The sequence below is a fragment of the Metopolophium dirhodum genome, chromosome 1 (genome assembly GCF_019925205.1).
Source record: "Metopolophium dirhodum isolate CAU chromosome 1, ASM1992520v1, whole genome shotgun sequence".
In the NCBI taxonomy this organism is placed as follows: Eukaryota; Metazoa; Arthropoda; class Insecta; order Hemiptera; family Aphididae; genus Metopolophium; species Metopolophium dirhodum.
In genome coordinates this window covers 6,337,033-6,409,121 of record NC_083560.1, presented here as the reverse complement: position 1 = coordinate 6,409,121, position 72,089 = coordinate 6,337,033, and the positions used below count along the sequence as shown (strand labels likewise).

The 72,089-nt window shown below is 29.4% G+C and overlaps 1 protein-coding gene across 1 annotated transcript; it reads left to right on the top strand.

Annotated features, from left to right (window-relative positions):
- Window positions 1-21,600: 21,600 nt before the first annotated feature.
- On the top strand, window positions 21,601-44,592 carry LOC132934568 (PHD finger protein 7-like). The gene is made up of 10 exons (XM_061000888.1): window positions 21,601-22,142; window positions 34,307-34,476; window positions 34,771-34,872; window positions 36,376-36,500; window positions 36,570-36,845; window positions 37,534-37,653; window positions 39,057-39,172; window positions 40,951-41,186; window positions 43,745-43,946; window positions 44,534-44,592. Exons 1-10 carry the CDS (start codon window positions 22,121-22,123, stop codon window positions 44,566-44,568), a joined length of 1,404 nt encoding a protein of 467 aa, XP_060856871.1. The 5' UTR covers window positions 21,601-22,120; the 3' UTR covers window positions 44,569-44,592.
- Window positions 44,593-72,089: the final 27,497 nt, after the last annotated feature.

Sequence of the window (72,089 nt, the reverse complement as noted above, 5' to 3'; positions counted from 1 at the left end):
AATATTGTAGTCCAGGTATTTTTTTTCCTTGGTCGGGGATTTTTTTTCTGGGGGTTTTTTATTCCGATTACCACTCCCACTGACGTAAAGGAGACCTACTGAACAATTCCAATATTTTTATATTTTTAAAATCCTACAACTATAAGTAGGTACCTTAATTTTTGTCAGACGTTTAAGTCGTTTTGACGAAAAATCGATAGGGAATGCAACGCCCTTAGGTGTTTTTGGGGAGTTATACATACTATTGAGCTAGTTATGTTAAATACTGGCATACCCAGCGAAAAAAGTCTGCGCACGCCTATGTAGTAGTCACTACTAATGAATAATAAATATTAATAATAGCCTAATTATACCTCCATGTCGTGCACAAGCGTTGTCTTATCGGACAACAAAAAAATATAAGATTCAGAATCCGAATATAACCTTTGGCGGAAAACGGTTATGATGATAACAGATGAGGGTCATTTTGACGGAAAACGGTTACGCCCATTATGATATATACCAAGGTATAAAGGGGCAACGCGCAAAGGCGTATATCGACTGCGCAGAAATTACCTTTTTACCTGTGAAAAATCTATCGATTCCGCCGGCTATCAATTTCGCAGAACTTTTTTATATATTGATTCCGAGGGGCGCCGACTATCAATACGCTGAATATTTGTACATTGTTTATTTTAATAATAACAAAATGTAGACGGCTTATGATTACATTTATGTTAATGTTATTTTATGATATAAAATATGTTTTATTAGTACACCCTATAACACTGTAATTTTATGATAATTATTAAAATAACAAATAGATAATAGGTACCCAAAATTTTACATAGTATATTTTAATATTTTTATATAATATAAATCTGTTTAAAAAAAATGACAATTTTACTAAAATTTGTAAAAATAACAATCACATGTTAGTGCTATTTTACGATAAAAAATATATTACATCTCATTAGTAGGAACATACTATAACTTACTGTAGTCTGTAGTTAACTCGTAACAAAATTTAAAAATACAAACTGATTCTTTTATAATAATAAGAGGGCTAAACAATAATAAAATCAGCAAAAACTAATATTATGGAAAAAAAAATATACATATAACAAACATTTTTGACGATTATATAAATAAAAAAAACAATAGATTCTCTTATATAAGACAGGCTATTCAAACCTGCACTATTTTAAATACTTACCACATCATATTATATTTTTATTACTCAAAATTTTTTTTTACCACACTTTGAATATTATATTAAATAACTCTATTTAAAAATATAACAATTTTACTTCATTTTGTAAAAATAATAATCACTTGATATTTGAGTTATATTATTTTATTAAAATATATCACCCGTTATATACGACAATGTTTGAATTGTTTTTTGAAATGTTTTTATTTAAATGAAACTTACTTTATACTATTATGACAAACTAAGTGTATTCTAAACTGTAAATTAAAAAAAAAAAAAAATTGTATAATATGATACGTCACGATTTAATATGATATCCATAATCCCTAATTAATTATAGGTATAACAAATTAAATGTAATAAAATAACACATACCTCACATAATATTACTATAAAACTTTAATAATTATATGTGTGAAGTGTCGAATTGTCGCTGGCTGCAGTAGAGAATAAATCTATAATATTATGTCTTAAGGTGTAATTTAGTATACCAGTATCGAAATAATATACATTTTAACAATTATAATATTAAAATTAAAATATTTTTAAATCGACCATAGCGACAAAAGCGACCGACTTGCATTTACTTAGTTAATTTTAATAATGAACTACCTACTATACTAAATACTAATATTTTACCGTATAATGGATAAAACGCATAATGGACTGTATATTTGTACCTAAGATCGCAGGTAGGTACGCACACGTTTTGTCGTCTTCGCTTATTATGTACCTACTGACCTACTAACAGCTAGGACGACGATTTTTTATCGTACCTCCATACGCACCTAGTATTTAAGAGATACCGTGAATAACCTAACCTAACCATAACAAATATTTATTTAGACACGAGAGAAACAATACAATGTTCGCACTCGACCAAATGTATTAAAAATGCTATTAAAAAATTGCTGTTTAAATAAAAATTCATTTTCATTAAAATTTAAGTATAAAATTAATCTTTTTAATTTCTTCAATTAAACCCTAGGGCCTGGGGTGCGATTGTCACGTCGACAAAGCTAGTATCCACAAGCCGCAACTACATGATACTATGATATAAATTTAAAATCATTCGTTCGTTTTCTAAGTTGGTAGACTTGGCCTCATTGTCTCCTATAATGCTTTACCACTGCATAAAATACCACTGTGTTTATATAATCAGTGCTCGAAATGGAAAATTTTACGAACCGGAATGCTCATAACATTAATATGCGGATTATAATATTATTTTAATTATTTTAATATTCGTGTTTATTTTACAATACAATATAATAAGTTAAACAGATACAAATAATATGAGTAATTTTAAGATTAAAAAAGGTGGGTAAGTGGATGCCGCTCTGCTGTACAGTATGTTACAAGTGGGTCACTGTAATGAATGGTGTTAAATTTGAATTAAACGATATAATATCATTGTATAAGAAAAACGATTCTGAGCGATAACGGTCAGTCAGCCTATGATATTACTAAGTAGTAAGTATATTTGATGATATTAAGATGAATAAAGTAATTTATATATAACCTATTTACATGTGGCCTTGTCTCAAATTTTCAATCCCTAGCTATAAAAGTTGAACATTTTATACATTTTTAACTACAAAATAATTAATACATTTTAAATTTGATAATTTTGTCAAAATTCGAACTTTAAATGCTTATAAAAAAAAATTGTGCCAATGTATTTTTAATATTTTTCAACTGCTAGTGTAACGATATATCAGGAGCTTTGCATTAAATTGTCACGCTTTTTTACCCAGAAATACAATTTTATTGATATTTATAGATATCGTTGTAAACAACGTGTAAAAAGTCGATCTCGATATCATGCACGCAATAAAGGTTATTCGTGATCAAAGCTCACGTAATTTGCCTTTTTTTAATATCTCGATTTTTATTTGTTGTACAATAAAAAATTTTAACTACAAATTGTAGAGGAAGTAATTACCTATAAAAAAGGTTTTGTGATATTTTCACGTAAAATTTATAGTTTTTGCGTTCAAGGCCAACAAACTGTACACTTTTAATGAAATATGATTTTTTCGCTAAGAACAAGTAGCCTTTGCGTTAATATCTCGCTTTATGCTTGTTGTACAAAAAAAAGTTTTAAGCAAAAATTGTAGAGGACAAAATTATCTACAAGATGGTTTTATATAATATATATTATATCCAATCGCAATTGCGGTGTACGAATTTTAACCGTACAAAATTACAATAATATATAATAACGATAATAAGAATACATTCGTTTTGTGCAGGATGTATTATGTACATTGTACATATTACTGTCATCTGGATGCCAGATGGCTAACTGGGTAGTCGTGGGGTAAAATGTTGTATATGATATATATATATATATATTGAATTTAAGGATTAAACGTCCTTTTCTTTGGTAACAATAGACGCTGCCGAAACCAACTGCCAGCTGCACATTCCAGTGCCGGACCGACCACGTATACAACTGTACACTACACTACTATGGGATGATCATATTTAGAAAAATAAAATACAGGACAAAAATATTATCATATTATTATATATTTTAATAATTTAATATATAAAATTTTTAAATTAATAAGCATTTATTATATTTTTTTGTTGTCCGATAAGACAACGCTTGTGCACGACATGGAGGTATAATTAGGCTATTATTAATATTTATTATTCATTAGTAGTGACTACTACATAGGCGTGCGCAGACTTTTTTCGCTGGGTATGCCAGTATTTAACATAACTAGCTCAATAGTATGTATAACTCCCCAAAAACACCTAAAGCCGTTGCATTCCCTATCGATTTTTCGTCAAAACGACTTAAACGTCTGACAAAAATTAAAGTACCTACTTATAGTTGTAGGATTTTAAAAATATAAAAATATTGGAATTGTTCAGTAGGTCTCCTTTACGTCAGTGGGAGTGGTAATCGGAATAAAAACCCCCAGAAAAAAAAATCCCCGACCAAGGAAAAAAAATACCTAGACTACAATATTTCTCACAACCACATGCAAATGGTAGCACAAATATTTTTTGAACGTTAATTAGTATCTATAATTACCACATTATTAATATTTAATTACAAATACTATTATTATATTATACGTATTATACCATATTATATCATTCAAAAAAATGATATTTAGTGATAATAGAATATTAATGGTAATATATAAATAATATTTTTATATGTTATGTTTTTACTGTGAGTAGGTGACTACATTCAATAAATTATTGTTTGATAATTATTTTATTATGTTTACAATTGTAATTATTATTACCACCTATATTTTCAATTTTGTATAATAATTTTGTATACCTACTATGTTTTGAACTGTATTATTTGGCGTATCGATCACTCGAAATATATTTATCTGCTGTTTTTACTGTAAGTAGGTGCCTCGTGCCTACATTCAATAAAATATTGTTTGATAATTATTATTATTATTACCAGTATTTTGTATAATATTTTTGTATAGGTACTCTGTTTTTAACAATGATGGGAAAAAAAGTTTCGGGGAAAAAAGTTTTGTGGGTAAAATGTCTGTTTTCTAAAAATAATATCTAATAATTATGCAATCATATAATAGGTAACTACTAAATACAAAATAGATAAAACAAAAATAATAGCTAAAAATTATAAAATTATAAAAAAAAATATCTCATTGAATCTTAGTTAATAATATTAAGTTAGATGACTTGTCAGGAACATTAATTATACAGAATAGGAAAAAAAAATATTACATAATTATAAAATCCTAGTTGTACAAATTGTTATCGATGTAACTTTAAAAAATTAATTTAATAAATACAAAACAGATATTAAACAAAAATAATATAGCTAAGAATAATAAAATTATTCCTAATTTTATTTACTGTTTTCCACGCCAAACTTACGTATATTAGATATAATACATGATTAGTAGATTCTATCATTTTAGTAACGTATCTTTCACACAAAACTAATACTAAGTTGTATTTTAAATGTTCCAAATTGTATATTTCATTAGTTTTATGAACATTTTTGCCCCGAGATTTTTTTTCCGTTCCTTGTTTTTAATTGTAGAATTTGACGCATCGGTCACCCGAAATATTTGTATATGTTGTTTTTACTGTAAGTAGATGCCTCGTGTCTACATTCAATAAATTATTGTTTGATAACTATTATTATTATTACCTATATTTTGTATAATATTTTTGTATAGGTACTACGTTTTTAACTGTATTATTTGACGTATCGATCATTAGGAATATTTTTATATTATGCTATACTTGTGATGGTGAGACATGAGTAGGAAGGTACATTATAATTTGCAAATTTTTGTAGTTAAGTTGAATTGCACATAATATATTATCGTAATTTAAAACAAAATATTATTTATAATATCATTAATATTCTATTATTACTATATATACATTTTTTGAATGATATTATATAGTATAATATAATATAATATACGGATTTGTAATTAAATATTAATAATATGGTAAATGATGGTTATAGATACTAATTAACGTTTAAAAAATACTTGTTCAACTATTTGTATGTGGTTGTGAGTAATATTGTAGTCTGGGGATTTTTTTCACCGGGGATATTAATTCGCATTTCGTAGGAGTACCTATAATATATATTTTTTAATTTTTTAAATATATTTAATATTGAAAATTGACAAATTTATAACATTTTAAAGTTTATTATCGTCAAGTATTATACTAAAAATTTAAAAAGTGCTCCAACCGATGCAAAGTAAACTTGTTTATGCATTTAAACATCTTTAAATTTTTAAAATCAAATCACCGGATGTATTAAAAATTTTGTTGTTTTAACTTTATACATTTTTGTTGATATAACACACCATATCAACCTACCCTAAGTAGGTATTGGGTAGTAGATAAGCGGATAAGTATTATAACTAAGGTAACAAATAAAATATAAAATATAATTTACAAATTTTATAGAATCGCGGAAAATTTGAAATACGGGCTCCACAGGGTGTTAATACAAATAACTCGCCATAGGTATAATGCGAAAAGAATAACATGCATTTTATTTAGCTTATCAATTGGTTTTAGATATTTTCATTACTTTGTAAATATTACTGTCGTCTAGACACAGGTGGTTAACTGGGTGGTTGTGGGGGTAACAAGTTGTACATATATACAGTGTAACAGGAAGACCTGACAAAAAAAAAAAATGATGCTATTTAAACGTTTGAAAAAATTTGTTAAAATTATATGATTAGTAAATAATTTTAGATATATACTCATGTTAGAAAATCCCCAAAAATTAGAGCAAAAGTTATTTCATCTATCAGATGTACCTGTTACACCCTGTATATATATTGATTTAAGGGCTGGCACGTCCTTTTTTTTGGTAACAATGGACGCTGCTGAAACAGCTGCCAGCTGCACATTCCAATGCCAGCCCGCTGCACGTAGGTATACTGTATATATAGGTACTATATACTACTACTCGTTTTTTTACACTTGACGGTCGAGTAAAATATATTTAATATTATCGTGTAATATTATAACATGCAAATATTTTCAAAATAAATATATTATATGCTCGTATGTTAAAAACAAATAAAAATGTAAGTATATCGATCGATATATTAAATAAATACATATAAAATAAAATACCGCTGGTGGTAAAAATCGTGCGGGGCTGGTTTTTGAAATTATCGTGATATTTTACAAGATGCGACCGTTTTATTGCTGCTGTGTGTGGACACTCACAGAAGTATAGAAATAATAGAATGCACTTGTTCTGTTTTACCTCCACCACTCACCGCAACGCCAACGATACCGCAGCAGTGTGTGGCCGTCAGAGGCGGAACTAGGGGGGTGAAGTCGGAAATTGATCGTACTGCAGGTGTACAATTTCAGTTGGGGTAGATTTTACTATGGACCTATTTCAAGTCTTTAGTAATTTTAGTATCGGAAGTTAGAAGCATATTTTTATTTCAAATAATTAATTGTTTATGTAAATTATGATGCACAGGTCATTATCTTTTTATCTGTAAGAAATCTATCGATTGCGATGCGTATCAACTGTTTTTTACAAATTGATTCCGCCGGTTATCAATCCACTGAATATTTGTCAATTATTTAATTTAATATAATAACAAAATGTAAAAGGCTTACATTTACATTTATGTTAATGTTATTTTATGATATAAAATATGTTTTATTTCATTAGTACACTCTATAACACTGTAATTATATGATAATTATTCAAACAACAAATAGATAATAGGTAGGTACCCATAATTTTACATAGTATATTTTATATTATATAAATCTATTTAAAAAAATGACAATTTTACTTAAATTTGTAAAACTAACAATCACTAGGTACCTATATTTGAGTTATATTATTTTATTGCATTAACAAATTGTTCATTGTATTTTATTGTTTTTTTTCCTGCCGTAATAAAATATGTATAATTGGGTTATATATTGTCAGTTTTGGACGACAATGTTTTAATTGATTTTTGAAATATTTTTATTCAAATAAAAAAATACATATACTATGTACTATGTACACATATACTAGTGATATTAAAACGACTGGGTTGACCCAAGGGTCACAGATAATGTGGTATTAAACTGTTAGTATACCTACTTATGTATACAAAGAAGTTTAATAAGTGATAGTTTTACTACAAAATAAAATATCACGCAGCATTTAATATACCTAATTTATAATTGGAATTAAAATATTTAAAAATTATTGTTGATTTTATAATAGTTTTTTTTATGTTTTGACCAAAATATTTGCCAATGATAACTAAATATTTGAATAAATATATTTATTTGTGCAAATTAATATGATTATTAGTTGAAAACAATTACAGGAAGAGTATTTCCTATTACTTAACTTTAGTTTAATATTTAATTTACTTATATGCCAATATGCCGTGTACTAGTATAATATGTTTCACTGTTTATTTATTACTTATTTTAAATCTTAAAAGTATTTGAAATGTATTTTAAATATTTTCTGAATAGATGTTTTACGTGGACATTATATCAAATACTATAGATTAGAATACGAGAAGGTCTGTAGAAACCTGCTGGCGTCATAGCGCTCCAAAATGTATGTGATTGCCTATTCAGCCCCTTTCTCCTTATCACTTTTATGTACTCGTTAACTAATACAAATAATTTGGCGCCATATTTTACCTATATTGTATTATATTATAAACCTAATTATTAATTTAACATATTATATCATAAATATAAAAATATTGTTCATACATATTTTATAATGTTCTCATACCTAAGTTCTATTTCTTTTATTATTTTGTATTTGTACATTGTACATAATATTATGACTTGTAATGATGGTGCAAATATTTAGTAGGTACCTACATTTTTTATATTGTTTTAATAATATTTTGTATTAATCTTTATGTCACACATTTCTCACTGTACATATTTTTTAGTTAGTATAATCAATATTTTGTGATAATTATATAATTATTTTTTCACAACTATCGAAATCATTAAAATGTTTAAAACTTAAGACCCGTATAACCGTGTAGAACTGTATCAAATTATTGTAATAACAATAAGCTAACCATCAAGTATTACTCTATGAAATAAACCTTGTTTTAGTAATCCAGTGTCCATAATCCATACAGCCATACACTTGATACAGGTAAATGGTAATGATGTGTTGCACGTTTTATTATAAACTATGTATATATTTTTATATTTTAACACTAAAAACACTATAATATTAAGTACCCAAAGGCTAATGGACTATTGGACTTAATTTAAAAATTAGAAAAAAGCTAAGTAGTTGTTCTTTTGTACTAATAACTTATCAGTTAATAGTTATCAGTGTCTAAAAAAGAAAAATTAAGGGGCTTATATAGGCAACCTACTATAATATGGAGCGTTACAGTGTCCCCTAGCAAATCTAAGAGCTTCCCTTATTCTAATCTATAGTATTTGATTATATTATGTGTATATTAACGATTAAGAGGAAGCTACCCACCCGAATTATGAGAGCAAAAAAAAAGGTTCACGAGTTCTAATACTGTAAAGTCTGTAATGATATTAAATTCTCCAAATTTATATTGACAAATAAAAAAGATATTATTAAATAGATTATCTATGCTTAAGCATTCCGATTTTTTTAATAAATCCAATAATTTGTTTTTGATACGTTTTAAAAGTATTGAGTTTTTACCTACACATAAAAAAAGAACGAAATGTGTTTTCGAATAATTAAAACGCTTAAACACAGATAAAGTTTTCTTCTATTTACTATAAATATTTGGAGATTTTATTTCAATTATCCACGTGATAGTATTCATTCGCCCAAAACACTTATTTGTTAAATATTAGAAAATAATAAAAGCTTATTATGAATTAATAAATATCAAATACTCAAATCCCCTCTTATGAAACTACCTAATCCTAGTAGCAAGAGGGCAGCCCGCATGGCGTATACTAATTAATGTTTAAATTCCAATAACACACAAAAGTATACTAAAATAATATATAATATTATTACCTCTACTATTATTACAATAGTATTATTACTGACTACTGTATTAGGACAATATCTGAACATCCGCGTGCTGAAATTAAAACGTTACTTGTATTTTAGTTGTTAACTGTTCAAGTGTTATGTAGTAGTTGTAGTTCATATTCGATTTTAGTATTTGATCAGTGTTTGCAGAATTACTTGTATGGGATCGAATTTTATTTTTTTGTATCTATCTACAATATTACATTAATAAAAATATGCAGGCGTGGATGGGATGCTGGGATGCTACAGCATCCCTTGCCCTAAAATATATTTGCCTAATATTATTTATTATATATTTAAAGACTATACACACCTTATGAACAGCAGATTGTTACCAACTTATGATTACTATTAATCTATAATATTGTACAACTTTGATTGAAAGTTAGTTGTAACTTGGTACTTATTTACGTTTTTAACTTATATTCAATATTTTTTTAAAACAAAATACAATATATTAATATTTTATAAATAATCTACATGTATTTGTTTAAAATCCTTAACAGCAAAAATAATACCGACTACACCATATTTTGGGTGGATTATAATAATATAATAAGTATAAACTATAACCTAAACTATTTCGTTTTTAACTTTAAAATGTTTAGTCATATAGCCATATAGGTAGCATGGACTTTTATAGAAGATTGTTTTAGATTGTATATATTATTACTAATTATTAATAAATAGCAAAAACCACTATGCAATGAAGTTATAATGTGTGGTATGTGCAATACTAGGTCTATGTTCATTTTTAAAAATAATATTTTGGTGTGAAATTAGATGTGCAGTAGCAAAATATCTTAATTTTAGTCCGCGCCTGTAAGTATGGCACCAAGAAAAATCCGTGTTCATAACAATCTGACTTGCAGGAGAAAATTGATTCAGAGAATGAAAAACTTGGTAAGAAAAGAAATAGATTCAACATAAGTACCAATATCAATAAAATATAATAATATACTAAAAAAGTTTCAAGTTTCCAGTAAAAACATTTTAAATTTGATAATTTATTCAATAAAATTTAAAACAAATTTAAATTAAGGATGGTACCTAGTAGATATAATTATTTAATACTTTTATTTATAACTTTTTTTCTGAAGGATGTCTATTATTATTTATTACAGCGGCGGCTATCCTATACTCAAGGTGTATCCGTCGATACGTCTTATAGTTGGGTGGGTGGTCAATGGTCATGGACCACGGTGTGTACAGTGGGTAATGACTAATGACCCTAAATTAATAAAAACAATATATTTAATAATCCAACCGGTGGCTATAATTAGTGTAATATAATTAAATACGAATAGAAATACTAGGTAGTAAATACTAAATAGTAAATAGGTATATTGGAATATTGGATGTAGACATTGTTTCAATGTTTCAAATAAACTACTAAACAGTACAATTATATTCGGTGCGAGTCGTTTGGTCGAAGGCCATTATTTGGTCGAAGGTTTAGTTATCGAAAAAAAAGTGATCGAAATGTCATGTGATCGGATCGTCATGCGGTCGAAAAACAGATGGTCCAATATTTTATTAAAATAGTCGAAATATTTTGTGGTCGAATGGGTTTTTTTGATCAAAGTAATGATAATGATTAGGTTTTCGATTACTTTATCTAATATTTTTATAGATGTACCTAGCCCGTATGTAGATATATCGTAGTAGGTATATCGTAGTAGGTTAGTCTATTAAAGTACTTTGAACATTCATATATAATTGGTAGACAAGTTATGAAAACAAGAGGAAGATCAAGAAGAGAACCAGTTTACACGCCTCCACTTTTCCCTCCAGAATTATGGTCTGTAGCTGAAAGGTTATCATCAGGATTGCCCAGGACGACAAATACGGCAGAATCCTGGCATAGAAAATTAAATAGATTAATATCGCCACATCTGGGTTTGTCTGAAATGGATATTATTATTTATCATTATTTAAATTATTAATTGTATTATTGTATACCGTAGGACTATATAAATTAATCAAAACCTTACAATCTACTTAGAACGAAACTGAAGCAGTAATTGAGATGCTACTTTATGGGCGCAGTAATAAAAAAATTTAAAGTAAAGTTCTGTGGCTATACAGTAGGTAGTTATACAATATAGTTCAGTATTGACTGAAAAAAAAAATAATCACTAAAATATTATTAGTTATTGGTTATCGTGCTATCGTTAATCGATGTAATTATTACTTATTAGTTATTATATTGAGTACGAAGTATATAAACTACGAATACCTATTTGAATTTAAAAATACAAAGTTATGTCTGATTGACCATTTTTACATGTAAATATAGTATAAAATAGGTAGTAAATTGAATAAAAAAATCTTAATTTATTTTAGATTCTAAGTGGAATAATGAGTTCTTTTTTTTTACTATTTTTTTTCTTTGTGTCGATAATCACTAAAAGGTATAATAAAGGCACAATAAAAATGCTTCAATTTTCTTCAAAGCATCTTTTCTGGTTGGAAAATGAATATAGTTCTGTACTTCGGGGGGTCAAAATTAATCAGAAATAGTTAGGAAAAACAAACAACAAATTAAGGAAAACTGAAATTTTTACGCAATACAAAAAAAATCGATTTAAAAGAAATAACCGTAGAAGCATCAAATTTTCACAGAATGTTTTATATTATGCTTTTTGAACTATTTATAAATTATAACCATAAGAAAATTACGAGTTTTATTAGTTTTTAAATTTTTTAAATTCATTATTGTCTGTAAAAAATGTTTCATTCAGTCGAATAACTTGAAATTGTAATATATTTGTTCTCATCATGCGTTTTTGTTACCTAGTGGATATTAAAAAAAGTTGATCGTAAATCCTCAATAGTTTTTAAGAACGTCTGCGGTTAAAATTTTAACAAAATTACGAAAATTGGCAAATTAATTCGAGTTAGAAATTTATACAAACTGTTCTATGTATATCTAATATTTGAAACTTTCTAATTTACCGCAAAGTATTCTTACATTTAACAAAAAAAAATGTACAGTAACAGGAAAGACTAATTAAATTTTTACGAGTTTTATATTAGACAACGGATATTCACCCGTAATTTAACAAATTCCCATACAATTTTCTTATTTTGTCGTTATTCAAAAACCATTAACCAGTAGGTACGTGACATTTTCGTTAAATGATTATTTTATAATTATTATAACCTTTCAAAAATATGTTGACTCGTATTTAGGTATTTATAGACACTTAAAATATTCAATTTTTTAGTTTTTTATTATATACATTTTAATAAAAATGTATTCGTTGTGTGAAAAAGCTTGAAAATGTATCACAAGATTCCTTATAAGTTGTTAAAATAACAATTGATAAATATTAAAGATCCATAAGCACGATTTTTTTAAGTATTTAAATTTATCAAAATCTTGAAAACTTTCAAATTGATTGTACTTAGTTGAAAAATTATAAAATGTTTAAATTTTATAGCTGTACGGATTAAAATTGTAAAACAAGGATTCTTATAAATAGTTCATACTATAACCGAAAATATAAAAATAAATACTCAGTTATTTTTACAGACATTTTAAGTTTGGAAGAAATTACATTTTAAAACCAAAAATAACGATTTTAGTTATTTTGTTGTAATTTAAAAATGTTTTTCGTGGATAGATGACACTTTCAGAGTATATTATTATATTTTATACAAAACAATAATATTTTCAAATGCAATTTTGTTGTAAAATTAATTTAACCTAGGTACTGCTGTACTAATGCCTATTAGTAAAACATTACTTTATTTAAAATAATATTAGGTATCATCAAATATACCTACTTAGTAATATATTTATATAGGTTGACTGACCGTCTTCGCTCAGAACCGTTTTTTAGGTATACAATAATGTTATATCATTTAATTCAAATTTAACACCATCTATTACAGTGACCCACTTGTAACCAGCTATTGCCAACTGTACAGTAGAGTGACACCCACTCACCCGCTTTTTTTCTTGTATTTGTAGGTGTGTAGTATAAAAAATAAATTATTGGTTACTAGATTGTGTATCAGGGGTGGTGGGTGGGTAGTTAAATTCAAAATTTGATATACCTTAATTTTGTTTTATAGCCACCATTGATTTACTATCAATAACAAACCAAAAAAAAACATAATATTCACTTAGATTTTAGTATTTTACTCTGTTTTAAACATAATGTTTTATTCGTTTTAAACAATGAACAAAACATTTAAAGCAAAATATGATTTAAATTCGTGTTTTAAACATAACAACCCTACATGAAGGCGTGTATCAGTAGGTGTGTTACCGCCACCAGCATCAGGTTACCCTACAAGCAAAATAAACAGGCGATTGGAAAAAATTTGCCACACTTAAAAAAAAACTACTAAATAACTAAACTACTAAACTAGTAAAGGTCATAAAAACGACACAAGACGCGATAAACTTACAAGCCGATATTGATAATTTACAAGTGGGTACGGTTTAATTTAAATCACTTATTTTTAAATATTAATAAATGTAAATGTTTATGTGGTATAGTTTAACAAAAAATCCAATTAAATTGCAATATTATGTATATCTGATTCACAAATAGAACTCGTTTCAGACTTTAAAGACCTAGGAATAGTTTTTGATACCAAATTAAATTTCACCGTAGGTACACTGAGAAATAATAAGAAATAAACTATGCACAATTATTTAAATTTCATTAAATGCACTTGTGGTATCTTTAGAGTTTAGGTACTTTTTCAAACTCTCTTCCTCTAAAAATACTTTATTGGTATCTACGTTCGTTCCAACTGCTCTTTAGTCTCGTTAAATAATACATTAAAACAAAACAGTTTGTTAAAATCGGTTCAAAATAACTTTTTACGATTCATCTCGTTCAAATTTAATGTTTATAAACCCTCCCACTGTTCATACGACAGCGTTTTAAAATTTCTTAATCTTATACCACTTAATGACAGTCGTTTACTGCTGCGCTCAAAATATTTGCTCAAATTATTAACTGGTACTATATTGACTGCCCAAAAATGTTATATTTGATTCGTTTTAGAATAAATGGCCTCATAGGGGCAATTTCAGTTTTTGACTTGGAGAGGTTTTACATACCTAAATTTAAATGAAAAAGACCCGTGAGTGGCTCTGCCCCCCACACCACACGTTAAAATACCTCTAAAATACATTACTTTATTTTAATATTATATATAACATAATATATATTTTTCTTACCCATTTTTCTACATTTAATAATGTACATAATATTATAATTATTAAATTAAACATATACCTATTACTAAAATGAAAAATAATTTTAAAAAAAAATAGTTAAATTTAGTTACCTATATGTATATATCATAATATAATAATAATAATAATATTCAATTTGACTTTTTTGTGGACATTTTTTTTTTTTGATAAAGGTGGACAAACTTATGGATAATCTTGTATTACATTTTCAAATCTTAGATTTAAAATGAACAATTTTTATGAATTCTCAACTCAAAATAATTTGCTAATTTTCGTGATTTTTCCGTATTTGTCAAGATTTGAACTTTAAATCCTTATAAATAAAAACTGTGAATAAGGATTTTTAATTTTTTTCATCTGCCTTTGAAACAATAACCTAGGAGCCTTCTATTAAATGTTCAAGCTTTTTTACCCAACAGATAAAATTTAATTAATATTTATAGAAAAAAAAACTATAAAAAATGGAAACTGAAAATGTTCGTAAACAGCTCAAAATAATTGGAAAATGTTATGGTGCATAGAAAATGCTAATATAAACATTCAGTCAAAATTATATGTACTAAAAAACAAAATCGATTTTCTCAAAAACAGATTTTGCGTAAAAATTCCCGTTTTTCCTTAATTTTTTTTCGTTTTTCACGTCGCTTTTGAAAACTACTGGGACATTTTTTCTTTTGCCCCCAAAGTACCAACTAGATTCACTTTCCTATCAGAAAAGTTACTGTTGAAGAAAATCCAAGCACGTTTACTGTCCTAAAAGGTGATGACAGACACAAAAAAAAATAAAAAAAAAACACACACATCATTGTAAAATCAATACATTTATCGCTTCGCTCAGAATCTAAAATTAAGTTAAGACTATTATAATTTTGTTAAATATTATTAACTTTTGTTAACACTTTGTTATGTTAAATATTAAATCTATGCATATATCGAAAAGACAATTAATTAAGTCGTATTAAAAGCTAATCGCTTTGCTCGGGTACAGTAGGTACCTACCATAGTTTTAAATTTAATAACAATATAATATAACAATACCTATACAAATAGTTGTTACATCTGTTTAAACACTGTCATAATATTTATATGAAATGAAAAATGTCATTACAAAATTATTACACTTTGTTATATTAAAATTGAGTTAAAGCTATTTATAATTATGGACGTCACACTCGTATGTGTTGTCTCCGTCTTACACACGTACGACATAGACAAAACGCGTTTACGCAGTCCGAGTAGAACTGTTCAATATTTTGGTTCTAGAGTAAAAATACCTATTATAAAATTGAATTGTGACAATATTTATGAGGCAAGTCTTTGCGTTTTTTCCATTATGCCCAATAGTTACGTTCATTATATCGTTTAGAAATAGCAACAATTTCAACATTTTTAAAATACCTTTAACTTTTAAAAATTTAAATTCTTGTAAAAACGTCTTACCCTCCAAAATATTGTCATATTTTAACTTTGTGATAGGTACCTACGTGTTTTTATTCTAACACCACAATTCAGCGAGTTTGACGTCCAATTAATATCGTTAATATTTACACTTTGTTATATTTTAATTTAATTAAATAGTAACTATTACAATTTTGTTATCTATATAATATTGTAACGTGCTCGACGCGTTCTAGTTGAAATGATGAAGGTGTTTGAAATCAAGTACGATGATGATAGTAAACTTTGTATTTTTTATTAAGCCGGGTTCACAATACACCGTCACCGTGTCGTGTAAAATAATCACGGTTACCACACGATACCGCATAGTTGAATATATTCAACTTTTGACCGTGTGGTTACAATATTATGTGCGGAAAAGTGATAACTAAAATAAAATAATAATATTATGTTATCACCGGGTACAATATTCATATCATTGATATTGCATTTTGGTATAAAAATACGAAATCGCACGACACGACGATTTGTGAACCCACCTTAACTCGAATATAATAATTATGTAGAAATATTCTAGGTCCAGTTAATTAACTGTTTTAGCTAGCGAGTTGTGACTATAAAATTAAGCGTCTGTCCAGGTGGTGGCGGGTTGCTCGTCTGATGAAAGCTTGTCCATCAGCGCAGTGGCGGAACTACGTTCATTGAGTGGGGCCTGTGGATACAATTTTTTTGGAGGCCCTATATCTGTAATTTAAATTTCTAAATATTGGACTGTTTATTTGTATGCAATAAAGTAAATGTTGACCCAACAGATAAAAACAATAATAAATATGGGTATTTAGCGGTAAAGCGGTTGTATGGGTTAATATAATATCATAATAATAATATCAAATATGTAGTGGTGGCTTGACAAAGGTATAAAAATATTAAATGTGAGTCAAGGAAAAATGTTCAAGCCACCACTGAGAATATTAATAAAATGTATAGTAAAATAATAAGTAACAATCGCGTCAACGACAATATAAATATATAATAATATAACGTGACGATTTGCGAACACGATATAATAATAATAGATTGTCAACACTCGATATGGGATTTCGCGTTCACGATATATTATTTAATAAAAGTAATATGACAAACTCACGTGATTGTACTAACTACTTTTCATCAAATTTTAAATTATAAGGTTATTTAATTTTCTTTAAAATGTAATATATTATGTAGGTAGATGAAATATATAAATATGTTCAAAACCATTAGTTTTAATAATTAATATTAAATTTCTAGTATTTACGTAACACTAATGACCACGCAATGATTGTATACGAATCACAATTTAATGTTGTCTTTCAATACAAAATAATTGTAAAACTACTTAGGTAAAGTAACCTAAGTAACTTGGACGTTGTCTCTGACACCAAACACCCAATAACACCACTCTCATATTAAAATCGTTAGAATGAAATGAAAAAAATAATTTCTTTCTTGGGCCGTAGACCGTAGTATAATATAATCTATTTCTATAATTTAGTATACCAGCTATTATAAGCTCCACTCCGAGTTAACGCGTATCGCCGCCGCATGCCCGCATATCGCAATAAGACATGGCAATATTATTATACTCGTATAATATTATTATTCACATTAATTATTAATAGTACCTACTAAACACTATGATGTATGGGGTTATCCGTATACACGTTTTGTAATCACTCATCAGTATACTTAGTATTATTTCAGTATTCAATGATTTTATGTACTTGAACCGAAATTTTTTTTAAAAAGTACATAATTTTGCTGCGAGGTTCCCTTTCACGATGAGGCCCGCGGAAAATCCCGCCTTCAATCATATTATGTAGTTCCGCCACTGCACCAGCGTATCTTGTCGGGTCATTCCTATGTCAGATCCCTGTTATAACTTTTAGTATACCCAGCTTGCGGTCGTAGGCGTAGCGTGGGAATGCCGGTACACGCCGGATGTCTCTTTGCGTCAATAATGTCCATTGGCATTATTATTTTATATAATATCATAATTTCTGTACGGCTATACTAATAATTATTTGAAATCCTAGTCGTATGTCTATTAATCTAACCTACGTGAACGCGTATCGCCCTTTGATGTTTCGCCGAAATACCAGTGGATATTTTAACTTATATACTGGGAAAACTTCTTGTCGCCTAGTAGATGATATATTTAATTACCGGGCGACAACGATTTTGTAAAAATGTCGATGTTTGAAATTATTATATAATTTTAGTTATCGATTATTTATTATGTTTAATTTTATTATTTATTTATAACGTATATCATTTCGTTAAACAAATAATTATTGAGAATGAAAAACCCATGTGACCGTTTACTGTAGCCCGTTATTACATAGAATAATACAAATTACAATGCAAGGAAGCACGCACGCGACAATGCGACATGTTTCGTCTGGTCGTCAGTCGTCCCGGCAAATATCTACAAATTGATTGTTTTTGATTTTATTTTAGTACTTGTTCCTACAAGATATTAGCTAAATAATTATATCAGTTTGAACCCTTAAACAGTTTAAAGGCTCTGTCAAACGGAAAGCGTTATTTTCACGTCGCGTGATTTTGTAATTTGTTACAACGCGGCGTTATTCACGCGCGTGAAAGCCCCACGCCGACAAGCCATTTACCGCTTTAACGTGCGTTATAACGCGTTCTGTTTGACAGAACCTTAAACGTCCAAGCCTTCAAGGTACCTACCAGGTTACCTAATACGTCATACGATACTACGACGACAGGACGACTCTCGTCACTTCACTTTCGGTACCTAATTATAAAATAATTTAAAATCTAATATTTTATACTTGGACTTAGACTAAATATACCTCTTTTCAATAATGATAGTATATTACAAAATACAATAATCCTAAATTAAATATACCAATATACTTGCATAATATGATACGTATAACGTATTACCATTGGTTATAAATACTAGTAAAAATAGTATTGGTGTAATATTATTATTAATATTCTGTAAATTTCAATGAATAATCAATATAATAACTATATTATTATAAATTATTATTTATTAATTGATATAATTAATACCGAAAAGTTTTTTATAAGCTTGTAATATGTTGCGTGAGTTTTTTTTTTTAACGTCGCCCAGTGGAAGTTCCTAAAAATATCCACTGCAAAATACCGACAATCAGCGGATCGGCGGTTTGTTACAGAAGTATGGTAGGTACAAGTTCGCCGTTTTGTTACGGCAGTGTGTGCGCGGCTTCACGCGACATAATAATGTGCTCCACTCTATATCATACACCGGCCCACGAGAGGAGAACATTACCTACCGTGTCCCGACCAAAACGCGTTCGATTCCGCGAATCCCCGCGTACTGGACATACACTGAATGGCACTAAATGGGGGAATACCGTCGGTGTACACGCGTGAAACGGTAATGATTTCTCGTGGGCCGGAGTAGGTAAAGTATTATTTCGACAGATACGCGCTACGGCGAATCCGCGACTTCGATTATTACTATTATTGTTCGGCGAATACGCGTTACGACGAATATAATATTATTGTTACAATTATTATTAATTATTACTATCGATATAACACCCATAATATTATGCACTACTATTGTACGTACTATCGCTTACGTATTATCATATTACGCGGCGTGTATAACATATTTTGAATATATTTACGTTATTACCTATGTATAGGTATATAATATGTATAGTCACAGCTCGCTACAATATCACTGTAAACTATATTTTGTAACACGACTTGCTTTTACGTGTAACACCACACTAATAATTATTGTCTCCATATATTAATTAAAAATAAAATATATTCCTAATTGATATAATATTAGAGGTATTAACTGTAATGGTTTCGGCGTACGCGGTCAACTCAAATTATTTTGATAATTTAGCGAACCATATTTTTTCTCGGCTTATTTGTACAACATTTTATACCTACCTAAATATTATGGCAATAAGACGTCGTTATTGTGGATCATATTTTATTTTCGTGATTCTGTTGTTTAGAAAGAATGTCATAAACACATTAGTTGTTATGCTGTTGAAACAAACCATTTTTAAGGTGTCAGATGTGTGACTGTGTGTGTATAGTGACTGATAATAAGTGTGCGCGAGTCCTCCGAACTACACTTTATGCAATTAAATAATAACAACGGCTAAGATTTATGTGAGTGCGGTGACAGATCATTAAAGTGTGCGCGAGTAATCCGAACTACGCTTTATGTATGTAATAATATTAAAGATAAAACTATAATGGCTAAGATTTATGTGCGTGTAGTGACTGATAATAAGTTGCGTGAGTTCTCCGAACGCTTCAAATAATTATAGATAAATTAAGATTTTCGGAATTCAGTAACGCCGCATGTCACTATTTATTGCAATCAAAAACGTTTCAATATTCAGAAGAAAAATTCACACAGTACCAAAAGCACGATTGAAAACATATTAAATTTCTTATTCTCGTTGCTGCGTTATGTAGGAAATGGATTTTTTGTATTGTTTAATTAGTATAGACAGTATAGTAACAATATGTAAATTTTCTCTTTTTTTCAAAATTCACGTTAACTTTAGTGTTAATAAGCAAAAAAATCGAAAATCCATTACCTACATAATAATATAACCTATAAAAGAGAATAAGGAATTCAAATATTTTTTCAAAATTAAACATGGACTTCTGGAAGTTAACATTATTTTTTTCCACTCGTTGGTCTAAATGCACGAAAAAACGACCAGCTTTCAACAGCATTAACCATACGATTATTCTGCTTATTAGAAGACCGCAACAGTGCAACTAACAACACGTCAACACGTCTTTATTCGTTAGCGTATTGTAATTTTACACAATAATTGCATTATAATGGTAGTAGATCAAGGAAATGTGTCGTATAGTATTCAGTTATAATAATAAAGAATGATCCATTCGATTAACAGTTTTATATTTCTTTGTGTACCTATTTTGTTTTAAAAAAAAAAACTTGATATACGAAAGGGCGGCAAAATACGTCCCGCTCGCAGTCGGCAAATATTGTTTAGACCGCCACCACTGTTGACCACCGCGTACTACGATATTTAATTGGTTGAAAACGACATGGTCGGCGGAGGTCGGGGGGGAAGACCACCGAATGTTTACCGCCATGAGATCGCGTCAAAACGGCGGTTATCGACAAGTATCGAACGGGCGCAACACTGCGACCTGCGTCGACAGGCTAGGACCGGTTCGTTACACTTGGCAACGTTGTGGAACCCGACGAGTCGCACCGACCAAATCCCGTCGTTTGCCGCTCAAACAACAACGCACGGCCGGCCGACAACCTACGCCTGCGCCGTCACACCGCACGCCCCGCCACCGCGCCGCCGCCGCCATAACCGCCATAACCGCCAGTCGCCGCCGCCGCCGCTAACGTGCTAATCTATGGTCCGCGTCCCAATCGAATAACCGAAACGGCCGTATCACTCACCACCTTCTTGTTCGCGTTCCCGGTCTTTTTCTGGCGTCTTTGTCCGGCTTCGCTTGTTCGCGCAATCGCATCGTCCATAACCTAACCTGTAGTGCAGCCCGTCGCGTTTGTCGTTTGCATTCTATTGCGCGTTTCGCCGCCATTGCTGATATTGCCCGGCGATCGTCAACAGACAACCTGTGCCGCCGTTTTATTGTGGCATTCAGCGTCGTCGTCATCAGAGCGGAAACGCTTACGAACGGGTATCCACACGAGGACGAATATCCATCACATCCATCCATGGCGCCGGTTACTAGAAAACGTGAGTATCCACCCGCCCGTTTGCCCGGGTTTTTATTTTCCGTGCCCAGAGTGGTCAAGAATATCGGCGCGTACCTACTCGCGAATTTTGGACGTTCAAGTCTTCGACTCTGTTCGATTCTACTTTTTTTCCGATACGGTCGCCAGTTGCTAAGTATATAACGTAATATGGTTGTCTTGTCGTGGAAAAACATAATACTTAGCTTATTATTGTTATCATTCCAACTATAATATTTGTTATGTATAAAACAGTTAGGTATATTATTACAGTCATACTATATCATTATAGTTACCTTATGAGGTATAGTTACGGTAACTAGAATATAGTAGCAGGGGCGGTGGACCAGGAGGTATGTATACGGCCCAGGGTTCTACTAAAATAAACGTCCCGAACCTATTTTGTTCGGTTCTTTTTACCGGTAAGTAGGCAGGCACCGGGAGTGTAAACAAATTATCAAACAATCTATAAGCGACGAGTCTCTGATATTGATGTATGCTTGCGTGAAGAAAACTGTTGCGTATATTGTTGTTGGTCGCTTATTGGTATTAGATGCGTTTGCGTGTATGTTCATGATAACAATTATTAAATACTGTTATTTTATACTTTTCAAATAAATAACACACATGTATTTTTACTCCTTTTAACAATAAATATTAATGTTTGTAAAAATAGTAGCATAATTGAAAATTATTGAACAAGCTAACGACTATCTAACACCTTATTTGTGTGTTTGGGTAAAACCAGATACCTTCATGACTTTTAATAGCAAAAAATCCCCATCTGAAGAAAAGAAAATTCTAAAATATCAATTTCTTCTTGAGCTGCCAAAGCTTTCATAACTTCCCATTGCTTCGTGACTAAACTGACAATCTGTTCCATAAATTTATTTTTATTTTATTTTAATTATAAACGCCCAAGGGCATAGAGTACATAATAAGTAGAACAAATTAAGTAACAATCATAAGTACAGAAATGTAGAGTATAAAGTAAATATAAAGTAAATACAAATACATAATATTAACAGTTAAAGATTATAGGTAACTTATTACATCACATATCTATAGGGAACACTAAAATGATTATAATTACAATGATATATTCAAACAATATATGAATTAATAGTAAGTATTGTAGAATAATGTTATTGGTTATTCAATATTAATGTTTTGAGACAAATTGTTCATCTAGGTAGTAAGTTGAAAAAAAAATTAAATGTTTCTAGCTTATTTTCCAACATTAACATCTGGTTAACCGGAGCGAAAATACAATAGTTTTGTTTATGCATTGGAATCTGAAATGTGGGATTGGAGCGTAGTGTGATATTAGGTACATTAAGAGGGATCGAAGACAGAATTTCTGGACAGTCTATTTTGGAATTTAACAAGTTATATAACTAACGCAAATCAGAATATTGCCTTCTATTAATTCTAAAGATTCTATGTTAAATTCTGTAGCTATCATTGCTAGTTATCATCTCTATGACATTTATGTGCCAACATACGTAGGAATGTTCTGAACTTTTTCTAATCTTTTATTAAGATAATTTTGATCAGGATTCCAAATCAAAGACCCGTATTCAAGGATAGACCGTATAACTGAAAAATAAAGGACTCGTAAGCACGTAGGTCGTTAAACTCCCAACAATTACGTTTTAAAAATTCAAAAACATTGAGTGCTTTATTAAATGTTAAGTTAATTTGTTCAGTAAACATTCGATCTTTTGAAAAAGTAATACCCAAGTCTTTAACAATAGTTACTAAATCAAGTTTATAATTATTAATGTAATACTGTGAAATTATGTTTTTATTATGTCTAGTAAACGTGATTTGTGAATATTTATTAATATTTATATTAAGACCATTATTCATACACAAAATTTGAAAATTATTTAAATCTTGTTGTAATTTTGTACAACTACTCTACTCTACTGTTAAAACTGGCATATACAATTTAAGACAATGTTTAAGATCATCAGCAAATAATACAAATTTTCAGTAACGAAATTAATGCCCAATGAATGATATCATTGATACATAAATTAAATAATAGGGGGATAAATGACGAGTAATAGTTACCCTCGTAGTTACCTATCTTTACTTGTTGGGTTCTGTTCATAGAGTAATATAGAGGCGTCGATTCCTATTTAAACTGTATTATCGGACTGAGGAAAAACTAGCTGTTATTGACCCTAATTACTTCCCCATTTACTATGCTGTTATTCTATGGTTCTGTTTTGATAAATATGATTTAAACCACGGAAGAATTGAGCCATTGACCCCCATTAACTTTAATTTATTAATTAAAATATTATTATCTACAGTATCAAATGCTTTTTTAATATCTGTGTAGATTGCATTGACACCATTACTTACAGATTTCACTAAGTCCGAGTAATAAATGATTAAATTAGTTAAGAAGGTTGATTTAGAATTCCGCTCTGAATTCCAGAACCCATGTTGCTGAGTTTTCCTGTGTAGCTTGTTTAAATTGATAAACAAAATTATGGATTAGAATCATCAATAGATTGTGTCATTAAAACCAGTATTTGGGGAAAATGGGCATGAGGGTGCACTTGCACCCACCTTCATTTTTCTGTCGGGGCAATATTTTACACCGACAAACAACATTCAGAAATATTATATTTTGTAGGAACCACAAATAATATAATACAATTTACCTAATAATCATGTTAATTCATAGACCACTCAAATAATTTATAAATATAACGTCCGGTTATTTTTAATTTTCTTATTATAGGTACTATTATTTTCAAAATGATTAAATGATAACCTTGTTGAATGGACTTGAATTTTCTGCAATAAACATTAACTGAAATAACAGTTACAAACTGTTATTATTTTATATTATAGCATAAAAGGTGTAATAGGAAGACCTGACAGATGAAATAACTGTTTAATTGTCAATATATTATTACATATTGAAAAAGACAATTTGTTAAAATGTATAATAAGTTTTTAATAAGTTTTCTAACTGTCCCATTATTTTATGTTGTAGTGGTTAACCTCACATTATTGTTGTAACAAATTTTGTAATCAATATAATATTTATCATCATCTAATCAATTTATCATATTATCATTACCCACACATGCCCCCCCCCTTTTTTTTACAATATTTAACTAAAACATTTTTTTTTTTTGTTATTTATTAATACATCCTTAAGAGAAACAAAAAAAAATTTCTAATCTACTGGTACACATAATAATAATAGTACTGTACTGAACTATATAAGTTTTTTTTTTTACATATGTGCACCATATATCTATCAGGAGCCCTTTTTTGCCTTTGTGATTTACTCACTACTTGTTCCTTATCTTGTTCTTGTTCTTTTTCTTTAATTTCATCTTCTTTCTCTAACCTTTGGTATGTTTTTATTTTATCCTTGCTAAACTGTATATTTTTCATCCCTATAGAATGTATCACATCTCTCATTGTTAAGTCTTCCTCTTCATATGACTCTATGTTCAACCACGATAAGAAATCACCTATAACATTTTTCTTTCCTGGTATATATTTTAGTGTAAAATTGTAAATAATTAACTTTAATCTAAGTCAGCGTTTCTCAAACCGTCGGTCGCGACCCATTGGTGGCTCGTAAGTCAATTTTTGGTGGGTAATGAACAATTTTTTTAATTATATATATTCCAAGAAATTTATGTTAAATTAATATTAAATATACTTATATTGTTATAGTAATATAGTACCAATAATTACGTGGGTAATAAATAATAATTTTTTGTATATTTATTTATTACGGCGGGTATTAATACGCCTCATTAAAAGTACATTATTTTGTAAAAATATATTGATTATAAACCTATAAAATAATAAATACCTAATAAAAGTAAAAAACAAATTTTGTTTTTATAACTACTTTTTGAAAAGTTAAACCACGTGGGTCGTGAAAGATTTTTCGAGGGAAATTTGGGTTGAAGTACAAAAAAGATTGAGAACCACTGATCTAAGTCTTTTTATTCTGTTATTTTGTATTGCATTTAGTGTCTTATTTATAATAGATGTCAATGTCATATGATCTGTATAAACTGTTACATCCCCATGACCGTAAATGTAATTATGAAATTTGTTGCACGAAAATGTAATAGATAGTAACTCCTCAATTTGTGCATACTCTATTTCTGTTTTATTTAATGATCTCGATGCAAAGTAAACAGGCCTACCATTTTGCATCATACAACTACCTATAGCTTTATTTAAATGTATTGGATCTATGCACAATCTTAGTGACCCGTTTGGTGTCTCTACTATTTGTAACCTATTTACCCAATCAACTGGTTCATTAACTGGTATAATAATTCCCTTTTCTTCTAACATTCAATGTAGTTTTGAATTTATCTTTTATTTTAATTGGTATTCTTCTCGCTGTTAATGCTTTTGGTATGGACCCTTCTTTTAATTTGATCTTACAAATATCTGGAAAACATCCTAAGCCTGTGAATATATCGTTATTTTGTTCATAAAACTTATCTTTTGTACCTTTAAGATACTTCATTAGTGTTTATTTTTTTTATCATGTCAACTCTTTTCACCAGACCTAATTCCACACTAGACTTTAGACCTGGTATTGGAGTCAATTTTTTTTTATAACTACAAATGTAATGAATGTATTTATTTGTTAATTTTTGTTCATCATTTTCCAGTTTAAATTTATTTTACCTATTGCATCTATACACGTCCCTCCAAACCCATACAATTTAATCTTAACATATTTTATTTCTTGTTGTTTTTTTTTATCTAAGTAATGTAATGGCAATTCATTGATATCAGCACCTGTATCAATTTTAAATGTTACGTTTACATTATCCAACTTCAGGTCTTTATACCATGTTTCATTGCTGACTGTTTTTATATTGTCAATCACATAAGTTTTTAAACTGTCTATTGTAAACTGTATCTCACCTGTTTCTGGTTCTCTCTCACTTAATGTGTTTGCTTTTAATGTCCTACACGACTACACGCGTTACACTCCTTACCATACGCAGGGCAACTTCTAGGACCATGTATCGTACCACACCTTTGACAGTTATATTCTTTGCCATTCTTATCACTTTTGTATTCTACTCCCATTATAGTTAATGTTTTTATGTTGTTTATAATTATGTGGTTCAGTATTTTTTTTAACAGTATTATAATTATTATATGTACCTTTACATTTTCTTTTATCTTCCATCTGCCACTCTTTGTCTGCTTCCATTGACTGCTCCAGTTCCTTTCTATTTTGTTCAGCTGCTTCCACTGCTCGACGATATTGAAGTGTTTTCTCCAACGATAGATCTTCACGAAGCAATCGTTCTTGTACATCTTTGTTTTGTATGCCCAGTACTACTCTGCTTTTCAGGATACGATCTTCATCACTTTTGAAATCACATTGTTTCATCAATTCTTTTAAATTTGTTATGAATGAGTCGAATGTTTCATCTGTTTGTTGATTTCTCGTGAAGAATTTGTAGAATGTCATAGCCTCATTTTTTTTTGGACTACAATAGTCTTCAAATTTTTTTAATATTGCTTCTACTGTTTCCTCTTTTTTAATACCTAGCGTATTATAGATTTTCAAAGCATCAGTTCCCATTAAATTTAAGAGTGGCAACCTGTACATCATTTTCCTCTTTATTTGTCTTTGTTGCTTTGAAGTAAATATTTATTTCTTGTTTAAACACTCTAAACTGTTCATTTATATTACCGTTTAATATCAACGGTCCTGGTTTGTTGAACGAGTTCATTTTTAGTCAATTAATATCTTCTCTTTGTTGATACTTAATTACTTCACGTTCTGACTCTGACCGTAGTTCTTTTATACCGACTGCGCCATGTTTAATTGTCAATATATTATTATTTATTACATATTTAAAAAGACAAATTGTTAAAATGTATAATAAGTTTTTAATAAGTTTTCTAACTGTCCCATTATTTTATGTTGATTAATAATTGATAGAAAAAAATTTAAAATTTGATTTTAATCTTTCTGAAAAAAATCAAAATAGCCAATATGTTAATCTGATTTAAAGAACAATTTTGATGATAAAAACATTCATCTAAGTCAAGTAGTTTATTTTTTAGAATTTTTTCAATATCAATATTTTTTTTGAGTAAATACATTTTGAATGTAATAATTTTTTTTTTTAATATTACTTTTTGGAAATTCCTGACATGTGTATATTTCTTAAATTATTTACTAATTATATAATTTTTACAACTTTTGGCATACGTTATAAGTAGTATCATTTTTTTTTTCAGTGATTGAAAATATTACTCCAGCTAAAAAATATACCCCAATGCACATTTATGAAACACTTATTTATTTTATCTTTCATTAACAACCGAGTATTGTTTAATTAATATTAAAATATCTATTTCAGAATAAAAATATAACACATCTTTATTTATTTTCATTTTTCAGTATAAAATTAGGTTGGTAATATAAAGTTTTAATAATGTATTCAAATATTATGTCATTTCAATTTTCAATATGTAATTATTAATTACAAAATTAGTTTTCATAATAATTGCACAGTTATTGAGTTAAGGGGCCTCACTTCCACGTCTTTTTTTTGTCAAAACTACTGTTTCTAATTCCAACGATACGTGCCGAATATTATCACGATTTTCATTCTAAAAATATTCAAATTGTCCGTAATATATACAAGGAAACGATCGAGCCACATTTTTAATTTTTCTAATTTAAATTGCAATAAAAATGTAGAAATTTCAAAAAATTCAGAATTTCTTACTTAAATATTTAATTAACAAAATAAAATTTTAAAAATGTGTCTTGATCGATCCCTTTTACATGTTGTGGGAAAAAAGAATATTTTATCAGAATGCAAATCGAGGTTATTGTTGCGACGTATTGTTGGAATTAGAATCGTATGTTTGAGTGAAAAATAAACATTTTTTCATGATCATATTTTTACATACTGACATAAGCGTGCGAGAGCCCTCCTACATTGACCCGCATGGACGCCACACACACACTAATCGACGCCCCAGTTCAAAACTGCAACAACTCGAGATTTATAGAAAATATCATAGAAAAACTTTATTTCATTAATTCATTATTATTATTATTCTTGTTTATACAAATATAATATTATTTAATTAAACACAATAACACACAAAAAACCGTATCTACCTAATATTAGTGGGATTTTTGACACTGAATTTTTATGGACAGCTTATTCAATTCTGGAAAGTAATCTGTAGTTTTCAACTTCAAATAAGCATCAAAGCTGTTATCATACAGTTGATTTCTTAATAAAGTTCATACCTATTTGAATATATTTGCTCACAAATGTAAGTAGATCCAAAAATGGTCAAAATTCTGAAAGCGACCATTTTTAATTGGCTGAAACATTCGGGGAGACTGTTCCATAACACGTCAAACATAACTTGCTCTTCTTTTTGACATTTAGCAACTTCCGTCCATTTATGGTTCACTAAAACTCTTTTTCCCCTTTCCAGATTTTCAATATCCGTTTTCTAATTCTCAAATTTTGAAGACCGAAGATCTTTGGTTTTTAGTTCTATTAATTGCGGTGAAAATAGTCTTTTGTTGACAGATGGAAATGATGGAAAATTATTATTTGTTGTGCGATAAGATTAATAAAAATTTTTTTCAATATTATAATTTACATTACGTTACATAGAGAAACAATATAGAAAACACATTATACCCAATAAACCAATATTTTGAGTTCTTGCAGTTTTGAACTGGGGCATCGTAATAATCATTTACGACTCACGCATAGATCTTGGGTGGCGACGACGAGATTAGAAATTGCCTAAATGATTCTCCTTAAATCAATGCCATAGCCCCTCAAGAGTATTTAAATGCATGTCAAATATTTGTTTTTGCTCTTAAATATTATTCCTTTAAACTATTTTAAATGTTCTTAAAATATTTCCTAAACAGATGTATTTTATTTTGTAGGTATTTAAACTCAATTTTAAAAGTATTTTTTACAAGACTGCTTTACCCACCAATTAAGCCAACCAAAATGCAAATTTTGACTGCAGTGATAGTTCATAAATAAAGAATTTTTTTAATTGTAGTTAAAAATGTATTATTTGTATCATATTTTAACGAGTATGGTGGTAATTTATTTTGCTTTGCTTAAATTCTACATAAAAAGCTGTATAATTTTGCACTAACGGGTAGTCAACGCGATCTAGTGGTGAACTTAACTCAGGTAATATTTTCAATCTAATTAGCCAAGTATTTGCACTTTATCAATCCACCTTGCTGTTTATATAATATATTAGGAAGGTATGCAGGTTAACTGTATTTTTGTTAGTTGATTTTAAATATAATGAGAGGTATAAGTTTCAAGTGTTACCATTAGGTACCTATATTAATTTATAAAATATTACAAATTACCTATTTATCAATTATTATTATTCATTATTTGATTTTTGGTGATGTAATTAACGTAAAGCATAGGCGTGCATATTTATAGCATACTATAAATAGCTATTTATTTTATTAAAAAACAAGTTTTTACACAGAAAATGAAATGATGTAATTTTTAACAATCACAATCTATGAATAATGAAAGAGATAAGTATAATAAGTTTATAAATTAGGTGTATTGACTAATGAGTATTTAAAAATTAAATTGTAATTGTTAAAAAATTGTTTTATTTTATTTAATAAATCAAAATATCTAAAACATATAATACAACAAATTAACAATTAGGATCAAGTCACAATTTTTAGCATTAAGTATGTAAATAAATAATATTTCATCTAACACTAACTACAGACATTATAAACAGAAAGACAGGAAAACAGTACCTTTTTAAAACTAATATTTTAATACCTGTGATTGTGATGTCTTCTTCAAAGTTGATGATGACTCATGTTCATTTTCTTTATTTAGCATAAAATATACACACAACCTAATAAAAAACTTAATAAATTGTTATAAAGCAAACTTAAATATTTATATTCACCTTCCACATATCAACAAACGGCATTAGGTTCTCGGCAAGCACTATCTAAAATGAAATGTAGGTTGGTATATTTCAAATTATGATGTGTAGTAAATGAAGAAAACTTAGTAACAAGTTTAATATTTTATGGAATACAAACGATGATAATTATATTGCATGCATTTAACAAAATAAGTGATAGGAATAAGTAGATTCGAATAACAAAAAAAAACCAAAACAAAACTTAAATTTTGAGATATTAGAGTCCTCTATACATTTTCCATTTAGATTTTAAAAAAATATAGTCAAATTACTAAAATTATTTAAAAGTATATAATAGGTATATGGCTATTACCAGGGCTCGTAACTTCATGCACTAAAAAATGCCTAAATAAGCATACATTCATGCACTAAAAATTATCAAAATATGCACTAAAAAGTTAAAAATATGCATTTATATGCCCTAACATTTTTAAATTATGCACTCAAAATATGAATAGTGTAAAAAAATCATGAGCAAAATATAAAATAATAAGAATAAATCCATGAATTTATAAAATTACTAATTCCGCCACAAAATTTTGTAAACTGCCCGCAACTGTTTGTTTTTCTTTCGGCATTGTTTAAATTAATAAAATATGAATAATACTGTGTACGGTACCTATGCCTCAGACGAAAACACTAAAACAAGAAATTGAATGGACGAACTCATACGAGTATACGACTGATATGAGTAAACTCATTGGCGAGTGCAAGAAAACTATACTGTTATTACTGTACCAATGTACAAAAGTATAAATGCGGGTTAATAAGAAGCTGCCCGCGTGTACAGGTTCGTTTTGACGACAAACTTTGTACGGTGGAGGATGATAGTGGTAGCGATTACATTGTTTCCGCGGTACTACGTAAAACGCATAAAATCTAAATAGGTATGTACTAGGACACTAGGTAGTCACACACACATATTGAATAAAAATAAATCAAAACACTATTTTGTTGACGAGAAAGTAAATAAAAACAAGAAACTTTTCAAATATTTATATGAAATAATATGCACTACGACTGTAAAAAATCAACTATATGCCTTAGTACCCAAAACATGCACTATCAAACTTCATATTATTATTACTATTGTTATGAAACGGATTTGTATTTCGGTTAGCATGTTTTCCTGTGTAGCAAAAAAAACATGCAGATGCATGAACTTACAAGCTCTGGCTATTACTATGCCATACTATGTAGTACTTGATTGTACTAGTTTAAAATTTGAACACCAAATTAAATATTGGTAATTATGTAAAAAAATAAAAAGAAGAAAGTCAATGAAATATTTTTAATTTTTACTAACAGTGGCATGCTTAAAATGAATATCCATATTAATAAATTGTTAATATACCACTTCAAATTAAGTTTACATGAACATTATTAATTCTTGATTTAATTATCACTACACATTTTAATTAATTAATATAGTACCTATAGAGGACATACTAATCTTTTTTCGAGTTAATTAGGTAGATAGGTACTACTGGTACAAATATACCTACTTAAAAGTTAAAACCATGATTTAAACTATAGCTGTATTATGCCTTTTCCAATAAAAAATGTTATTTTAGGGTCATTTTAATAAAACCAATATCTTAAATTGTTTTCTATAGGTACATTGGTTTTTTTTTAACTAATAGTACAAATATGATTTATTTTGAATGCTTAATAATGTTTATGTTCAAATTACATAACTATATAAAATTGTTTATAGTTTTCGTTCTAAGAACTTCTATTAGCTATTAGATATAATGGTTTTAAGAACTTTTAGTTAAGGGGATTCCATACCGTGACTTTCTGTTTTTGTCTAACACACGAGGAACATAGGATTTTTGACGGATTCTTTGCCAAACATATCAATTGATCTAATGAAATGATAAGAATTCTGAAAACAGATTTGAATTTGTCGTCAAGTCTACTTGAAATCGACTTTCCCACAATTTAGATTTTTTGATTTTGGCTTCTCCAAAAATTGAAATTCAAAAATGTTTGAATACTATTTTTGAATATGACGTTTTCTGGAATTCGGGGGATAATATCAAAAATGTGGGAAAGTCGAATTCAAGTAGATTTGACGACAAATTCAAATCTGTTTTCAGAATTCTTATCGCTTCAATAGATCAATTGGAATGTTTGGCAAAAAACACATCTAAAATACTATGGCGCGCATGTGTTAGACAAAAACAGAAAATCACAGTATCGAATCCCCTTAATAATAATAAATATGTAGGTACTAACCTTGCATAAGATGTGAACAATAAAATCAGGAAATATAAAAATATTGTTGTACCTAGTAAAATTAATAAATACATTGATGAGATGTGAATGTAAAATATTTTTAATTTTATTTAAGTAAATATTAATACTACTGAAAAATGTAGTAACTAACCTACTGAGTATTACTTAGTAAATGTTTTGTTGTAAGCTACTTTGGTTTATTATAAGATTGGTAAACAATTTTAAGCAAGAAAAAATGATGGCATCATAGTGCCGGCCTGCTTTGCATCAAAATGATACGTATTTTTACAGTTATAACTTGTACCTTTGATGTTTATACACCCAGAATAAATCCTGTATGACAATTGCAACTGCTGTTTCAAAAACAAAGTGTACATAGTATTTTTGTAAGAAGTTGTAGCATCTTTCAACTCTTTATGTTGGCTTTATACCGTATTGAAGAAAATCTAGTTAGTGGTCCTATTTTTTTGTATTATAAGTGGGCAATGCACCTTGTGACAATGCTTAGATTTTAGTCGTATACAAAATAGCTTTAATTAAAGTGCATGGTGTTCAGAAATGAAATATTGAAGTAAATAGTATCCTCTAAAAATAATTTTTTATAAAATTGGTTAACAGTATCCATGACCATAGACAACACAGCTCTAAAATAACATGTAATCTATCACTTAAAAATGTAATAATGAAAAATTTTAAACAAAAAGGTCAAGTTGATTTAATTTGAATGTTGCAACTACAATAAATTGTACCTATAGATAGTGGTTTTTTTTTCATATATAAGTAAATTATTACTCTAAATTGATAAGTCGCATAATTAACTGTTTGAAAATGTTGATTTACTTATCTAAAACTTAACAACTATTAGTCATTTTTAAATCCAAATTTAATGAAATGTTATAATTTTATTAACAGGTGCTGCATCTAAGCCAACAGTTAGTCAACCCATACGCAAAAATGTGATGGTAGAGCTGAATTTAATGCATAACAAAGCATGTATGTTGTGTGGACATAAAGAAATAAGTGAAAAATTATATGGATTATTATACCAATTAGATGATGTTGTCGTTCATTATTTTTGTATAGTAAGTGGATTTCCTAAAATAATAATATATTATTATACTCAGTTCAGGTTAAGATTGAACCGGCTTCGCGCATACTGAGCCGCCTAATAGTGCCTGACCTCCCCCCCCATGCTATGGCTATCCTTTCTGTGATAGGCCGACAGTCATCGTCGCCGGTTCTGGCCGCTGTGCATATGCTCCCACTGGTGTCCGGAATGCGCAAAAAAAACGGGTTTTGGTAGAGCGAGCGGTTCTATCTTAATCTGAACAGAGTATAGTAGAACATAACCAACCTAACTATATACTTGTTTTCAGCTATTATCATCAATGGCCGTTCAAAATGGTGCAGACAATCAGGGGATTTGGGGATTTTTATTGAAAGATATTAAATCTGAACTGGCCCGAGGAACTAAAGAAGTATGTTCTTTCTATATTATACAGTGTGTACTATTATAGACATCTATAGTTGAAGGAAAACTGAGGAGAAACCAGGAAGAGGAAGAAAGGCCATAACAGTCTTATTTGAAGCAAATCATGTTAGATTTAAATATAGGAACTTACAAAGAATTGAATAAAGCTAGGAAGGAGAGATGGAAGAACATTTCATTAATAAACCAATCTACGGATTGAAAAAAAAAAGTATTTTAGTCATAGACGCAAATAGGGAATACATTACATTACAATTAAGGGGGTCCTTTGAGCCCTTCGATATTTTAACAACAAAAACTCCATCCACCATCAAATTAAACTATTACTTAATATAATATATATATTTATTATTAATTAATAGGTAACTACAATATTAAATTAATTCTCCTGTTGCAGTTCAAAATAATTTAATACTGATAACGTGTCTTTTTCAATTTTAATCAACCCAATACTACTAAATCGTTCTTGTAGCAAAAATTGTTGATCTCATCCATGTGTAGCGAAGTTATTTCTATATTAAGGGAATTGGTGGTGGTGATTTAATAAGGGGTCGCGTATAGGCAATTTGATGTCTCATTACGTAGTGTGGTTGTGTGCGAAGTAAATGATCATTAGTGTGGGTATATATGTTTTGGAATCCGTCGTGTGCCACTCTCGCACGCACACGCACATATCAATAAATCGAGAAAAACAAAATATATTCTTCTATGCATCACCTATAAAAACTACCAAAAGCGGTAGTAAATTAAACATACTTCCTAATGTTTGATTGTAATTTTGAAAAAAGGGTTGAATTCGTAAGCTTCTAGACTATGCTTTGTTGGAACCACTTTTATGACATAAAACCCAAAAATCCCAAAATAAATTTGAATGTAATGCAATTATTTCATGAGATTTTTTAAAGAAATATCCAAATTTTATGGTCCTTTAAAATTGAAAATCGACTTCCTAGAAAGCCTAGTAGTTATTTTGCCAAATAATTCATACATATATTAAAAATTAAAATCGGACATTTGGAAATATGTGTTATTTACCGCCGCTTATTGGTCTAAGACGTACGAAAAATATGTGTGAGCGATCCCCTTAAATAGTTTATAATAATTTGGTAAGATTTGTTGGCTTTTCAATGAATTAAGGTGATTTTGCAGAATTTCCAAATCAACAACTTTTAAAACATTTTTGATAACCATCATTTCTGATCTTATGGAATCCTGCAAACACTGAATAAATCCTAAAAGTTATTATTTACAAATTAATTTTCATAAGTATGATAATATAGTATCTAAATATTATTTTAAAGTACTTTCAAACATTTAATACAATTGTTAAGCACAATTTGTCAACTATACATTATAAAGTAATCTAAAACAAGATTTAATATATGAGTAAATATTGGGGAGGGGCCTTCAATTCAATCAGGGAGGGCTAAGCCTCCCAAGCCCCACCTTATTTGCGCTTTTGAATATATTTTAATGATAATTGTGGTCTTAGATTTGCTTTTATTGCAACAAAAAAGGCGCTACTATATCATGCAGTGGGAAAAAATGTCAAAAAGTGTTTCATCTTCCCTGTGGATTGAAAAATGGATCCATGCATCAATATTTCCAGGCATTTAAGTATGTAAAATTAATTTTATATTTGTTAATCTATTTCTATATCATTCTCATTGGAACAAATATCTTTAGATCGTTTTGCCAAAAGCATTGTGTTACGCAAACTGTTAATTTATCTGCGTTAAAAAAGTCTACTGCTCAATGTGCTATTTGTAAAGATGCTGTTGTACCGTCCCCTATACCAACTTCTATTTGGGCACCGTGTTGCAAACGTGATGCTTGGTTTCACCGGGAATGTATTCAAGATTTGGCATTAAATGCAGGCTATTTTTTTAAATGCCCATTATGCAACGATGTGGAAAAATTCAAATCCAGAATGCTAACGCTTGGAATATACATACCATCAAGGTAAATTGAGTCTTATTTATCCCAATTATTGAAATGTAATAAGTATGTATGTATGAAACCATAAGAAAAAGTGTTAAGTTTCCCTTATCAAGTACCAAATTATAAACAATAAAACATTTAATTTTCATATGAAAAGAATTCAATTTTTATATTAGTCCATGGGTTAGATTCAAATATGATTTGTATTAAATTTTATTTTCATAAATCTTGGAGTACTGCGATAAATATTCTGCTGCTGAATATGAAACTTAAACTTTCATCATTCAAAAAGAAGACACGAAAAAAACTAATAAATTTTTATCAAATAGTTTTTCAAAATAATAAGCACTTCAAATTACCTTGTTTGTATAACTATGCTTTATGGGTTAAAATCATTTTTTTTTTTTTTTTAAGTAAATGTAGAACAAGAAGTTACCAATTTAATAATCACCTATTAAGTAATTTTAAAAGATAATCCTTCTATAATTGTATTGTAAATAAATGGTCTTAATAACTTTTAAGTCTTGTACAAAATTAATATGCATTCACTGATACCATGGATTAAATAACACTATAATATAATATAATTTGCTGATTTATCACTGATTACTTGGATTTTATAATAGTTTGTAATATCTACGGTGTTATTTAATCTACGCTTTAAATTATTTTATACTATAAACAGTTTTCTCAAAAAATTAAATCGCAGGGACGCCTCTTGGGAAACTGTACCAAATGCTTTTGCCGAGCTCACAGAAAGACCTAGTATATGCAGTATTGATATATGTCTATGTCCACATGAGAAAAAACACAAATTTCAACTCCCATCGTAAGTAATTTGTTTTTATTAACAACAATAGTTTTTATATGCCCGGATGTCAAATAGTACAGTAAATTATGAATTTCAGAGCTTGCACTAAGAGACAGTTGTAAATACACATTAAAAGGATGTCAGCACACTATTTGTTTTCTCTCTCTGACCCACGTGCAACATAGACAAAACGCATTTTTGCAGAACTGTTTTTTCTGTGTTTTTAAGTAATTTTAGAGTAAAATCACCCATTACAAAAAAGATAGAGAATAATATTTTATAGGGAATTACATATCGGTTTTATATTTTTTTGTTATTTGACTTAGTATTCAACTTTCACAATAAACAAAAAACCGTTGTAAATTTAAATTATGTTTAAATTGTTTTGAAACAATATTTAGAGAAATCAATATGTCATTCCCTCAAAAATATTATTCTCTATATTTTATGTAATGAGTGATTTTACTCTTAAGATTACTTAAAAACATAGAAAAACCGATTCCGCGTAAATGCATTTTGTCTATGGTGTGCGTGGGCTAGAGAGAGATAACAAATAGTGCGCTGACATCCTCTTAAGGCTGTTGACAGCAAACCATTTTTAAGGTGTGAGATTTAACCATTTAGTCATTATTCTATATCCATCGTGAGTGATGTTGTGACTGTATGTGTAGTGACTGATCATTAGTGTGAGTGAGTTCCCCAAACGCTTAATATAATTAAAGATAACGGCTAAGATTTTTGGAAATCAGTAACATACATTTACAGTTACATATCACTATATTTTGCAATCAAAAAAGTCTCAAAAAGTAGAAGAAAAATACACCCAATACCAAAAGCCCGATTTTAATTTTGAAATCTTTTATTCTCTTTTCTAGGTTATATTGAAATGGATTTACGATTGGGCTTTAGCGTTAATGAAAAAAAAATCTATAATCCATTTCCTACATAACCTGTAAAAGAAAATAGGGAATTCAAATATTTTTTTCAAAATTAAAATAGGACTTCTGGAAGTACAGTGTACTGTCGGTAACTCAAGCATAGATTACTCTTTTTTTTTCGACACCTGTAACAAATAAAATTCACCTTCAAATAACAATAACACATTAGGATGTTGACAACTCAATATTTTTAGTAAGTCAAATTTTTTTCCTTCGTGAGCTTCGAGTTACCGAGAGTTCTCTATATTTGTTAAATGTATATATTAAATGACCCGCTTTAAATTAACAGCCTTAATTAATACTTATGTACCTAAAAAAATATGAAATATTTGTGAAATTGGCATATTAAAATGAATTCTTATTAAAAAATATTTAACTTTTTATCATAAAATTGACTAACATAGTTATAAAAAAGATAAAAGAAATATGAAAAATAACAATTCAAGAGGCATTAATAAATATTATTTCTTATTTTCTAAACAGCGGATCATGGGAAATTCTTCTGTGCATTTCATGTGGATCAAATGGAACACATAGGTTGTGCAGTTCTATTAAACATGAACAGGAGTGGTGTTGTGCAGTTTGCAAAGAAGTTCCAGGTATGGTTTATTATTATTGCATTAATTTGTTATATTATATGCTATATGAAACTCACTCAAAAAAATCAATAACCAACTGATTAATACATGTCTAACCTAACACAAATTCCCGAAATAAAGTCCAATGGAATAAAAGTCAACCAACAGGCACAACAATAGTATAATATGGTGTGGTCACTTTTTATCTTTGATTAAAAAGGAGCTACAACCACAGAACAAACAGAAGGGAATCCTAAGGCTTATCGAAAAACCGTCCGACATTTCTAGATTTTAAACGTGCTGCCACGTACCAAGAAATTCTCTTTTTTTAAGTTTTCTGTGGTTTGTGGCTACACTGTTAATCTGCAATTCCACTCATAACAACAACAACAACACATGGCTAGCACGTCTGTCGATTTTCGTACTCCATCACGGTTACGTTTCGATTTTTTTGCGCTCCTAAGTCCAAACGTTTTTTGTATTTGCTGTTATTTGTTGTTATTTGCTGTTATTTGTTTTGGTATTGTATAGGTACATTATTTACCAAAATAATGTCTTTAATTGTTAAAAATGCCGCGGGTAGTAGATGCTCGTTGGCATATTGTACCAGCCTTTGGTCAAACAACAATGATGAAATACGGATATCATTTTTTAAAAAGTACAGGTTATGTAACAATGTCACATACTTCTACCAGTATATTTATTTAGAATAAATCTTCAATTTTTCTCAGCAATTGGGTGTACTCATTACACAAGGTCCAAAAAAATAAAATAAAATTAGTACTGCTTAGATTATTTTAAATTAGTGTACGTAATTTGTTTTGTAATCTTCTGTGTACCTATGCATTTTTGTTCATTCATCTACTAAATAATGATGAATAAAATATGTATAGTTTTTGTTTTTCTTAGATTCTGTACTTAGATAAATGGTAAAAATCGGTTTGATTGTTTGAATATAATAATATATTAGAAATTTGAACGAATAAACAGTGCTGTACAATATAAAGAAAAAAAGGGAAATTCCCGGTACGTGGCAGCACGTTTAAATTCTAGAAATGTCGGACGTGGTTTTATCATCTCCCATAAGAGCCTATGTTAAATGAAATATGATTCCCTTCTGTTTGTTCTGTGCTACAACCGCATACGTTCTCTTTGTCTTACTAACACATAAGATAGCAACTTGTACACTCAGAAGATCCACGTCTAGCTCTGTTACTTAATAAACTAGATTGAATTGACCTCTCATAAAATTTAGGTGTAAGAATAATATTATCTAGTAAACCTCGTAGGTTTAAGAGTTAAATGATATATAAAAAATGATGATTATTGTTTAAGATTACAAAAGTTATAAACTAGTCTGAAAAATATCATTGTAGCTTTAATCATCCAACACCATCAATGGTTTATATTTTTGGAAATTTAAAATACGTCTAACTAACTATACTGATCTAAACAGAATCCATTTAAAAATATAGTTATTATCATTGATTTTGCTGTTTAGTACAACTACATGGTTAGAATACAGAAACTTGTCGTTTTTTGTTTCTTTTAAAATTCCATAATATTGATTCATTAATCACATTTACAACGACATAAGATACACTGTATATTCATTAATATTAAATATTGTTATTTATCTTACTGTTGAGTGGATATAAAAAAACTGACTCATTAAGTTATTAAACAATTGAATATCAATTCAAGTATTCAACTATGTAATAACACATAGAGAATAATTGTGCCACTGGTTATGATCTTGTTAAAACAATTTTTATAAAGCATTAAATATTGAATTTCAGATAAGGATGCTGCAAAGAAGAAGAAAATTAAATTAGAACCGCTTGATAGCTGTAGTGGAAGTTCGAGTAGCTGTAGTGGAAGTTCGAGTAGCTGTAGTGGAAGTTCGAGTATGTCTGAAGTGATGCAAGTCCCGTCTCATAATGGAGAAGCATCTCAAAGAGGTCATAGTATCATAGATGATCCAATACTTATATTGGATTCAGATGACAGCAATGATAGTAATAGCAGTGTACAGGTAATACACTTAAAATATTTTCAGCCTTAATATGATCGGATATATTATAGAATATAATAAAAAGTTTGATCATATGATATATAATAGTGTTACGAGTCGTAATATAATTCAACAACTACAGTCCTTTTCACGAAAAATGGCCCTCGACATTAGCGGGCCTGGTGGACGTTTTGACCCAGGAGCTCTAAAACACGCGCGAAACAAAGCGTGGCAAATTTAAATTAATTACTCATTTGTATTTTATCTTAAATATGATTATTTTTTACGCCGTAATTTAAATGCAATATTTCTTAATACAAATTATGAACAGTTATGCTAATTTATTATCACGATTTTTATTTGTTTGAAAATACAAATAAAATTTATTTATTTATCTAACATTAAAAAATATATACATAATTATAACACAATATTTTACAAATCACAATTTTCATTTAAATTTATTTCATCTTCTGAATCGTCGGAATCTTTGTCCGTCTGAGTTAATGGTCATTATTATTGGCTCCAAAATTTTGTCACGTAAGCCTTCTTTTATAAAATCCTGTTCTTGCAATTTTTCGCAATGACTTACACATTTCTTCCAACTCCAAGGTCACGGCATCTTCGTTAACAAGTTTTTGTCATTGCATTTTTTGTACTTAAAATTTAGATTTTTCATAATGCACCACATCGAAGTACTAGAACCCTTGTACTCAGTTCTTTTTTTATATTCAGCTAAAATATTTGATGTGGTAGGGTACTCACGTTTATCGTAAAAATCATGAACGATTCTTCTTACAATATCCGCATCTAAACCGTCAACTTCACTTGCAAATTTTATCCTTTTATATGTTTTTCGTGGGGAAGTGAACGATGGACAAGAAACCTGTGATCCAGATGAAGATTTGTTTCCTTCCGCGGTGATACGTTTCACAGTTTTCTCACTTACACCACATGCTTCAGCAGTTTTTGCTTGTGTCTGTTTAAAAAAAGTAGCTCTCCGGATTAGACATATCCAATGATAATTTTTTTAAATATTTATACACATTGAAAATTGCCTTTTTCGTCTGTGAATGTGTATCACACTGTGAAGACATTTAAAAAAAAAAAATTAAACTTATTGTCGATGGTATTTAAATAATAAAAAGTGCGCGAATAGAATATCACTGCGTATACGAAGTATGGACACAGACTAACGTGGTATAAACAGTGACTATAACCACACTATTGATATGGGACGTTATATGACGATATGACGCTATAGTGACGTGTAACCATAGCAAAAAAAGTATCTTATTTTGTTATTCTATGGAAAGAAAAAACTATGGTGTATAAAAAATGTTTGGTACAATATATTCGACCGGCAGCTGTAATAGCAGGTGGTCGAACAACAGCTGTATCGTAGAGCTACTGACTCTCAAGCGGACAATATTAAGAACCACTGGCTTTCACAAATACTGCCACCAGGCACGTCACCGTTGAGGGCCATTTTTCGTGAAAAGGACTACTATGTATATCGGATACTACACAGTATAATTAATATGCTTAGTATTATAAAAATGTACATTCAGCGTCTGTCGGTTAGGTTAGATTACTTATAAACCACATGAAAAACATTTTAAAATGTCGTGTTACTCAAATAATAAGAAATAAAATATTGGCTTAAGCTCAAAATAATTAAATTACGCAAATAACCTGTAAGATAACATTTTATTTTCCAACAAAATTAGCTAAAATATAAAATTATAACATTAGCTCATGAAATTATTTCAACTTAGTTACGCTGTATTAATAATTGTAAATAAATTACTTTAATAGCATATTATTATATAGTATAATCACAAGATATACTTTATAAACATTAGTCGTTGTAGTCAAGTAATATATTGTTATTTTTTTTTTTATCATAGCTTTCAACACAAATTAAAAGTTAACTCAGAAGTGGAAAGGGGGATGGATTTCGGCCTAGGAGAATAAAAAAGTCCCGGCCCACTTACTAATTTACCAAATATTAAATTTTAGCCAATTTTATTACTATATACATCGATACAAGCTTTGAACAGCTTATGTTTACAATAGTTTACACTTAGACAATAGTCTAAGTACCAATAACACAATACAAGTGTATAATTTGAATCATTAATGTTAAAATAATTTTATATTTAATTAGAAATCTTATTCAATAATAGTGTGCTTTTAGACACAAATATTTTAATAATAATTATCTATTTCGTATAGAACATATTTTTATTTTCCATTCTTGTAATTTTATAAGTTAATATTTGAGCTAATTTTTATAAAATATTACTAATCTATGTAATTGTATTAATTTACATTTGAAAATTTTATTTATAAACACGTTTCTCTAAATTTGATATAATATAGTATTTACGAAAATATGTAATTATACATGTCCACATAATAACGTGTTAAATCGCTATAGCGCTTATAGATATTCAGATAACATAGCGTTTGGATACGTAAACGACATAGCTGAATTTAAATATTAATTGCTTAAATTACCTACCTGTTAACCACCAAATAATATATTTGTATACTAATTGTTCATCTATTTTTAGTGTATATCTGACGATGAAGAACAAGCAAATACACATGAAGTTGAACAAAATATAATATATGTTGTTCAATCAAGTACGCAAGTTGAGCAAACGCCAGCTCAAACACAGTTGCCAATATTATATCAATATAGTTCGTTGAATACAATCTATATTAGAAATTGTATTGACGACGAAATTCCTCTTATTGGAAACTATTCTACTAGTAAGTGTTGTAATTAAAATAATATAAATTACTTATGACAATATTCAGTATAATTTAAAATGTATGTTACTGTACTAGTTACTGTACTTACTATACTAACCTTACCTAACCTAACCTCTCATATAAGAGTCACTTCAGGCAGGGATTTTTTTTCTGTTCAATCAGGCCCAGAATATCAAATAGTTATTAAATAAGTATTGATTAGTATTGAAATTTGAATAAATTTATTAAATAAATTGATATGCCTGGATCAGACCATACCCTCAATTAAATCGGTTATCATTAACCTTAGTTTCCGACAATTGTCCATGGCCGGAAAATAGCAAAATATTAGCTAGGTAATTGAAATAATAAAGTGAAGTTCATTGCGCGTTGGCCTTACCAATTTCTGTAAGCAAAAGCCACCCATCTGAGGTTATTCTTATATAAGACAAGTATAGAAAATGCATTTTTTTTATATGAAAATACTAGAACATAAAAGCATATATTTCAGAATATATCAAATTTAAAACAGATTATTAGAATATTATTTTTTATTTGGTATTGATAAAAATCAATATATATATATTTTTTTTGTCATTTTTCAGCTATTGATTTAACTTCAGATGCCGACGATAATTAAATATTGTATAATGTTCAGGTTACATGATGATTACTATGTAACAAGTTATACAATTTAAGACAAAATAGATTTTGTTTGTTTTTCTTTCATTTTATTTTTCAACATTTATATTATAATATAAGCTAATTACAAATTTAAATTTTCAATCAGAAATGAAATATTATAGTTTCTACACAATTAAAATATTGGAACTAATTACTTATTGAGTTATGTAAAACTGTAAATCACTACCCTAATTACTCAAATGTAACTAAAGTAATATGTTATGTTATTTCTTATTTTTGATTCTAATCTTTGTTTTTTTTTTTAAATTAAATATTTTGCCACCAAGGTTTTGTTGAAGTTATTATACTATTGATTATATGTATTAATAGTATTAAAGAAAAATAATTATGTTAGATAAATATATTTTGATTAATAAGAAATTGTAAAGATATAAAATATAAATTTCTTTTTGTAATTATACTGTGCAACAATCATAACCAAGTAATTGAGATCTTCAAACTGGTTGCATTAATGTTTGATGTTTTATATCTAGTTGTTAGTTTTTTATCAGTCAACAGTCTGAGTATTTCCTAAATTTGTATTGAATTTGTATATTGATACCTCAAAAATAGAATGTAACATAATTTACAAATATTGAGGTCTCATAAAATTATATAACATAGTTTAAAAATACATTTTAATTTCATTAAATATTGTAATTGATTACTAATTGAGTTATATCAAAACTTTTAAACATTGCCTTAACTAGGGTAATGTGTTATATTATTTCTCATTTAAGATTGTTATCTTTTTTTTTATATATAAATATTTTCTGACCAAGGTTTTGTTCAATTATTATATTATTAATTATATGTATTCAATATTATGTCGTATTAAATAAAAATAATTATGTTAAGATATTTTTTATAAATAAGAAATTGAAAAGATATAAAATATAAATTTCTTTTTGTAATTATACTGTGCAACAATCATAACCAAGTAATTGAGATCTTCAAACTGGTTGCTTTAATGTTTGATGTTTTATATCTAGTTATTAGTTTTTTATCAGTCAACAGTCTGAGTATTTCCTAAATTTGTATTGAATTTGTATATTGATACCTCAAAAATAGAATGTAACATAATTTACAAATATTGAGGTCTCATAAAATTATATAACATAGTTTAAAAATACATTTTAATTTCATTAAATATTGTAATTGATTACTAATTGAGTTATATCAAAACTTTTAAACATTGCCTTAACTAGGGTAATGTGTTATATTATTTCTCATTTAAGATTGTTATCTTTTTTTTTATATATAAATATTTTCTGACCAAGGTTTTGTTCAATTATTATATTATTAATTATATGTATTCAATATTATGTCGTATTAAATAAAAATAATCATGTTAAGATATTTTTATAAATAAGAAATTGAAAAGATATAAAATATACATTTCTTTTTGTAATTATACTGTGCAACAATCATAACCAAGTAATTGAGATCTTCAAACTGGTTGCTTTAATGTTTGATGTTTTATATCTAGTTATTAGTTTTTTATCAGTCAACAGTCTGAGTATTTCCTAAATTTGTATTGAATTTGTATATTGATACCACAAAACTAGAAAGTAAAATAATTTACAAATATTGAGGTCTCATAAAATTATATAACATAGTTTAAAAATACATTTTAATTTCATTAAATATTGTTATTGATTACTTATTGAGTTATATCAAAACTTTAAAACATTGCCTTAACTAGGGTAATGTGTTATCTTATTTCTTATTTAAGATTGTAATCTTTTTTTTTTATATATAAATATTTTGTGATCAAGGTTTTGTTCAATTATTATATTATTAATTATATGTATTCAAGATAATAATTATGTAGTACAAAATAAAAATAAGTATGTTATTATGTACAATATATTTTGATGAGTAATTCAAAATATTTAAAAAATAAATTTTGTTGTGTTATTATACTGTACAATCATGACTTGTTGTTTTAATGTTTTATGTTGTATTCCCTAAGTTGTTTGTTAATCAACAGCTGTGAGATCATGATTATTTTATAATTTTAAAAAATAAAAATGTAAAATAATTGACAAATATTAAGGTTTCATACAATAAAATAACGCAGTAGAAAAAAATGTCGTTTAAAATTTATTTTATGATAAGTAAAATATAATTGTACAAAATGTAATATATGTATAAAATTTAATTTAATTATTTTAATCAGCTTAAATTTCAAAAATACCCAAATTAGTCAGTTAACTTAATAACATCTAAAGTGTAAACAAAATAATTAACTATTGTTAAAATTTGATGAGAATGTAACGTGCCGCAGTCAAAGAATAGAAGGATGATGGTAATAATATAGATCTTGAGTTTATGGTATAATATATTTACTTTTATTTAATTTATTCTACTGTGATTGATATAAAAATACTCTAAGTCCAATTTATATGACCGAAGCTAGCGAGATGTGACTATAGTTATCTAGTGACTGTTCTTGAGTTAGTTGTTTGTTTGTCTGATGAACGCTTGTCCATCAGCTCTCCTCGATGGGTCAGTCCCTGTCCCTTCTTTATTCTGTATAACCTTACATGGTCATCTTGCGGTTAGGCCTACCGTGGGATTGTCACACACTGCACACGGCCGGATGTCTGACATATATGTGTTGTTGTTGTGCATTTGTGGTGTCTTATTCCACATAACTACACAAGATCTATACGGACATATGCGAGTTATTTATATACGTAGTCATATATATATTGACGCACGCCGTCCATGGTCATGTGCTCGATATTCGTTGTACTACTACACACACAGCGCATACGCTATTATTATTACTATTAATGTTACGCGGCACGTACTATATAATAATTATGATGACGTATACACTTTGACACTGCCTAAATAAGTGTTATATATTGGTTAATCGGGTAAATAGTCACAGCTCGCTACAAGAACATGAAACTATAATTTTCAAAATGTTGGGGATAATTAATACATAAACCAATATTAACCTTATAACTTACATTATACTATACTAAATACTTTCAAAGTTTTTTACAACGTTTATTTATTGGTATATTCAATTCAAGTTGTTGGTTGTGTAACATATTCGAAGGCACAGGAAACACACATCTGTCAACTGTTATCAAAGTTTACTATGTTTGCTATCGAGTAGGTCTTTTGAGATTTTATACTGAAAATTATGTAATTTGATTCTATTATTAATTTTATGCAAAATTTATTTTATAATATTATGAGGTCTTAACATAAAAAGGTATGGGGATGTAATGATAGCCACTCTTCATAAATATACTATTCTAAAAAGAGTGTCATCATCATAACCCTAACATAATATACCTATATTATAATATTGTAGTGAGATATATAATATATGTTCAATTTAATATTTGTTTAATATTTTTGTATCTTAAATAATAAATGTACATTTTAAATATCTCTAGTGTATTAACTGTATTATTGATTAATAAAAATAATGATAAGTAAATTAATCTTAAACCTATTTCTTCTTCCTTTGCTCACCGAATACATAGAAAATCTGCAGTCAAATTAGGGTAAGTTAATTTACTATATAATTAAATCCTTATATATATATATGGGCTTATGAGCTTATGCATATACACATATATACATATGAGAAGGTAGTAATTTAGAGAGTGTGTGCAATATATATAAATAATAAACCATATATAAGTAAAAAAGAGATAAATACTAAAATATGTATATATTGCATGCACATCCTATTTTCACATTACTACAGTATTTAATAATAATAACCTAATTATAATATAATGAATATTCTTAATATTTGTTTTATTTAAAATAACAATCTGTGCAATATCTAAAAAATCATGTTAAATGAATTAACTAGATACTTTACATGAATATATTAAATAATAAAAGATACTGCAAAGAAGCTAGTTGTAGTTATTCCAGGAAATACAATTATCTATTTATATAATAATAATAATTTATTCAACTCAGATAGAATACATAAAAAAAGAACAAAATAACATAAGTAATTGTATGAATAATATAAGTAATTAAGTAATTATATATTCTTCATTTATTTATTGTAAATAAGTATCCATTATAAAATATTATCTTTGATCACAAAGTAAAAATATATCTGCCTATATATATATTTTGACAGGTTAAATTAAAAAAGCCAAAATTATTAAATGGAGCAATTCCTTCAATATTTCCAAGATGCCCTATATTGTGTATACCAAAAATTATAAAAAAGAGATGATGTGTCCACAATCCCAAAAATTAATCATGAAAAAAAAATTCATTAGTGTATTATCAGGTAAGTACAATAATTTATTTTTTGCTAGTAGAAGTAAACAATTAGAAGATACTCAAAGGACTGGTTGCTTACATGCTTGCTTTTGCATATTCATAGTCCTGCAATGTACAAATTTATGCTTAAAAATGACATTTTACCTTTCCCTTGTGTTCAAGCAATCAAAAGGCATCTTAGTTCATTTAAGTTAGATTTTGGGTTTGATCCTTCATTCTTTGAAATGTTCAATAATAAGATAAACTCAAAAACAGCAAAAAAAGCATGGTGTTCTCATATTTGATGAAATAAGTGTTCGTAAATCATTGAAAACAGATTCTAAAACACTTTGATACCAAGGAGTTGTAGATTTTGGTGATGATGATATCAGTAGTACAAAGAATGAAGCTTTGGCAAATCATGGTTTGGTATTTGGGTTTTCATCTCTTTGTGAAAACTATTTTCAACCAATAGGATGCTTTGCTGCTAAAGATGCTACTAATGGTGTAACTTTAGCTAAGTTAGTAGTTCAAGCAATTATGTTACTTGAGCAGGCAGGTGCTAAAGTAACGGCAATAATATGTGATGGCGCTAAACCAAATCGGCGTATGTGGAAGGAATTTGGAATAACTGGAGAACTTGGTTCAGTTAAACATTTTTTTCAAAATCCTTATGACGATTTGAGAAAACTATTTGTGCTTTCAGATATGCCTCACTTGTCTAAGTGCATCTGTAATCGTCTTCTATCAAAATAACTTATGGTATAACAACTATACCTACTGGCTAGTTAACCTTTTTTTTATATACAATAAGCATAAAATAAATTTAAGAATAATTTTAGACTAAATTTGGATTAGTTCGGTGGAGATATTACCAAGTTCTTTACGAAGAAGAGAAAAAACTTCCTGGTAATGCAAGAGTATGCCCAAAACTCACCGAGTCACATATAAGACCATGCAGTTTTGCTAAAATGAGAGTTTCACTAATGACGCAGGTAATTTTCTCATTAAAATTCCATAAAATATTAAGTGCATATTAATTAAATGATTATTCTGTCTTGGGTATTTAGTAAATCAGTTCATGTTGGATTGAATATATACAGACAAAGGTTAACAGAAGAACTTGAGGACAGTGTTATTAACCAACTGCAATGTTTTCACTATATTTAAATAATCTTTTTGATTGCCTTAATAGACGTTATCCTGGAGAAGGGATTAAATATGGCAGCCCAGATATTGATGGGAGTAAAACATTGTATATTTATAATAATATTTCAGATCTGTTATTTAAAATTTATATTATTTAAAGTTGATATTAAAATAACTAAATTAAGTTGTTCTAGATTCTAAAAGAAGGTATAACTTGGATAGATTCTTGGGAAATGGAGGTCTCTAAAAATATTATTTTGCCTGATAACTTCTTAACTAAAAAAATAGCAGAGGGCCTAAGAGTTACTCTTCATTCAACCATTGCCTTAATTGAATACCTTCATGGTGTCAGTGGACATTTTAAGGAATTATCACTGGGCGACATTTAAAACAAATTTCACGCTGACTATCAAAATCAACATATTATAAAAAACTTTTCAGTATTAAAAATTATAGGAAACATCTAACAATACCATCAAAACTCACAACACAAAATTCCAAATAATTTATGAATTAGGTAAATTAATTCTTTTTAATTACAAAATATTGAATCAATATTGTTAATGACATACAATATACTATATACATAAGATATAAGTATAAAAAATAACTCTATAAAAATAGATATAAGAATTAAAAAATATTTTTTAACTTTTTCAAAGAAGTTCTGTGTGTAGAAATTGTCTTTATATAGTTTGTTTGTCTGGCAACTTGTACGTTGTTTTTTGTAAAAATCAGGTATATTGATATTAATTTAAGGCTGGGAATTTACAAGTTAAAAAGTTAAAATTAAGTTAGAAGTTAAGTTACTTACTAACTTAAATAATGAGTTACATTTTTTTCCATATTAATTAGTAAATTATGTCTTATAAGTCAATTTACTTTATTGTCACGTTAAGTTAATTGTATTCCTAAACCATCTTTGCACAGATTAAAAAATATTCTAATTTGTAAAAATGAATTTAAAAAAAAAAAAAAAGTAATAATAAATCAAAATATTAAAATAATATTATATTAATAAATAACAATTTACAATAATAGTTATGATAATGAATATTCACAAAAAAATTTCGTAATTTCTATAAAGAATAAAAATGTATGGTTTTGTAAAAAAGATGATTTTGTCAAATTAAAAAAAACCTCAAATTCGTCTAGAATACACTTACAAACAAAAGCCAATTGGTTAAGCTTTGACTCATCAGTTGTTAAATTCAGTATAAGTGACTATACATTTCAGCAAATTTCACATTAGAGAGTAGGTATTTCAGTTATAACGATATTATTATAATACAATTCTAGTGTACAGTTGATTGCAATTTTCGAAGAACAAAATAATGTTACCTTGTCTCATAGGTACTTTATGTGTCTATATTTTCGTCATAAAGCTGTTTATAACTTCATAAGTTGATTGTATGTGATTGTATCTATTTGTTGCTACTTGCTAATAATGAATTGGCCATCAAATTAACCATTCTTATATTACCAATACGTCTATACCGGACACTGATTACCAGGACCAAGTATACCTACCTTTTAAAATGACACCCACCCCAAACGTTTTGGTGGTTCAGTGAAACAACAAAATGCATGATCGAGCCGCCTCTGAATCGAGACTCTTAATCTCGGGGTCGTGGGTTCGAACCCCACGTTGGGCGCCACTGTCGTATACCTATCTCTCGATGGTACACAAAATAATAGATGACCATTCGCACTATTCAATAACCTCATTATACATAAACAAACTTATAAAATACTTGTCTCTCTGGATCCTCACTCGAGGACCTGCACTGTCCTGCTACCTCGGTGCTTACGTCCTCAGCTCATTTGCTTCGTTAGCCTATTATTACGAATATTAAAATGTCTATTATTATTATTATTATTTAATTAGTTGGCACATACAACAAGTGGTATCGTCTACGGATTTCATAATAGCTAGTCTACAAATAACTATGATACGAACAAAATGTATAATCTGAAATATAAGCAATAATATTATTTTATATTTATAGGTACAATAACTGATAATTTGTTTCATTTTAGTTTTTACTACAACCGCTGAATCGCATATCGTATAGCAGCGGTCACCAAATGGCGGCCCGCAGATAATGAAAAAAAACAAAAACCGACAATAATAAGTATACATAATATTATATATAGTACATATTATGACGTATTTGTTTGGTTTGTCATCCGACAGTAGCTGTTTTTTTTTAAGTTTTCAATATTAAACGTTATTATGAGACTTTACATAAATCATTTGCCGAAGAATGTCCAGTAATTTGTGAACTTCGTAAATCAAAAATTCAGAACCTGCATATAAATAGTGTCCGAATCATACAATGTCATGTAGTTAGTTGAGAGCAAGACTCGCCATTTTTCTCGATAATTTTAACCCAATTTTCTATTTACATTATAATTATTATAAATTTGTATTTTATTTTATTTTTATTAATTTAATCGGGTAATTATTATTTTATTTCCACTAGGCCACTATCACTATGTTACTGTTGCATTATAATAAGTGATATTATGTTTAATGCTTTGCATTTTGATGGCCCCCGAAAATTTTCAAAATTCCCAATGTGGCACTCCAAAAATATTAATTGGTGACCCTTGTCGTATAGGCACGTCGTACGTAAAAACGTAAATATTATAACAATTGTTGTTTCATTTCGATTATTCGACTCAAAATGTCTTTTTATAAACACAAATTCGGATATCAGAAAAGGAAATTGAAAGAAGAAAAAGCAGTTTCAAACGCCAAGTCAATTTTTCAAACTAAAAGAAGCTGAAATAAAATACAATTTAGAATGGATAGATCCCTATAAATTTGTTGTTATTTTATTTTTTAATTATACCTACTTCTATACTCTATAGTCTATACACAAAACTAATTTTTAAGGAATATTCACATCGAAAAATTAATTGTTATTTAAGAGGGACCCGGATTTAGTTCTGTGTGACTGTGCCAGGGCCAAAAATATGATGTGAAGGGCCTGACTAGAAGATATTCACTATATAGTAGTCAATATGGAAAAGGCTAAGGAATTGATTAAGGATCGTACAAATTATAATTCATAAATCACGATAAAAAATGATAAAATATGAACTGAATTTACAGATTTTAGACCACGATCAGATGCCACGATATATGTCATCACTTATCGCTTATCACTTAACTGTCGATGTATTTCATCAGAAACAACTACTTGTGCCAACAGCTACAGAAACACAACAAACGCGAAATTTAGTAAACGATTTCCTTATAATTGAAAAAATATAGCTTTTAAAAATATTTATATAATAATATACAAACATCGGTAAAAAAAAGCGAAGGGGCCATAGCCCTCCTCCTGTGGGCACCCTTCATGTTTCCTTTCACTTAATTATAATATGTACCTATATTTTTATGCCTCAGACTTCTTTACCTCGGTCTACTAGTTTCAGTATTGTGTGCTGTTAGTCAAGGTTTTTTTAGTGTGCAGTGAGACACATTTTGTGCAGTGTAAAAAGTAATTGAGCAGTAAAAATTGTTACTTTGTGCAGTGCAAAAAAAGATTTTAAGAATGATATTAATCATTGTATATTATAAATCAATAATTGCGTTAACTTCAAATTAAAAAAAAAAAAGGTGGGAAATTGGGTGTCACTCTGTTGTACAATAGGTTACAAGTGGGTCACTGTAATGGTGTTAAATTTGAATTCAATGATATAATATTATCATTGTCTAAGAAAAACGATTCTGTGCGAAGACTGTCAGTCAGCATTAGATATTGCTAAGTAAATTTGTTGATATTATTGTGAATAAAGTAATTTGTATATAACCTATTTACGTGGAACCTTGTTATACATTTTTCAATCCTTAGCTATAAAAGTTGAATATTTTGTAAATTTTTAACTACAAAATAATTATTAAATTTTAAATTTGATAAATTTAGTCAATTTGCCAACCTTAAATGCTTTTTTAAAAAAATTGTGCCTATGTATTTTTAATATTTTTTGACTTCCATTTAAGTAATATATCAGGAGCCTTGCATTAAATTTTCACGCTTTTTTACCGGACAAATAACATTTTATTTACAATTATAGAAAAAAAAAACCAAAAAAATTAAAAACTGACAATGCCCCGTAAACAGCTCAAAAAGAATCAAAAAACTTTCAAAAGTTGATGGTATATATAATAGGAAACAAGAATATAAACATTCAGTGTAATTTTCATGTATCTACAGTTATTCGTTTTTGAATTACATCCAAATAACAAAATCGCTACATCAGAATTCGAGTGAATATCCAATCTTGCAAAATTATGAACTACAAACGCTCATAAAAATGTAATTTGATTTGCTTGTAGAAATTTTTAATTTGATATAGGTAGACAAACTTATGAGGAAACGTATATAACATTTTAAAATCTTGGTTTAAAAAGAAAAATTTTTATGAATTCTTAACTCAAAATAATTTGCTAATATTCGTGACTTTTCAGTATTTTGTCAAGATTTGAACTTTAATTGCTTTAAAAAAATCTATGACTAAGGAATTTTAATATTTTTCAAATATCCTTGTAACAATATAGTAGGAGCTTGAAAATATCCCTAAACAGTTCAAAACAAATCAACATTTTTAGAAGATTTTATCGTAGTAAAAAAAAAAAAATTAAAAAAGGTAAAACCCCTGCAGTGTTAGTTATGAATCATAACTAAAGGAGACGCATATTTTTATTTATTTATTTATTCATTATTAATTAACGGCCGTTAGGTCAATTTTACAAAGTTAAATATACTAATTATTAAAAATAATTTTAATAATTTACAAAACACATATATTGAGAATAATATAATTATAGACTAAATAAGGTAGGGTGTTCATTGGCCAAACGCATCATTCGATCAATTGGATTATTCTTACTATAGTTAGTATGATGGAGAGGAATTACAAAAGGATATTGTGTTGTTTCCGTCTTGCAACATAGCAAAAACTGTTAATCGCGGGATAGAACCACTGTCCACTCAAGCTGTACTTAGTGATAGTTAAGACTCAAAATTAATATTATACAATATAGTTTAGAAAGTTATCTTTTTATTTTTTTGATATCACTTACATACGTAAAAAGTTCTTATTGTTTCAAAATCCATTGTTATTCGTGTTTTTCAAACTTAATGAAATAAAAATTCTTAAATAAAAACGACGTTTCACAGCTGTAGTTCTCCTTTTTATGTGGTGAAATTTCGTTTGGGATAAAATGCACTTTACCAACCCCCTCAAGATTTTTAATTTTTTTTTTAACGGCTTGTTGTTTATACTTAAAACGATGATGTAAATTTTATTTACCGGAAATTATTATATTAGAAGTTATAGGCTTCCGAAGTTTGCGATTTTACGTTTTTGTGCTAGAACGGGGTGAAATGAACGTACGGTTATGAAGTGGTTTTTACCAGAAGCAATCCTTGCTTCGATTTCAATACATAATACCTTATCTTTTAGCAAATTGGATCAAGATGGTACTAGAGAGGTCATTTTTCGACTTTCCGAGATACTTCCATCATACATTGACCCGCTTGTAACCTACTGTACAGCAGAGCAACATCCACTTACCCGCTTTTTTAAATTTGTTTTGTACAGATAATTATTTAATAATTAAAAACTCAAACATTTTATATCGTCTTATAAATATGGTATATTTATTTAATAAAGAGTAATTAGGTGGTATGATATGACATAAGTCGATCGACACGTTGATTCGACAACTGCTACTGAATTTCGTTCGACTTTCGTGTCGATTATACTTGACGGTCGGCAAGAAATCCTGTTCGAAAAAAAGTCGGTAAACATCAAAGGAAACTGTATCGACAACCCCTCACGGTAGCAGTATGCGTAGGCGGTAAAATTATTATTAAGGCACTATGACTGTTATTTATTGACAGATAAAAAATTTTTGGCGTAGCCAAAATTTTTATCAGGGAGCAACCAAGTGTATTTTTGAATTTTTTCCCAAATTTAAAATTTCGTATGCCATTGGTAAATAGTAAATTGAATCCGGCTACAGCGTGAGCGGGATTTATAATAAAACCCTGTGGAGCCCTCTGAAATGTACCTATTAATTCATTTTAATAAGTACAAAGTACCTACCCTCGAATAATATTTTTAAATTATAAGACAAAACTAAAACCGTTCTTCTTCGTTTGAATATCTAATTTCGTCCAAACTTGAACCTCAAATAAGTATAAAAAAAAAACTACATTTATCGTTTATATTTTTTTTTAGGTTTTTGGTTACAGTATGAACTACTTATGTGTAACCTTGTTTTATATTTTCAATCCTATAAGCTATAATAATATTGAAAATGTTATACATTTTTAACTGAAAAATGATTTGTGAATTTTGTTTAAAAGTTAATAAGTTTTGTCGAAACTTGAACTTTATATGCTTGTAAGAAAAAAAATCATACTCATGTGTTTTAATATTTTTAAACAGATATTGTAATAATGCGCCTTGTATTACATTTTCATTATTTTTGACTCGATGAATAACATTTTATTGATATTTAAAGAAAAAAAAACTAAAAAATTAAAAATGTCCAACAACAGCTCAAAACGATTTAAAATATTTTGAAAATGTTATCAAATATAGGAATTATAGGTAATAAAATAAACATAAGGTATAAATTTCAAGCGTCCTTCAGTTACTTATTCATTTTTTAATTACCCCTTTTTTTTTGTAAATTATTTAGCGGACGATTATCTTGAAAATGTTGAAGTATCTAAATCAAAATTCTAATAAGTAGTTTCTGAGTTATAAAAATATTCATACTAAGGATAAAAATCCTTAATTATGGTTTTATAAAATTATAAGGTACTTATATAATATAATATTAGATGTAGGTAGTATTCGTCGTACTTAAAATCATTTTTACAAATTATGTTTATTGATAGATTGTAACGGGACAGAAAGGATCGACCAATTATGTGGTGACTTTGAGGACAAATTAAAATCTGTTTTTAGAAATCTTATCGTTTGGTATGTGTCGCCGCCACGACAATGTGAGTAACTCACCCACTGACCGGCTCACACACGCACACACAGTCGTTATTGTTATAATTGTATTAAATGTTTATTGTGAATTATTGTTAAGTAATATGTAGATTATAAAGCTCGTTATCGCATGCACTACGTCGGCTGCTTATAGTTACGATATTTGCACGGCCGCAGAATTACATTATAATATTGTCTAGGCGCCAATCGCCATCATTTTTTCTATATTGTAATTTTTACGTGCGCGAATCGCCGTATTTCAGATTCTGAGTGGAACGATGAATGTATTGATTTTACAATGATGTGGGTTTTTTTTTAAATTTTAAAATTAAAAATTTTTTTTTGTGTCTATTATCACGTTTTAGGACAGTAAAAGTGCTTGGATTTTCTTCTACAGTAACTTTTCTGATAGGAAAGTGAATCCAGTTGGTACTTTGGGGGGTCAAAAGTAAAAATTTCCCAGTATTTTTCAAAAGCGACGAGAAAAACAAAAGAAAAATTAAGGAAAAACGGGAATTTTTACGCAAAATCTGTTTTTGAGAAAATCGATTTTGGTTTTGGTGTAACTCTAAAACAAATGGACCGTATTTGACTGAATGTTTATAATTGCATTTCCTATACACCATAACATTTTCCAAATATTTTGATTTATTTTTAGCTGTTTACGGACATTGTCAATTTCCATTTTTTTTAGTTCTTTTTTCTATATATATCAATAAAATTTTATCTGTTGAGTAAAAAAGCTTGAAAATTTAATAGAAGGCTCCTAGGTTATTGTTTCAAAGGCAGATGAAAAAAATCTTTAGTCACATGCTTATTATAAATATTAAGGTCGTTTATTTGTGTACGTTTGTTAACGGCGTATACGACATTACCTAACAAATAATATTTTATGGACATTTATTGAAAAAAAACCTAAAATGTTAGAAACTGAGTACATGCGCTTAAATTAAGTTAAAATATTTTGTCATGTATAGAAAAGGCTAATATAAACATTCAATGAATATTTCATATATATACGATCATTTGTTTTGGAGTTAAATTAGAAGCCAAAATCGATTTTGTCAAATACCAATTTTGCGTGAAAAATCCTGTTTTTCCTTAATTTTTATTTTGTTATTCTGGGTGATTTTAAAAAATATTGGGAATTTGACATCCTAAAAGTACCAATTAGACTTTCCTATCGAACAAGATACTGAAGTCGAAAATGTAAACATTATTTAGACTACTAATCGTGTACAAAGACACAACAAATAATAAAAAAAACACCATTCATTCATCGCTCCGTTCAGAATCTAAAAGTATACATAATAATATACGACCATGCTAATTTTCGTAAAATATATTATGCTTAAGAACATGATTGGGTCATTATTAATTTGCCTAAAATATGATAATAAATGTTAATTATGGTTAGTACCTCCTACCTAGCTATTGCAAAAAATAATATTAATGTAATCAGCTGTTTAGACGGTTAGTATTGTTACTTATAACTGCATAGGTAGGCGCAACTAGAGTTAAAATTCTGGGGGGCCAACAAAACTATTTATCTAAAATAACCCATAGAGGGCTTATATTTAAATCTATAAGGGATATTTGTGGGGGGCTAAATTTTAGTCAGGGGGGCTAAGGCCCCTAGACCCCCCTAGTTGCGCCAATGCTTATAAGTTATAGTTAATATATTTAAAATGGTAAATATTTTGTTTCCAATGACTTTTTATCATTATGTTCAATATACTTAATCATATAGAATAGAAACGTCTGGAAATGTTACTTACAAGTTACAAAGACAATTGATAAAAATTGTTTGAATAGAAAATCATTTAATTTTTTTCATTTAACGCAAACAACATTTTTAAACTTTAATATTTTCACTTCATAATAATTGCATATCGTATAGGTATTAAAGTGCTTTGGAGAGGTACCTACGGGAAGTTTTTTGAGAATTTTAACAACAAAAGTTTGTTAAGTACCTACATATTCCAGTTTGCAATATACATTTTTTGGTCAAAATTTAAAAAAAATCAACTATATAATTTAGGTGGGCCTCAGTACACAATTTAGGAGGGGGCCCCGTCGGCAGTTTCCAACTAAACGACCGTTAAATCTTACACCACTACATCTAAGCTTACTAAACGGGTGACTTAAACTATATCTCTAATCTGAGCGGCTTCAAAAACATTGTATTATATTATTAATGTTAATTAGTCCGTTGAAACTAATTTAACATCAAACTTGTTAAAATACGTAAAAAATTAAATTTTGTTGTAGGCGCTGCGCGTGGTAGTCAAGTAACGCGTTGCGCGTAAGCACATAAACGTAAAATCGCAAACTTTGGAAAACAATAACTGAAGACACCGGTGCAATTATTATTTAATAATATATAATAGTATTTTATTAGAGGACTTTTATGGACCAGAATAAAATATTTTGTTGGCTGTAATATTTAGTTACCCCTAAGCACATTATTGGACGTATCTAGTTATTGCACCGGGGTTACTTCTAAAATAATAGTTTCCGGTAAATAAAATTCTTGCTATCGATTAAGCACAAAAAATAGGTAAGGTACTAAGGTTAGATAACTAATTACTATTTGGCAATCTGTATCCAATAACTCTATCTGAATATCACATAATATTCTTGTCTATATATTTTATCGTAAATACCTATCATAATAATTCGTAGTCACAGTCGTGGATTTTACTCGTGAGGTGCGTTATTATACTTATTAAAAAGATTGATTTTATAATTAATTTTTTCGAATGCTGAAAGTGAAAACTTTAAACACTCAGAAAAGTATTTAACGGGATGCATTTGCCCCCGCCAGCGACAAAATTTAAAAATATTTCGTGTACAATTTTTTATCGCATACAAATCCTAGCCCTGATTATTAATATATGTATAATATCGACAACAATAATTTATAGGCCGAAGTGTTCCAGGTGCCGATGGGAAAATAGTTAAAGGTAATTTTAAATATGTCACTCTAGCTGAGGAGGTTGTTTAAGTAAATCAAAATGTAAATTGAGATATAACGCCAACTTTTTTAAATTATGGTATACACGCACTACATAAGTGTAGATTTTTAAAGTATGTACTTTTTCATTATATATATTTATATAAACATAGGAACTTTAATAGGACGCTACAAGCGTAAAGCTAAAGCTACTGCAGATGTGTTCTTTGCCAAATATACTGTACGGGCCGGGAACAAACAATAATAGTCCGTCACCAAAATACTTGGTACGCTCACTCACACACCGACCGACCTGGTGTTATAGCTGAACTAGTTGCCTTCAATTATTTGGTTTGGTTCGCCGCACAAACACTAGTTTTAGGCTTAAAACTATGAAAATAAATTATACTAGTAGGTTCATAGACTCATAGTGCAAAATAATAAATATGTGTGTATAATTTCAATAAACAAGTTATAATATTATTGATACACGGCCTTAGGTATAATGATAATAATAAGCTCTTCTGGCTCAACAGCAAAACAATAATAGATATAATAATAATATAAATATAAAAAGGAACTCACATAATTTGGCGGCGCACTGCTGGCCAGCTGCTACCTGTGCTTAAATAATTTGTGTCCACATTAGTGGCAATAATAATACAATTTGCAATAAATTCACGATTCATATAGTATAATAGTATAATAAATAGCGTACACGGTCAATAATCAATATTATTCGACAATATGAATATCAACAGTCGTTCTTTCGTGGCGATTACCTAATCTAACCGTAATGACTACAATAAAGGAATTATAATATTAGTATACGCGTTCGGTGGTGATTAGCACGCACTAAAATACAATAAATACAATATAAAAATACGCAAATCGCGCACGTAAAAATTACAATATAGAAAAACTGATGGCGATTGGCGCCTAGACAATATAATGTAATTTGGCGGCCGTGCAAATATCGTAACTAAACAGCCGACGTGGCGGCATGCGATAACGAGCCTTATAATTTGCATATTACTTAACAATAATTCACAATAAACATTTAATACAATTACTGTATGTGCGTGTGTGAGCCGGCCGGTCGGTGGGTGAGTTACTCACATTGTCTTATCGTTTGGGATAAGAATTCTATAAACAATTTTAACTTAATTTAAGCGCATGTACTCAGTTTCTAACATTTTAGGTTTTTTTTCAATAAATGTCCATAAAATATTATTTGTTAGGTAATGTCGTATACGCCGTTAACAAACGTACACAAATAAACGACCTTAATATTTATAATAAGCATGTGACTAAAGATTTTTTTCATCTGCCTTTGAAACAATAACCTAGGAGCCTTCTATTAAATTTTCAAGCTTTTTTACTCAACAGATAAAATTTTATTGATATATATAGAAAAAAGAACTAAAAAAAATGGAAATTGACAATGTCCGTAAACAGCTAAAAATAAATCAAAATATTTGGAAAATGTTATGGTGTATAGGAAATGCAATTATAAACATTCAGTCAAATACGGTCCATTTGTTTTAGAGTTACACCAAAACCAAAATCGATTTTCTCAAAAACAGATTTTGCGTAAAAATTCCCGTTTTTCCTTAATTTTTCTTTTGTTTTTCTCGTCGCTTTTGAAAAATACTGGGAAATTTTTACTTTTGACCCCCCAAAGTACCAACTGGATTCACTTTCCTATCAGAAAAGTTACTGTAGAAGAAAATCCAAGCACTTTTACTGTCCTAAAACGTGATAATAGACACAAAAAAAAATTTTTAATTTTAAAATTTAAAAAAAAAACCCACATCATTGTAAAATCAATACATTCATCGTTCCACTCAGAATCTGAAATACGGCGATTCGCGCACGTAAAAATTACAATATAGAAAAAATGATGGCGATTGGCGCCTAGACAATATTATAATGTAATTCTGCGGCCGTGCAAATATCGTAACTATAAGCAGCCGACGTAGTGCATGCGATAACGAGCTTTATAATCTACATATTACTTAACAATAATTCACAATAAACATTTAATACAATTATAACAATAACGACTGTGTGTGCGTGTGTGAGCCGGTCAGTGGGTGAGTTACTCACATTGTCGTGGCGGCGACACATACCAAACGATAAGATTTCTAAAAACAGATTTTAATTTGTCCTCAAAGTCACCACATAATTGGTCGATCCTTTCTGTCCCGTTACAATCTATCAATAAACATAATTTGTAAAAATGATTTTAAGTACGACGAATACTACCTACATCTAATATTATATTATATAAGTACCTTATAATTTTATAAAACCATAATTAAGGATTTTTATCCTTAGTATGAATATTTTTATAACTCAGAAACTACTTATTAGAATTTTGATTTAGATACTTCAACATTTTCAAGATAATCGTCCGCTAAATAATTTACAAAAAAAAAGGGGTAATTAAAAAATGAATAAGTAACTGAAGGACGCTTGAAATTTATACCTTATGTTTATTTTATTACCTATAATTCCTATATTTGATAACATTTTCAAAATATTTTAAATCGTTTTGAGCTGTTGTTGGACATTTTTAATTTTTTAGTTTTTTTTTCTTTAAATATCAATAAAATGTTATTCATCGAGTCAAAAATAATGAAAATGTAATACAAGGCGCATTATTACAATATCTGTTTAAAAATATTAAAACACATGAGTATGATTTTTTTCTTACAAGCATATAAAGTTCAAGTTTCGACAAAACTTATTAACTTTTAAACAAAATTCACAAATCATTTTTCAGTTAAAAATGTATAACATTTTCAATATTATTATAGCTTATAGGATTGAAAATATAAAACAAGGTTACACATAAGTAGTTCATACTGTAACCAAAAACCTAAAAAAAAATATAAACGATAAATGTAGTTTTTTTTTTATACTTATTTGAGGTTCAAGTTTGGACGAAATTAGATATTCAAACGAAGAAGAACGGTTTTAGTTTTGTCTTATAATTTAAAAATATTATTCGAGGGTAGGTACTTTGTACTTATTAAAATGAATTAATAGGTACATTTCAGAGGGCTCCACAGGGTTTTATTATAAATCCCGCTCACGCTGTAGCCGGATTCAATTTACTATTTACCAATGGCATACGAAATTTTAAATTGGGGCAAAAATTTAAAAATACACTTGGTAAAAATTGAATATACATGAATATATTATTATATTATTAGGTAATACATATAAACTATAACTCAGGGTTACCAATCAGCCCATGGTGTTTCGTGAGTGCCGATATCCAATGTGGGTTGAGCTGGTCTTCCGCGGGTCCTCTTCAGGTCGTTGTCAGCCCTCGATTCCACTATCGACTGTCCTCGCTAGGACTCTTGATTCTCGACTATTGAACTATTGACTGCCGACTATAGACTATATCAACTACCTTACTGTAAACCCTATCATAACTATCTCCCGCCAGGAGTCCCGGTCGGTTATTTACACGATGTAAGCTAACATCGCGTCAGCATAATATATATTTCATACATATATTGATTTCAAATAATAAAAATTGAAATTAGACCACGAAAAATCTAGTTTTCATTACAAGATCAATAGTTTTTACTAACATTTTCAGATCATCTAACCTCAAATCTATTTAACCTATTGCTATAGGTCATATTATTCTTAGTAATTTTACACTAACTATATCGTATATAATTGTAATATTGTTTCGGCTTGAGTTTCAACTATAATATTAATAACAACATAATAATATATTGCTGGATTATTTAAATGTCAACAGATTATCGTGTTCAAATTATCATTCGATTAAATTTGGCAAAAAATAAAATATCGAGCGTTCTCAATCGTGTTACCATAAATGCCGTCCTCAATCGTATTTTACCGACATTTTGTACGAGCCCCTCTTATTGATTTTCCGACTTTCCTTGAACCTTTAAATCTGCCGACCGCCACTGTATATAGGTGAAGATAATTACTTTTTAACAACATTGTTTAATTCCGAGGTCTACCCAAGGGGGTTTTACACAATTAATCGAGGGATGTTTTCGATTATTTTGTCCGAGCGCAGCGCAGGCTTCACTTTTTTTGCAATAGTTCAGTCGATGAAAAATTTAGCATAATGAGTACCTATTTATGGGTCATAATAATAATATAATCTGAAAACTTCGATTTGGTATAACTTCGAAACTATAAGTTCGTGCGCCAAATTCTGAGTTCACCAACATTTTTTCACCCAAAATACATTTTTTTTTTTTTATATAGTTATTTTAAGTTCAAATTTGGACGAAATTACATATTGAAAAACCAAGAATATTGATTTTAGTTATTTTGTTTTGATTGCATAATACTAATTCAATACTTACCGGGTGGCTACCGTATTTAATAATAAGTAATGACAATATAAATATAATATAAAATATTCACACTGACAAACCGTCACCGCTCAGAACCGTTTTTCGTATACAACGAATTGTCAATGATATTATATCATTAAATTCAAATTAAATACCATCCATTATGCAGTGACCCACTTGTAACCTACTGTACAGCAGAGCGACATTCATTTGCCCACTTTTTTTATTTGTGCCTGTGTACACGATGTGTAGTTGCAATTATGTTTCGTTTTTCAACTTCAGTATCTTTTCCGATGGGAAAGTGAATCTAGTTGGTGCATTAGGAGGTCTAAATTCCTAATAATTTTCAAAAGCGCCAAGAAAAACAAAAGAAAAATTAAGGAAAAATTGGACTTTTGACGCAAAATTTGATTTTGGTTTTAGGTGTAAGACGTATAATAGTAACTGTAAAAAAGATTACCGTAAAAACCTACGTGAAATTTTCATTGAATGTTTATATTAGCATTTTCTATGCACCATAAAATGTTTAAAATATTTTTACTCATTTTGAGATATGACATTTTTGAGTACCTATTATTAGTTCTTTTTAAAATTTATGTCGATAAAAAAATGTTTGGTTCGTCACAAAACCTGTAAATGTAATAGAAGCCAGAAGGTTCCTCGTAAGTTGTTGTTAGTGGAAATTAAAAAAAAGTTGAGCCTAAATCTACAATAATTCTTTATGAGCGTCTGAAGTTTGAATAATGACAAAAACGTGGAAATTATTTTGAGTTAGAAAATTAAATAAGAGATTCCTCATAAGGTTGTCTATCATAAATAATGCCTACCGGAAAGTCGAATGAAATTGTTATGTGCGTTTGAACTTCAAATTCTTACAACATTCGTTATTCACTCGATTTCTTATGTAACGATCTTCTTATTTTGTTGTAATTAAAAAATGAATAACTGAAGGATACTTGAAATTTATACTTCGCGGTAATATATTTAATTTAGTTATATAAATAATATAATAATACCCGAGCGATATAGAATTATAGAGTATAGTAGCTGTGCGTATATATCTGTTACGGTAAATTATGTTATATCGGAAAATAACGTTATTCGCAGGTTATTAACGTAGTTATTTAACAACAAATGTGGGATTTATCGTTATTTTCTGGTGAATAACGTTAATAACCGTTTGATATGAGAAATTTTGGTTATAAAATAAAGTCCAACGGTAATTGTGGTACTAATTGGGTAAACCAATAAAACTTTATCAGGCACAATACATATTATTATAACAATAACATTGGTGGTCACATTTGAACATTACGAAAAATTACGAATATAATATTATACTTTAGTAAGCGTACAACTATCGTCGTATGTACCAATTTGAAATGGCTATTGACAACTTTCAACGAAAAAATGAAAATTATTCTTATGAACAAACGGGATGATAATAACTCTTTTTTGCCTACCAAATATTATAGTGATCTTATTCAACAAGTTCTGATAATTCAATCAGGCCTCTTGAGATTCAACAGAATCTTGCTACAAGAATTTGTTTAAATAAAAAGGTCTACTACTAATTATAAAGTTTTTAAAGCTCTACCGGTCAGATATCTATACAAGCAGTTTTCTATTATGTTTCAAATTGATAAGTTTGGTTTCCAAAAAAATAACAGAAGAGAAAATAGGTCATATTATGATATGCAAGTAAGCTACACTAATAATAGTTTTGAGAAAAAGCTTGTGGACTATTTAGGTCCAATTAATTTTAATTCATTGCCGCTGCACCTGAAAAAAATCTATTTCTAATAATGTAAATAAGAATAATTCTATAACTAATAAAAAAGCTACTGTAAATTACTTATTACTAGAACTTTAGTGTATATTCTCTAGAATTTAAGTATTTAATATTGTTGGTAATCACAAATTTAGTTTGTTTAAGTCTTGTTTATTTAAGCTTTTCATTTTTATTTTTATTTGTTTTTAGATATTATATTATATTGTACACTATCAACTCATCTACCTCGCCAAAAGTATTGCTTAATGAGGTAGATTAATTAATAATTTATTGTTACATTGTTACACTGTATGTGATTTCGTTGTTTTGATAATAATAAAGTATTAAATTAAAAAAAAAAAGTTCAAAAAAAAAAAACGTGTTAAAAACTGTTGGTTGTCAGGAAAATATTTATATTGCATGTAATATTTAAAAAAAAAATGAAGAAAAACAAACAGAGAAAATGATGAAACTTTCTAAAGAAAAGTTTCCTCAGCTTGAAATAGACACAACTGTACGTGTAACTATACCGGACGTTGATAGAGCTCGTGGTTCTCCATGAAATATACTGTAACGAACCCATGTTTATAATTTCTTAGTAATTAGCACAATAAACACAATAAGCACTTTATGGCAATGCCCGTCGTCGCAATAACGAAATACCGAATGAGCGTCGCCGGCAGTCGTATTTTATATTACACACGGGACTCATGTAAATTCGAATTCAATAGTTAAGTAAACTAGTTAATATAGTTAAGTAAATAAAAGACTATTTATTTATAACCTAATAAGATCCTCCGGGAATCAATCTAAAAAAAAATATAGTTGTTTCCGAATCGAAGACGAATCTACAAACCCACAACGGACATAACCGAAAAGGAAACACAACAACTGGTGGCAGCGGTGTTCGTTGTCGAAGCAAATTATATTCATAATATAGAATTCACCAATAAAAAAAAATAAAAACATCAAAACTCAAAATAAGTAATATTTACAATATTATACAGACTATATAATATATTAGGTATACGTTTTATTATTTCAGATAAGTACGCACCAGTGCGTACCATACGTGCGTTTAGTATATTATTAGTATTAATCCTCGTCATCAATACTAGCGTTGTCAATTATTCTGCAAAAGGAGGTGCTATTACATATATTTCCAGTGAGGACACAGTCGGGAAAACGCACTCACGGAACACACATGCAGAAGCGACGCTACTAAAGAAGTCGCAGAGGCGCTTTACTGAAATTCTAGTGAGGACGCGCAGCAGTGCGTCTCACTTGCGATTTTCGTAGTCAGTATCTTGAGGAGACGCTACAAAAGTAGTAGCAGAGGCGCTTTACTGATATTATAGTGAGGACGCGCAGCAGTGCGTCGCACTTGCGATTTTCGTAGTCAGCATCTTGAAGAGACGCTACAAAAATAGTCGCAGAGGCGCTTTACTGATAGTCTAGTGAGGACGCGCAGCAGTGCGTCGCACTTGCGATTTTCGTAGTCAGCATCTTGAAGAGACGCTATAAAAGTAGTCGCAGAGGCGCTTTACTGAAATTCTAGTGAGGACGCGCAGCAGTGCGTCACACTGACAATTTTCGTAGTCAGCATCTTGGAGAGACGCTAAGTCAAAAATCAAAATACAACAGTCAGGGGAATCAACCCCCGGGAATCAATCTCAAAATAATATAGTTGTTTCCACATCGAAGACGAACCTACAAACCCACAAAGGATATAACCGAAAAGGAAACACAACAAATGGTGGCAGTGGTGTTCGTTGTTGAAGCAAATTATATTCATAATACAGAATTCATCAATAAAAAAAAAAAAAAACATCAAAACTCAAAATAAGTAATATTCACAAAATTATACAGGCTATATAATATATAAGATATACGTTTTATTATTTCAGATAAGTACGCACCAGTGGGTACCATACGTGCATTTGGTATATTATAAGTATTAATCCTCGTCATCAAAACTAGCGTTGTCAATTATTCTGTAAAAGGAGGCGCTATTACATATATTTCCAGTGAGGACACAGTCAGGGGAACGCGCTCACGCAACACACATGCAGAAGCGACGCTACAAATGCACAAAATTATACAGGCTATATAATATATTAGGTATACGTTTTATTATTTCAGATAAGTACGCACCAGTGGGTACCATACGTGCGTTTAGTATATTATAAGTATTAATCCTCGTCATCAAAACTAGCGTTGTCAATTATTCTGTAAAAGGAGGTGCTATTACATATATTCCCAGTGAGGACACAGTCGGGAGAACGCACTCACGGAACACACATGCAGAAGCGACGCTACAAAAGTAGTCGCAGAGGCGCTTTACTGATATTCTAGTGAGGACGCGCAGCAGTGCGTCTCACTTGCGATTTTCGTAGTCAGTATCTTGAGGAGACGCTACAAAAGTAGTAGCAGAGGCGCTTTACTGATATTATAGTGAGGACGCGCAGCAGTGCGTCGCACTTGCGATTTTCGTAGTCAGCATCTTGAAGAGACGCTACAAAAATAGTCGCAGAGGCGCTTTACTGATATTCTAGTGAGGACGCGCAGCAGTGCGTCGCACTTGCAATTTTCGTAGTCAGCATCTTGAGGAGACGCTATAAAAGTAGTCGCAGAGGCGCTTTACTGAAATTCTAGTGAGGACGCGCAGCAGTGCGTCACACTAACAATTTTCGTAGTCAGCATCTTGAAGAGACGCTAAGTCAAAAATCATAATACAACAGTTAGGGGAATCAATCTCCGGGAATCAATCTAAAAATAATATAGTTGTTTCCACATCGAAGACGAACCTACAAACCCACAAAGGATATAACCGAAAAGGAAACACAACAAATGGTGGCAGTGGTGTTCGTTGTTGAAGTAAATTATATTCATAATACAGAATTCATCAATAAAAAAAAAAAAAACATCAAAACTCAAAATAAGTAATATTCACAAAATTATACAGGCTATATAATATATTAGGTATACGTTTTATTATTTCAGATAAGTACGCACCAGTGGGTACCATACGTGCGTTTAGTATATTATAAGTATTAATCCTCGTCATCAAAACTAGCGTTGTCAATTATTCTGTAAAAGGAGGCGCTATTACATATATTTCCAGTGAGGACACAGTCGGCAGATCGCAATCACGGAACACACATGCAGAAGCGACGCTATAAAAGTAGTTGCAGAGGCGCTTTACTGAAATTCTAGTGAGGACGCGCAGCAGTGCGTCGCACTTGCAATTTTCGTAGTCAGCATCTTGAGGAGACGCTATAAAAGTAGTCGCAGAGGCGCTTTACTGAAATTCTAGTGAGGACGCGCAGCAGTGCGTCACACTGACAATTTTCGTAGTCAGCATCTTGAAGAGACGCTAAGTCAAAAATCATAATACAACAGTTAGGGGAATCAATCTCCGGGAATCAATCTAAAAATAAAATAGTTGTTTCCACATCGAAGACGAACCTACAAACCCACAACGGATATAACCGAAAAGTAAACACAACAAATGGTGGCAGTGATGTTCGTTGTTGAAGCAAATTATATTCATAATTCAGAATTCACCAATAAAAAAAAAAAAAAAACATCAAAACTCAAAATAAGTAATATTCACAAAATTATACAGGCTATATAATATATTAGGTATACGTTTTATTATTTCAGATAAGTACGCACCAGTGGGTACCATACGTGCGTTTAGTATATTATAAGTATGAATCCTCGTCATCAAAACTAGCGTTGTCAATTATTCTGTAAAAGGAGGCGCTATTACATATATTTCCAGTGAGGACACAGTCGGGAGAACGCACTCACGGAACACACATGCAGAAGCGACGCTACAAAAGTAGTCGCAGAGGCGCTTTACTGATATTCTAGTGAGGACGCGCAGCAGTGCGTCTCACTTGCGATTTTCGTAGTCAGCATCTTGAAGAGACGCTACAAAAATAGTCGCATAGGCGCTTTACTGATATTCTAGTGAGGACGCGCAGCAGTGCGTCGCACTTGCGATTTTCGTAGTCAGCATCTTGAGGAGACGCTATAAAAGTAGTTGCAGAGGCGCTTTACTGAAATTCTAGTGAGGACGCGCAGCAGTGCGTCACACTAACAATTTTCGTAGTCAGCATCTTGAAGAGACGCTAAGTCAAAAATCATAATACAACAGTTAGGGGAATCAATCTCCGGGAATCAATCTAAAAATAATATAGTTGTTTCCACATCGAAGACGAACCTACAAACCCACAAAGGATATAACCGAAAAGGAAACACAACAAATGGTGGCAGTGGTGTTCGTTGTTGAAGTAAATTATATTCATAATACAGAATTCATCAATAAAAAAAAAAAAACATCAAAACTCAAAATAAGTAATATTCACAAAATTATACAGGCTATATAATATATAAGATATACGTTTTATTGTTTCAGATAAGTACGCACCAGTGGGTACCATACGTGCATTTGGTATATTATTAATATTAATCCTCGTCATCAAAACTAGCGTTGTCAATTATTCTGTAAAAGGAGGCACTATTACATATATTTCCAGTGAGGACACAGTCGGCAGATCGCAATCACGGAACACACATGCAGAAGGGACGCTATAAAAGTAGTTGCAGAGGCGCTTTACTGAAATTCTAGTGAGGACGCGCAGCAGTGCGTCGCACTTGCAATTTTCGTAGTCAGCATCTTGAGGAGACGCTATAAAAGTAGTCGCAGAGGCGCTTTACTGAAATTCTAGTGAGGACGCGCAGCAGTGCGTCACACTGACAATTTTCGTAGTCAGCATCTTGAAGAGACGCTAAGTCAAAAATCATAATACAACAGTTAGGGGAATCAATCTCCGGGAATCAATCTAAAAATAAAATAGTTGTTTCCACATCGAAGACGAACCTACAAACCCACAACGGATATAACCGAAAAGTAAACACAACAAATGGTGGCAGTGATGTTCGTTGTTGAAGCAAATTATATTCATAATTCAGAATTCACCAATAAAAAAAAAAAAAAAACATCAAAACTCAAAATAAGTAATATTCACAAAATTATACAGGGTATATAATATATTAGGTATACGTTTTATTATTTCAGATAAGTACGCACCAGTGGGTACCATACGTGCGTTTAGTATATTATAAGTATTAATCCTCGTCATCAAAACTAGCATTGTCAATTATTCTGTAAAAGGAGGCGCTATTACATATATTTCCAGTGAGGACACAGTCGGGAGAACGCACTCACGGAACACACATGCAGAAGCGACGCTACAAAAGCACAAAATTATACAGGCTATATAATATATTAGGTATACGTTTTATTATTTCAGATAAGTACGCACCAGTGGGTACCATACGTGCGTTTAGTATATTATAAGTATGAATCCTCGTCATCAAAACTAGCGTTGTCAATTATTCTGTAAAAGGAGGCGCTATTACATATATTTCCAGTGAGGACACAGTCGGGAGAACGCACTCACGGAACACACATGCAGAAGCGACGCTACAAAAGTAGTCGCAGAGGCGCTTTACTGATATTCTAGTGAGGACGCGCAGCAGTGCGTCTCACTTGCGATTTTCGTAGTCAGTATCTTGAGGAGACGCTACAAAAGTAGTAGCAGAGGCGCTTTACTGATATTATAGTGAGGACGCGCAGCAGTGCATCGCACTTGCGATTTTCGTAGTCAGCATCTTGAAGAGACGCTACAAAAATAGTCGCATAGGCGCTTTACTGATATTCTAGTGAGGACGCGCAGCAGTGCGTCGCACTTGCGATTTTCGTAGTCAGCATCTTGAGGAGACGCTATAAAAGTAGTTGCAGAGGCGCTTTACTGAAATTCTAGTGAGGACGCGCAGCAGTGCGTCACACTAACAATTTTCGTAGTCAGCATCTTGAAGAGACGCTAAGTCAAAAATCATAATACAACAGTTAGGGGAATCAATCTCCGGGAATCAAT

Coding starts and splice junctions, on each gene's coding strand:
- LOC132934568 (XM_061000888.1), top strand. CDS start 22,121: ATGGCGCCGGTTACTAGAAAAC. Junction 39,173..40,950: donor AGTTTGCAAAGAAGTTCCAG/GTATGGTTTATT, acceptor ATTGAATTTCAG/ATAAGGATGCTGCAAAGAAG. Junction 41,187..43,744: donor ATAGTAATAGCAGTGTACAG/GTAATACACTTA, acceptor ATCTATTTTTAG/TGTATATCTGACGATGAAGA.